This window comes from Lipophrys pholis (assembly GCF_963383615.2).
Source record: "Lipophrys pholis genome assembly, chromosome: 3".
NCBI lineage: Eukaryota > Metazoa > Chordata > Actinopteri > Blenniiformes > Blenniidae > Lipophrys > Lipophrys pholis.
Window position 1 is genome coordinate 16,227,853 of NC_137627.1, and position 72,089 is coordinate 16,299,941.

Below are 72,089 nucleotides of genomic sequence, written 5' to 3' on the forward strand. Positions count from 1 at the left end.
AAGTTTAAAATTCTCTAGTTTAGAATTGGTTACGTGCATGCGTTTGTGCGTGCATGCGTGTGTGTGTGTCTCAGAAAAAGTGTGTGTACATGGACCGCATACAAGACTGAGGAATTTGTTTACATTTCAAGTTTCGGGAAAGTAGCAGTGTAGCAATTAGAGGAAGGAAGTGCATTGTTTGTAATCTCCTGACTGCGCATGAGGATAAGAAATCTCGTCATGTTGTGAGTATTACTTCTGCAGGGCAGTCTGATAAATCAAGTGGCTTTACACTGTCAGCATACGAAACCCTACCCAGACACATCATGTTGATATGGATGTTGCTTGATTATTTCCTAGAAACATCAGGCGAAAGCAATCTGAAATCTCAGAAATGCTTTGCATTTCAATTGAGAGAACTAATTTTCTTCCCTTAGCCTATTCATACAATGACATGCAGCAAAATGCTTCCTTCACATAACAGAAATGAAATGACTACCATAGGTGCACATTGAAGGAAGTTCAACATAAGTGGCGACGACCATTAAATTCAGATTTCTTGCTCAGATCCCATTTCTTTGTGCGATCGTTCTCACTACATTTTAAATGCGACCTCTATCAGACGGCAGTGTGAATGGTGTCCGGCCCCAAAGTGAGCATGCTGTTAATGGAAGTAAATATGGAAGCTGCACTGCTCAACGGGTCATTCACTTACAGAGTTCATCCACAACTTTTAATACATCTGTCGGCGTCTCTCCTCACGACACTCGAGACAGGACACTAATCTTGGTTTCCCGGCAATGACGCAGAGTGTTGACTGTTTATTAAAAGACATCAGATAAATATCGGCTTTGGTACTACATGTGATTGAGGGCTGGTTCTGGTGTGCAAAAATCTGGATTGCAACGTTCACAGTGTCACAGAACTGATTGGATATGGGTCACCTGTGAGCAGAAAATTGGAATAGGGTCGCATCTGCCTGGAGTGTGAACGTCGCCTAAGACTACATGTATTACCTGAAAAAAATGGTCAAAAGAACATATGAGACATGAGTAGAAATTGTTCCAGTTCAAGAAGCCTCATCATCTCCAACAGGAGTCAACTGATCTGCAGCTAGTGAGATAGAAAACATAACTTGGGACGAAAATATATAAAGACACAAGTTTAGTCTGTGTGTCCTTCTTTGGGGTATCAAATATCCAGAAAAAAACCCAACTGGAGCTTGTGGTGTCGTGGTTCTACCAGTATCACAAACCTCTGACCCAGTTTCACAAAACAGTTTCACACCCATCTGAAAATCCTGCACTTTAACAACAACTGATTAACACAAACAGACCAAATAAAATGCGCGCATACCACTATTTGGCTTCCAAATGACTGAAGCAACTGGAGCTCAACGTAGCGATACACTCTGTCAGGACATTCTGAATAAGAAAAACAACCACAAGTAACGCACGAGTTAACTCTCCAGGTAACTCCTTATTTTATGTAGGTGATGAAGCAACTGCACTAAATGCTATGACAGTAAATTGTAAACTGCTTCTAAGTTGTTTTTATTTCTTTACAATTACATATAACACAACTAAGAAAAGAAAGCTGCACTTAGGAGCACACGCAGGCACGCAATGTGTCAGTACATCAAATCAAAAGACAGCAGTTGCAACTTTATGGATGCAAACTGCTGTTAAACTCAAAAGAAGAACAGTCGAGTTGATTCATCAATCACATTAACGCCAGTCAGACTACACTTCTGGTTAACCAAATTCAAACCATTTTTTTTCCAAAAGAAAAAAAGTTCTGAAAATCAAGAAATCAACTTTTTAAAAAAATAGATTTGTTTTATTGGGTTACTTTGCGTCACGTTTCCTGATTTTTTTAATCAAGAATCCATATTTAAATGCATCAATAACACATTTCAATAACATATTTCCACATTAAAATAGATATAAAAATCTTTGTTTTTAAAATAACAACAACACTGATAATATTTCCTTTGCTAAAAAAACATTTGGACTCAGATCACACACATTTATTACGAAATGCTAATCCATTTATTCTCTCAACATTTCTGCTTCCTTTCTATGAATTCTCCCATTGTCACAACCTCATTTCTGCTTTCACTGAAGTCTGTTGAATCAGGTTCTTGGTTTTCGTGATGACAAAGGTTCTTCTTGCTCTCTGGTTTCCTCTTTCTGCTTATCTGCACTTTTGCGCTTCTTCTTTTCCGTGATCTGATAATTCTGCCTTTGGGGGAAAATAAAGTTGCCCCGAATCGCCTTTCAAATAAAAAACCCTGGATCATTATGGAACCAAAGCCTCACGGCAGAATAGTTCTCTTCACGAGTTGATGCTTCACAGCACTTAAGGTCTCTTTTGTGTTTCCGAAGGAATCTCCACTCAGTCTTTGAGGGAACCTGCCAATGTCGCTCCCTCTCTGGACACGGGTCTGCAGGTCAGCTCAGGACCAACACAGAACTCACCAAGGCACACCGCCTCGTCCGGCATCCACTCACAGGGTGAGCCGATGCACAAATTACACTGATGGGAAGGGCCCTCTCGCCCTTGCGGTCCTATTTCTATCAATCCCACAACAATTGTGTAAATAATTTCATTTCTTAAGACATTTGAGAAAAGAAATCTCCACGACCTATGTACTGACAAAACTAAAACATACTTGAAAAACATGAAGACATCGGTATATTGAGGAAACATGCATAACGCTGCTGTTATGTTAATGTTCAAACACCTGCAACATATCAAATGATGAGCTCGTTTATTGCCTATTTGTTTGTTATCCGACTGTTGGGCTCGATAATTATCTGATTCAGGGAAAAAGGAAATCATAAACCGGTAGTAAAAATGTGGCACTGGATTTCTTTTCATGGTGAACTTCAGAGGTTCTGTGAACCCGTTTCAGTCACTGGCTTATGACTCATGACCCATTTCCCTGACATTAGACTCAGGGTTTTACTGGCCTTTCCCTCCCACTTAGTAGCTAAATATAAAATGGAAGTCATTTACTCAGTTCACGTTGGGTAAAAAGACAAATTCTAACATTTGCTTCTACTTGTTTCTTTTCCTCCAAAAAATTCCCAATAGAGAGTCAACACATGAAAGAATCTGTTCCACCTACACATATTCCTGTCCCCACAAGTTCAGGTAACATCACAGTGACAGATCGATAGTGAAAACACCCGATGTGATATGTCACACCAGCTTTATTCAGACATGTTTCCTTTTTCCCCAGAGGAGCAGTGGCACAGGCTGCTGGAGCTCTCCCCCGTTTTCCAGCTGTTGAAGGCAACGGAGCTACAGCTGAAAGGTTTGGCCTGTAAGGCAGGGCTTCGTGAAGGAGAGCTCACTGGTCACACGGCAACATGTAAGATGTTTATTTTTGTGGGGTCCTCAACTCTGGGTTAGGGTTCGACAATACCCTTGTTGATACTAGACATACTACTTACAGTTATCACACCAATCCAAACACTCTCCAACCATTGTTGGATTAAAAATTATTTGGACAGTTGAACAAATTATGGCAGAAAACAAGCACCAGCAGCAGCACATCTCATTGGATGAGGAATGGGAAAGTGTGTGTGTGTGTGTGTGTGTGTGTGTGTGTGTGTGTGTGTGTGTGTGTGTGTGTGTGTGTGTGTGTGTGTGTGTGTGTGTGTGGTTATCTCACTGGGTGTGGCCAGAACTGTTGTGGGGAGGGCCTCAGCGACACCCCGGGACCTGAGGCCATCAGACCTCCAGCCGCCCATCCACGCCCCCCCCCCCCCCCGACCTCTGCAGAGCGTTGGATGAATGTAGGGTTGTGTCTCTGTGGTTTGAAGAGCTGGATGCAATGTGTGTGTCTAAAGTGCGACTTAAAATTAAGGGATAGCAAAGGTCCGGGCGTTCTACCGCTGGCAAGCAGCAGAACCCCAAACACCTATCTTTCTCAAGGCGCCAGCGCATGTATTTAGAGGTCACGCTTACCCCCCTATGATTGTTGCACACAGAAAGACCTCGTTAGATAACACTAGCACACACTAGAACACACTGCATTGGAAAGTTTCCATGCAAAGTAAGGGTCTGCACTTTAAGACCTCGTCCCAGGTCTCCTGACTTTGCTGTAGTTTAACTGTCTGCTGCATAATGCCCTTACCCGTGCAACCTGATGCTGACTCTAAAAATGTAAGCCACAATACCTTTGGCGGAATACCCCTCTGTGGAGATTGGATTGACCATGTTAGTATAATCCTGATGAAGGGGATCAAACTAATTTCAGAACAAGTGCCACATAAAAACCAGTTTACCCTTGAGTGGGCTACACCACAAAATTATACATAATAACATGGCAATAATAGACTTTAATTGTTGAGTAAACTGTTTCAATTTCATTTTAAAACAGACAATAATTAGATTAAAAAACCCAAATGAAACAAACTTATTTTCCCTATTGAAGAAATAGACCAGAATGAATCAGGACAGTTTTGGTTCATGGCTCATATAATCAACGCCCTTAGCCCAGACATTCATGCAATTACTGTGAAAAGTTTCCTCCCAGTTCAACAGTACGTTCCTATCTGCATCCACCAGGAAGCACCCAAATGTCATCACTGTATTTCTGCCACCACATCCGTTAAACACTAAGTGATGGCACCCCACTAGACTCCACTCCTCATGGAAGTTAAGGACTGTATTTGATCAGGCCATTAGCCAGTGCACATTTTACAGACAGCTGGTCTTCAGTGGCTGCCTGTTCCAAGTGGACGCACTTTAGTTTTAGTTTCTGTAATGCCAGCACGCTGCACACGGACACCCTGCCACTGCTGAAGCCACGCTGGTGAAAAATGAACTGTTGGCTGCCCTGTCAGCAGAACTTTTTTTTTTTTTTTTTTTACTCATATAGGCTTTGGTTGTAATTGTTGTTGTGGTAAGCAAAGGTTAGTCTGTGTAAACCGGTTTTTAAATCTATGTCACACTTCCTGTTGTTGGGATTTATGGTTGGTTATTAGCATATGATTACTGTAAGTAATAGATTACTAAAAGTAATAAATCACTGGAAGTAATTTATGAAAAATTGAAATTATTAATGGAAGTGAACGGTCATTTACTCATTAACAACTCCTAAAGTAATTAAATAATTACTTTAAAAACAAAAAAAATGAAAAATTATAAAAAATAATTTCTAATAAATTTTTTTATTAATTTGCATAAATTTCTTATTTATGTATTAATAATAAAACGGGGCACCACCAGATAAACTGGAAATAGCTAATACCAAAATATCAGTCTCGTTTGTAAAAAGTTTATTTAATTTAGTTAATATTTCTGCATAAAATATAACAATCTTAAACAGAATGGAAGGTGTGAGATCCGAGCACAGACTGTTACAAACCAGTGAATTGTCAACAATAAATACACAATAATCACCAAGAAGCGTACAATTCAGCTAACAGGCGTTTATTAATAAAAATGTATTAATTCATAAATAATTCGGAAATCATCTCATAAATCAACACATTCAAATAGCAAACGACATCTAACATGGAGATCTAATCTATTAAACAGCAAACACTATGTACAAAGAGTGTGTGTGTGTGTGTGTGTGTGTGTGTGTGTGTGTGTGTGTGTGTGTGTGTGTGTGTGTGTGTGTGTGTGTGTGTGTGTGTGTGGGTGCGTGTGCATGGTCTGGAGTGACCAGGGGGTGTGATGACCTCGAACATCCACCAGGTGGAGGCAGACATTGGTGGGTCAATGCGGCGACTGTGACGACCACTAGGGGCGTGCGGCGGCGTGCAGAGGGAGAGCGCAATGACTTGATGTGTCCACCAGATAAACAAGACGTCTGTCGAGCGTGCGTGCGCGAGGGCGGTCTCGGAGCGAGTTAGTCTACCGAGGGCGTAACGAACGGGCGGTTCCGTTGGCCCGGTTCTGAGCACCTGAATCCTAAGTGGAGGTCGGGTCCTGCAGTTAGAACTCTTGTGATCAAAACAGATCTGCTCTTGCAGCAGCTAACAGATAGTTGTTACATGCAGTGACCTTATCTCGATCTGATGAGGGGGGTCGTAGCTGCGGGTTAGTGAAAGAGGGGGAGAGATGAGAGAGGATGAAGACAAGAGAAAGACAGAGAATTCTGACGACGCTCGGTTCTGAACCCTGGTTCCTCCACACAGAGCTCCCAGTGGGCCTGGAGCTCACTTGGACCTCTGGTTCTGAGGTGGAAAACCAGAGTCCTAGACTTGGTTGGTGCGCATGAATGCGCATACACAAACAACATGAGATGCTGCTGCCTTCTGAGCGGCACATGGAAACACATTGCATTTTCAACAGAACATCATTCTAACTATTCTCTGCCCAGACAAAAGCTCTCACCCTTACAGTTCTTTGGTGCTGGACAGCACCGTCCGTGGTGCTGTTGGTTCTGGGAGGCTGTGGTAACTGGTTGTTACCGGGTCTTAATTCAGTGTCCTGAATTCAGAGGCCTGGCTCCAGCTGCAGCAGTGGACAGCTGAGAGGATGGTTTTGGAGAAGAGGCGACACTGGCTCTGGTCTCCAGAGTCCCCCAAAAACAGGAAAAATAGAGGAAAACAGAAGATGTAGTCCAAACTGGGTCCTGCTCGTCCAGCTGGCTGGCGTTGGTGTTTCTTCTGTTCTTTTGCTCTCTTTACCATCCTGAGGAGGGAAAGAGATGTCTCTCCCTCGATGGTCAGTTGAGAAGGCAAGAGTTTTGGTAGGAAGTGAGTCTCACCAACTTGGGTTTGGACCCCTGTTGTGTGTTCAGGTCGGATTCAAGCATCCTCATTGGCCACTTCCGGGGTCTGGCTCGCTCCCCTGCTGTTTTATGGCCTGTTTATTGTTGCTGGTGTTTTCCTTCGGGGGAGCAAGCCTCTAGAGGTGTTCATGGAATCTTTGGCCCCAACACTGTGCAAATGAGTTCAGAATCACCATCTGAATCAGACGCAGGTGAGCAGCTAAAAGCGAAAACAAGGATTGTGTACACAAGAGCAGTGGGAAGGTACTGGGTCAAAGCAGTTACGTTTATATGCATGAAATTGTTTACAATCAATATACAATATTGTTTTTCTTTTGTAGATTATTCAAGCTCAAAGATGGCGTTGTGGCAGCTCCAGTGAAAATGTCAACATTTAATAGATTTAGCCCAGAAAAAAAGCCTGATATTTTTCAAAGGAAGAGTATGCAAGCCATGTAAATGTCGTGACACTGATTGTTAAGCGTTTTTCCAGTACAAATCGAGATCTTACGTGATTGAGTGTACAAACAGGATCTTGCTTCAGGAATTTTCGGGCGTTTCTGTGATGCTAAGATGTGAACAAACTATCTTTCACAAAACATAAAACGCTGGGTGGTGCTACTCCTCCGGCAGGTAGAAGTTTGGTGAAATGGTAACTTGTAAGACAACAACTTCAGCTGAGGCGAAGAGTCTGCTCATTAGCATATGCAAATTTGAACCTCGATAGAAACAAACTCATGCAAACGTAATCGAATGTGACTACTTTTGATGATTGCAACTTGATGACCGCGTTCTATTGTCAATTGTCAATATTGTATTGACAAAACAAAACAAAACAAAACATATAAACAGATCAAATTGATTTCATAAAAAAAAAAAAAACATTAACCATTACAAATTGACAACAGTTCATGTATTGGGTATGGTCCAGACCCCATCAAGTACATTTTTTTGCACCTCCCAAAGTTTTTAAGCTCAAACCAGTTTGAAAGAGGATGTGGGCGATCGGACAGGATGCTCCTCGCCCTCTTCCTTATCAAAATGTGTTGACTTAATCCAGGGCCTGAGAAGATAATGCCGCTGTGTGCCTTAGAGATAAACTCAACTGGGAGTCAAGAAACATGCCACGCTATTTTGTGTTATCCAAGATGTCCACCATCAAGTGAAATAATTACTTTAGAACCTGTTGATATCAACACTGCTCAGACTCCAGAAAGGCGTATTGTGGGTTAACCAAGCTTTGTAAAATAAGATCTGCAAACACATACAAGTTAGTCGGGGAATTCATGAAAGATTTATCTTCCTTCTCTGTTTAGTGGCTGTAATAACTGGTAGAGTGGCTCATCTTAAATGTTGGTAAACACCAGCTAATGAAAGAAAGAAAACTCATGCAAAGGGGATAAGATGTTGAAGGCTCTGGAGGGATATTTAGTATTTCTATGTCTGATTAGAGTGAAACATTTTGACTTTATGTGATTAGTAAAAAGCAGGTTGTCCTCAGTCTTGTTCATATTTTCTTGAGTAATTAAATTTAGCAATTTAAAATGCTCTTTAGATTGTAGTATCTCATGTAGTGGAGCAAGGCAGTCACTATACGCACGAAATGGCTGATCCATTGATGCCTACTTTGTTAACACAGACCAAGACATATGCATCAATTTCTTTCAGAATTGCCTAAAAGTCTGAAAAATACGTTTGATTTCAGAATTCAATACATCGTAGAAAACCGTGTGTCATGAAGACATTTTCTAACCTTTAGAAATGACGTACTTTTCATAGTCTGGCTCCTCGAGCAACTTCACTCACCCAGATTTCTGTTTATGTTGATTTCGTAGCACATTTGGAAAGAAATTCAATTTTTCTGGGAAACACAGGAAAAGGCCAGAATCAAGACAAAGAGAACCAGAGAAGCAAAGACGATAAATATAAACAACAGGAGCTGGACAGGACAAGCAACTAGAACAGGCACATTGACAACTTTCATACTCACACAAAGCCAGAAGAAACAGAGAATGTAAACGAACAAAATGTAATAATTTTGTCTCTAATTTGAATCAACGTTCATGCATTAATGAATCTATCTAGAATTTGAATGTTCTCCCTTGTGCATATCGACTTTATTGTCACAGGCCAAAAACAAGCATTTGATGCTGAATGCTGACCCTGAAATGCCTCTCGTCGTGTAATTGTGTGTGACTGTCTCTTCCTCTTCGTTTTCATCTGATCGACTGACAACCTGTCCAAGGAGTAACATGCTTTGCCCCGTCGTAAGCTTGAGGCCACTCCAACACCTCCTTGTATAAACTGTTTAGACCGGGGGTGCCCAAGTTCGGTCCTGGAGGGCCGGTGTCCTGCATGTTTGAGCTCTCGCCCTGTTTCAGCTTGCCTGAATCTAATGATGATGTCATCACCAAGGTTGTGAAAAAGCTGAATAACGAGCCCTTCATTGCAATCAGGTCTGCTGCAACTGACGTCCGTTCTGTTCCAGCTGCTTTTATTAGGATTTACAGCTATAACGTACAAATATACTAAACTGATGATTTATGTTCAGATATTTAAAGGCTGTAGACATACTGTCATTGTGGGGAAATAATACTTATATTCCACTGGTTTATATACAGTTTGCATGTCTTTCCGAGCATTCCTTGTAGCTTTTGGCAGCTGCTGCAGGTTTACTTTTAGCCACAATGATGTGCTTGGAATGCTAATATTTAGTTAATATAATCATCTGCCCATCCATGGAAAAGGGGGATTTTTGCACGCCTGTGATTGATGTCACTTTGGAAACGACTCGGTTAAGCTCTCGAGTTGATAACTACTTGTTATAGCTCCATTTATCTGGACTGCAGATAACTGGTACTGGTGAAGCCCGATAATAAAGCGACACACAGACCTCAGTACTGGAGCAAATTCTGTTTCCCATTCAAGTTTTTTGTTTTGTCAGTGTGACTTTCCCATGTGAAGGTTGTTGATAAATAACATAATGCTGTTGTCTGTTTGTATTTGCTGAAGACAGAGGCAAAGGTTTTGTGGATGTGCTTGACGCTCAGTGGGAATGTGAAGGGGAGCTGATTCCTTTGGACCTGTCGGTCCTCAAGCCCAGAGAGTTTCTGGTCTACCAGCATGGACTGTTCCTGATCCACACGTTGCACAATCTCAAACTGGTTGGTGCCCAGAATTCCCTCTTATTTCCAACTTTATTGCTTCCTGTGCTTTTTTTTTCTTATTTTTTTTTAAACTGTTTAATTTTTAGTTCCAACTGTCTGTAAGACTCATAAAGATAAGTGGTTATAACCAATAGATAGATGACTGTTTAACTTTAAAGCCTGGAACCAGATGGCTTTCACACTAACAATGTGTAGGAGCCTCTGAGTCACCTCAAACACTCTGATATGAAGCATCAGTCACATAAGTTTTAAACTTTTGGCAAAATTGTCCCATAGTTGCCTAAAACCCCTCTCAAACCCTTCTCAGTCTAGTTTCTCAGGAGAAACATAAGAAAAGGTGAGGAATACCTAAATCATGAGCTCCAAGAAACCATTCAAATATGTTGTTGTCTGTTCAGTAGGATTCCCAGGTCAAATGGGACCATACTTGCATATTTTCCCACATTTCCGGTCTCCAGTCAGTCCCCAGTCATTCCAACCCAAAAATAAAGACCTGAAGGTGTTTTTAGACAGAAATGACACAGCTGATATAGTTGGATGTGTACATATTTTTTACATGCAATTTTTACACGTGTGTGTGCGTGTGTATGTGTGTGTAGAAATGCATATTTGTGTTATTATGGACTGAGTTTCATTAAGATCATCACTAAAAACTTGTTCCTTCTTTTCAACAGACTCCAGTGATTTCCCTGCAGATAGCAGCTCGTCTTCCGTACAACAACTATTTCAACAACGCTTTCAGAAACTCCTTCTTTTATCAGGTAATCTTGAAGCACAGAGGACATGGAAACGTCAACACAGACTTTTTTCACACTTTAGCATAAAGGTGCAGTCGTCTAAATACATTTGGACAAGGGTGACTAATTAAAGACACAAGCAAAATATTTGTGAACTTCCTAATAGGGTTTTGTGGCTCACATAACAAGAAATGCAATAAAGCAATGACAATAAAGTTTCTCTCTCTCTTAAATGATTCAAATAAAAGTGCAAAGTGCTTTATCTATACTGCACACAAACAAACACACAGACAGACACACACACACACGGGGTGCCATTACACTTCAAAATCTTCCTGGCTGTAATCTGATTCCACTTCCCTCGTTTGGCTGTTTGTAATCAAGGAGTTGAGTGCTTATGTTTTTGCACGGCTGTGATTTGTTACCGTGACTCACTCTCAGATGTGTGCTGACAGGAAGCAGAGGAGACTCTTTTTGTCCGTCGCCAGCGGCTTCAATCAGCCGGAGGGTTTTCGCTCCTGCTCCTTCACTGTCTGTCCCATGTCAAAGTTAAAGAAATGAGTTCAGACTCCACTCCTGCCTTTCAGAGGCTCTTCTTCATGGTATGGGCACGCACTGGAGAGTGACAAGAAACTCGTTTGTTTGATTATGTACATGACTTCAAAATACAAGTGAGCTTAATGAATATAAAGGCGTGATTGAGTGACTTTCCGGTGTAAATTTCTGATATAAACTGATTTTATTTTGCTTTCCAGGTACTACAGGAATGCCTGGGAGAGCTGTTTCAGACCCGGTTGGGCAACCCCCCCTCTGGACAGGAAGCCAATTTGTGTGTTTGGCTCCGAGACCGAGAGGACCCCACAGGGGGTTTAAACGAGACTTTGTCAGACTTTCAGGCTACCTCTCTGCTTCACAGGCTCCATAAACCAAGAAGAGGATTGCTGTCTGAAGATGTAAGACTCCTTATTCTAACACATGTATCAAGCTGTTATTTTGACATCATTCCGTCTGTCTAATTGATTGAAATATGACCATGAATTGTGCTTATCTTTCTGACAAAATCACAATTTATTATCTTAATCTCTCTCTCTCTCTCTCGCTCTCCCCCCCCCCTCCCTCCCTCCCTCCCCCCCTCTCTGTTTATGACTGGCTCACGCGAACAGGATGTTGAAAAGCTTCAGAGGAAACATAGAGAAACATCTTTGGTTTCCTGCCTTGAAGATCTTTTGAGAGAGAAGAGCTCAGAAACCACACAGAAAGACCAAGAACAGGTCGGATGAGCTCATCTTTAAATGTATGAAAACAAGGAATTAAATAACAAAGAAAAGAAAAAAAACAAACCTATTATATACTACTATATAAAAATGCCTGCAATAATTGTGAAATTTGCACCCTGTGAAATAATATTACACTATAACACAGTTTGTTGTTTGTTTGTTCTTTATTATGGGTTTTCATTGCGTTACTAGTCATTCATGTTTTTTTTTCCATGAACTGTTGACTATATCAGCTTCCTAGCTGAGATTTTAGGTTTTGTAATCATTTACCACACATGAGAACAAGTTAAGAGTATTTATTTGTTGCAACACAAAACAAAATAAGCAACTTTCTTTTTAGACAATGTGCACGTATAGTTGGTTCTTAAACACCACAAGCCCCTGGGCATTCCTGGGCTCTTTTTCTAGACAGCTAATTAAAAAAGCAACACAAACACTTGTGAACACGCACGTACAAACATCTGTTCTCACTTAGTGATCCCATGTGTACTGTGGGTAGGGGCGTGAACGAAGTAACAAAAGCTCTGATGAGATTCCAATGCTGCTTTGGACAGAAACAGGAGGCCTTAGTATTTGTGGGTGGCTTTGAGAGCGATGAAAATAATGAGGACAATTATTCCACAGACCAGTCCGATGACGTTTAGTATCTTGGCCGTCCTCGATGCATCTGCAGCTAGTGTCGATTCTCCAACAGCATTTGCATTTTGCGCCTTTGAAAAGAGCATGCAGCAAATCCACTTTAGTTTACAATGCATATTTCAAGTTGATCTGTAGTTGCTGAACATTTATTTTTCACTCCACAGAAACACTTAGATTAGATCCACTATGTCAACCACTGTGGGCATCACACTTGCTGAACAGAGCACAGCTTTGTGATTTTTCTTGCCATGTTAAAAGTTATAATCCATCTCAAATGATAAAACTAATCAAATGTAAGTTGTAGTGAACGACATACATTTTTTTATTTTATTTTTTTTAAACAAGAGAAAAAAACTTTCATGCTGAGAAATTGTTACCTACCCTGCAGGAGCAAACAATAGCGGCTACTCCTAAAGGCAGACAGCAGCACAGGGTGGTAAAGATGGACCATCCGAGGTGGGATGGGGCAGCAGCACGGCTCTGGCCTCCTTCCATTGTGATGCTCTGGATGACTTGAGGTGGATGGCAGTTCAGTACTTGTTGGACGGAGTCTGGATCCAATGGCTGGTGGGGGTTGTGGACCAGACTCTTTTATTTCTTGTGGGTGTGGTCTTAAGGGTTGTGCAAGTCCTGATAACAGTACACTGTAAGGAACTGCTGTATATTTACGGTGGATTTACAACAGTATCCTACTATATTTTATAATAATTGTAAAATACTGTTAAATATTCATCCCTCACATGTAAATTAACAGTTTAATCAATCCTTTAACAATAACAGGATATAACTAATTTAACAGCATAAAACAGTATTTTCTGTCAGGCAGTAGAGACATGTACTAACATCCCTTCTCAAGTCCAGCCATTATCCATCAGAATCTGACAGATGATTGCAGGCGAATGTTTCTATTTTGATGACAGCTGTTCCTTACAATCAAACTCCTCAAACCACTCATTGTTTTCGTGACAATATGCAACCTAACTGGCTTCCTGAGCTTGACTTTGAAAAGCACAGCTCCTTCATATCAATCCAGCCAGAGAAGTCCAGGTGGACTTCAACAGAGCAGGTAAAGGAAAGTTACCGGTATACTTATCTCCTGAAATTGGTAGTGTCTCATGTTGTTTTGGCTGCATGATTATTGAACTGTTGACATTTCGGATGTCTCATTAGGTCTGTTTTTTTCTATTATATTTTTCTATTTTTCCAGACGTCGTGTTGCTAATATCATTATTATTATTTTTTTTTACAAGCACTCACTGCTGTCAACTACTCACTGTTCACTCTTTCTTTCTCCCTCTCCTTTCCTTGTCCACATCAACTGTTATTGTTCACATGCACAATATTTGTTCTCGAGCTAGACTGTTCTGTTACACTGTTCTAGGTGGTGTTTTAATTCAGCGTCTGAGGTAATGTTCTGAGTCCAGTAAAGCCTGTCACTAATGATTGTATTGGAGAAAGTCTCTTCCGAATGTGGTAATGCAAAACCTTTTTGTCATACAAATGTTCTCCATGTTACCAATCTTACAAATCCTGCTGTACAAATGAGCACTTTGTAATAAACTACAGCAATGTATATATTGTCTTGTGTTCTATACCAAAGGGCTCTTGAACATATTACCACTAGGTTTACACTATGTTCCCGGCAGCCACGGCAGCCCCGTTTTCCTGAAACGTAGTGTGCCATGAGATTTTGGCCAATTTTTTCTTTGTATTTTAGTCTCGACAAGTTTCCTCACGGTCTGTTACGGCATCCATGATGGACCATGGGGGGAAAGTAGCTGCTGAGTCCCCTTTGTTTTTAAATTTGTGAGGACTTAAACGACTGCAAATATAGCAGAACCCACAGTTATCTTACCGTCATGTACTGTAATCCAAAAAAACGGTATTATACTGTTAAATAAATTACGGTTGATGCACTGTAAAATAAGCGCAACTGCCACCATTATTTTATGGCCATATACCGTAATCCAAAATACCGTGATATACTGTTAAAATAAATAACAGAAGTTGTGTTGTAAAATAACATTAAAATACTGGCTTCCCGGCTGCCAGTATTATAATGTTATTTTACGATGAAATTTGTTACAGTGTAGGAGTTTCCAACATTTATCCCAAGATGGAATTTTGGAGCTTGTAGATTAGTCTTGGAGGTATGGAGCCTAAATATCTTTCTTAAGATCGCATTTTAAGCACTAAAACAATTGCAGTATAAAAACCTTACAATTGAAATGAGGTCTGTGTGGCAATAATAGGGTGAAAGGTACAATAACAATGTTCCTGAAGATTCAAATGGGAGTTAATCCACACGTGGGCATTACGCGACACAAATGTAAACAACAACAAAAACTTCCCTGCAACTAATTACATTGAACTTTAACTGTTTGTGTGCCTGTAAAGCGTTGCAAACATTTCCTTATAGGTCATTGGAGTCCAAGACAAGATTTAAAAACAGTTGTGTATAAACAAGAGGTAAAAATCAAACAGAATCCTCAAACAATTTGACCAAGTTTTTTTTCCTCTGAAAAACTGGTGCTCTCAATGAAAACTTACAGGCATATGTTGATAGTACTTGTGTACTTTTATACAGAAATACAGGCTGCATACAAAAAAATTCCAAATGCTTATTTTTCCTTTCTGTTTCTGTTTCCACTTACGATGCATATTGTTTGCCCTTTTTGACCTAGACATGCCTGTGCCCTGTAACACTCTCCAGCTCCTTTTGCTGCCGAACTGCTCCCAGACTGACTCGTAAATAGAATCTCCACAGCAGCTCCTTGGCGTAACCCCGGGTGCCCTCCAAGTTGGCCATCCCCCTCCAACATGAAGGACCCAGAGGGGCATCCCACTCAGATCCGATCAGATCAGCTTGAACCACCCCGCCTGCGGCCTCATTTATCATCCCTGCGTACGCACAGATCTGTACGCCTCGAGTGCATACAAACATTCCCTCACAAAGTATGGAATTTATCAACTAGTACTTATGTGCATAATACTAATGTGCATCGATATGAGCACAACTCCACGCTCATGCACATAATCTAGTGGAGGAATACCGTAACTCCAAATAGAATGTGTTAAGAGTGTCACGGCAGGTGCTCAATAATCTCAAACGATAATCGTAATCTGTTTCCTTATATTTGTGTGTGTGTGTGCAAATAATACATCATTTCAATATCATATACAACAGCTTGTAGCCAATCATTTATGTAATGTACACATTTTAGACACTACTTGATGAACTACAATTCATTTTGGTCAGTATTTTAACATGTTATCATGACAACAGTGTCTCACAGTAACTTAAAAGTATTGAAATATCCTTTAATAGCACTATGGATTCAGTTTTCCAATGAATGTACTATAAAGGATTTAGAGTTGGAAGTAGTTTTTTTTTTAAAACTGCAAAATAATTTTTTACATTTTTGCTTCTGCCTCTTTAATAAAAAAAAATAGAAAGCTCACTTCCTTCTGATTGTCCTACTTCCAGGAAGCCTTTCTCCCACCAGCCCAGCAGCAGACATGAAGCATTAAGTGGTTGTAATTTTATAGCTTTTCAATTTTATAGTTGTTTGTCAGTCACTAATGCTCCTGGAGTAGATGACCATATGAATAAATTCGTAATGACCTGATGTCAGTTTGTGAAAACCTTGTCCAAATGGAGCTCACGTTTTAGCTTTACACACTATAGATCAATAAACATGGAAAGCACAGAACAATTTGCCATCTATATCATTTATTGAATTCAGTTGAAATTTTAATGGAGAACAAATTATGTTGGGTAAAGGTCAGCTTTTGCTTCGTAACGCCTTTCTTAAATGTTGAGCTCTGTTTTCCACCTCCCACCTTGGAAAGAAACATTGAAATGATGGGTTGCCCATGAGCACACTTTCTTCAGTACACAATTGATCAATTTATATTTTTTTACACATTTATCTGGCTGGTGCAGAGAGATAACGCCATCAACCTGCAACACACCTCTATTTACCGATATTATTCAGCACCTAACATGTACCTGCAGCTCCATGGACTGATACAAATTACACTTTTTGGGAGGTAGTGCAACTTTACAGATGCCAACTGCCGTTGAACCCAAGTGAAGAAGAAGAAGAAGAAGAAGAAGAAGAAGAAGAAGAAGAAGAAGAAGAAGAAGAAGAAGAAGAAGAAGAAGAAGAAGAAGAAGAAGAAGAAGAAGAAGAAGAAGAAGAAGAAGAAGAAGAAGAAGAAGAAGAAGAAGAAGAAGAAGAAGAAGAAGAAGAAGAAGAAAGGAAACAGTCATCAGGGACGACTAGAGCGGTGGGAAACAATGTAGATAGATAAAACCAAAGGAAGAAGAAGAAATTACACTTTTTCTTTTGTAAACAGGTTTGTAAGCGGTGACTGCCTGGTCGAGCTGACACAGAAGTCAAGAGTTTGTATTATTCATTGTTGTATTTTCATAGTGTTTTTACAAGCACCAAAGGTCAAGTATTCTTCAATACTTAAAAAAAACAAGTCATATTTTGGCATCTTATTAAAGAAAATACTGACAGTGGTTTCTTCTTTACGATGTAATCAAAGGTTCTGCACATGGATCAGTTAATGTCGTGTAAATCCCCCACTGTGTGACTTGCTGACTCTACATTTAGTTCTTTTATGGCAGCAAAATATCTGACTGACTTTATTAAGTATGAATTAAGCATTTTGCCTTGAAGTAAAAACAGCAATCATCAGTAACAATATCGAGCAACTCCGACTCTTGTCGGCTTTTACTGGGTACCTGGAGAAAAGGCAGCAGGTGGAGTTGGTGAGGTCAGGCTGGGTGGCCGGGGACAAGCAACAAGAAGTGACCGCCAGGTTTATCCGACTGTTGTTTGTCTTCAGGTTGATGGAAACTCTCAGGTTCCCTGGGGCGGGCACGGCATCACCGGGCTCCACATCTCGCCCCATGTTCAGACTCATTTCTGCTTTGTAGTTCCCACTGTCACATAGGTCATCTGAAAACTTCTGTTACACTGGCAAAATATTTACACACTTCAACTTTGTAATAGAGTAATTCAAATATAACATTTTTATATGTTCTTACTGTTATATATAAAGACAATTTTTTACTTTAAGTGCAAATCCACAAACGTAACAATTGCAGATTAAATAAAGACCCAACATAGGTCCTCTGTTTCCTTTAATTAAAAATGCTCACTTAGTAATTTCATCTCGTTAGAAACAGATGTGGTGTGAAAGGTTATAAAAGACAGATATGACCAGTATTTGAAATTTACTCAAGTTCAAGTGTCATGGCTCTTCTTGTTCAGTTCGAAGATTTGACGAAACAGAGTGGCTACTTCGTAATCACAGACGGCAAGCTATTTTTTCATGTGGATTCCGCCTCACTCATTTCAGTTACAAAAACCTTGTAAGAATAATCTCAATATCATAAAGATCAAAATCAAGAAAATCAAAATAGATTAAAAACAAACCACAATAAAACGTAACAAAAATCTTAGGTGGATAAAAACAGCATGCAACATAAACGACCAGAATAGGAACATACGATAAAAGAGTCACAATAATAAATAAAGAAATAAAATGAATAAATAAAACAAGATCAGATAAAGTGCAATGTCATTGCCATGCCAGACAAGAAAAGTGCTGGTTACCATCCCTCCCTTTTAATATGTTTCCCGATCCCTGACGAGGAACATTCCACAACCCAGTGGCATGGGGTTATCTAAGGTGCTGTGTGGTGCATTGAAATTGGCTGTGTGGATGGGCAAAGCGTTGTTTCTCATTCAGCTCAGTGACAGCAACAGGAACAAAACTGTTTTTATAATGCTTTGTCCTGCACCTCGGGGACTAAAAAAAAACCTTCCTAAGGGAAGAGGCTGGAATTTGTCTCATAGAGGATGGGAGTCACTATTATTAAAAATAGTTGAAGCTATCCTCTGTACCTGTTTAGTGTACAGGGAGGGCTGGACAAGACTGTGACTCAACGCATGAGACCACTGGACCATTTTAGTATTAGATTCAGTGAGTTTTACTCTGTACCAGATTTCTGAACGAACCAGGCCACCAAGCGAAATGATAAAACCGACTCAATAAAAGAATGATGAAACAGAGTCAAGATTGTTCGGTCAAGGTGGAAAAAAGCAAGATCGGCGGTGCCTATGTCAGTAGGTATCACTTCCCCTCAAGAAATATTAATGGATTTATGTCGTGATTTATGACCAATATAGGCCTTGTGGACAGGTCATTCTGCCTTGTTGATGACCGATCCCGTCAGATCTCATAAGCTTAGTGAGATAGGGCCGGGTCAGTACGTGGATGGGGAACCGTGAGGGAAGACCAGGAAACCTGACTGAATGCAGTGTGAGAGTGAGTGAGTGGTTGGTGGTGGTTGAATGGGCCGATGGCAGAGATTGGCAGCCCTGATTCTGTCAGTCTGCCCCAGGGGTAGCTGTGGCTACATACATAGCTTACCACCATCGAGTGTAGAGTGAATGAATAATGCAATGTAAAGTGTTTTTGTGTGTCCAGAAAAGCGCTATATAAACCCTATGCATTGTTATTATTGTTAGCGGATAGGCAAAAATATGCCTTGGCTTCTGCCTCGACCCATTTCAGCAACAGATATTGTGAGAGTCAAAACAAAAACGTGCGCATGAACTTAAAAGCCCCTATGAAGTGAATGCAGAAAATTCAACTTTTGCACTGAAACTGTAACCGAAATAAACCATTAATTATTATTAATATTGGAGAAAGAAACAAGAACCGAAGCCATCCCCGTGCGCACCCAGCAGTTAAACCTTTATTTTTTTTTTTTAATTCCTGCTGGGGATCTCTCCTCTGTCCCTACACAACTCACTGCAGTGGTTACCTTACCCCATGCAGCATTTCTCTTGATTTTTTTTTCCTCCCAAGATTCAACATACCAAATAATATGTTCTGGTTTGCTTCATCCTCACTTGATTTCCGTTTGAGAAAAGTTCCTCTTTTTCATCCTCTTTGCATTGATGAACAAAGGTAAGGGGAAAAAGGAATATATATAAAGAGGCATGTTGTTGCCATATATGGATACCTGGAGGTGTTTCTGAAAGAAAATAACCTGAGAAATGCACGAGCATGGCGACTAAGAACAAGGGGGATTCATCAACTCTGATGACTTCCTAATGTGTGCATGACCCACATATACATGTGTGATGAATACGCATTGTTTTTATACTTACAACTACTGAGAAGTAAACTGCTCAGTGAACAGAGAGAGCCAGGTGCGGAGGAAATTCTTTTTACGAGAAATCATAGTAATAAACAAAGACATTAATTTCAAAAACAACGTTTATTGTGTTAGAAGGCACATTGTATTTGCTTTTTTTTTTTTTTTTACAATTTGTCCTGATAAGCTTTGATCTTTAGAACAAAAACATTTTGGGGGGAAAATCATTTGAGCACTTTTTAGCACACACAATCTCCATGTTAACAATTTATTGTTTGCAACACAAAATAAAAAGCAATAAGCTTGAATGTGAGCGTTTCACAGTCTTGCATATGACAGTGCATACATGTATTTGGCATTTACCAGCACATTACCCAGCTGTTTCTGGGTTCTCGCAAGGGACACCTGATGAAAGCAATTCTACAAAGACTTACAAAAAGAAGCATACAGACTTTTCCTCTCATTTCATGGTGCCACGTTTGATAGATAGGAATTACGTTCTAACAGAAGCTTTGATGGGAATCAATTACTTGTTCAGAAAAAAATGTTGTTTCCGGTGACTTGGAGGGCAATAATAATAATGAGCAAAATGATTCCGCAGACGACTCCGATGATGTTCATCATCTTGGCATTGCTGGATGCCTCAGCAGCTTTTTCAAATTGTCCAGAAGAATTGGCCTCTTTCACCTAAATAAGAAAAAAATTCAAGAAAAAAAATAAAACTTGCAGTTGTATACTTCTCTTTTTTTTTTGCAATATGTATTTGAATACACCTGCAGAAAGTTTGATAATAAAAGAAAACAACAACCAATAAACCTCATTTTTACAAGACTTGAGGGAACAGTACATACCTTATTTGACTAGAACAGAGCAACCAGTCCAAAAGGCATACAGCAACAGCAAGTGGTGAAGATAGACCATCCATGGTGGGTTGGGGAAGCAGCATAGTTCTGGCCTCTTTCCATAGTTGAAGTGGATTTGAGTTTGGTATTGTTTACCAGTGTGTAGATTCAACAGCCAGTGGAGGCAGTGAGTGTCACAAACCTTTATATTTGCTGTGGGTGTGGTTTCAGGTGTGTGTGTGTGTAAAAACTATTTTATATAGACATTGTGTGCAAACGGTGTGGTTATTTAAATGGCCTGAAGTTGATTGTGTTCGTATACATGTTTATTTGTAATTTGTTAAGCATATAAATTGGGTGTGACATGTTATCTTAAAAAAATCATTGACAATGGTATAAACAATGCTGCACTATTTCTTTTGTGAGTGTATATAAATTGCTGCTGGACGGGGGGGTGCTCAGATCTGGCCAACGGGCTGACTCCATATCCAATTTATGTTATGTAGAAACATGCACACAGAAGGCTGCAGGACTGTTACAGACAATTTAAAATGATTTTCACTGTTCTTTGTAACTTCATATTTCCGGTAGTTCAAGATAGGTGGAAGTGTGGAGGATGATAGGGTTGTGGTTTTGAGCAACCAAAATAAGGTCACAAAGAGATCTGAAGGCAGACAGCGTCAACAAAGTGAATACCAACGCACTTTACTTTTTAGTATATTTCTTGTTTGTTGTGATCTACTGCTGACACTCAAACTCCAAATATTTTATATTTGATAAACATGAAGACGTAAAAAGCACTAATGCAGGACCTCAAGATAATATTTTTTTTCTGTAAGATCAGATGTTTTTCTTTTAAACCAGATGACATAATTATATAATTAGAATTTTGAAAATTCTTGAAAGTTTTTCAGTGTTGTCTGATTCGGCTTCACAAATAGCTGGCGAAACAAACAAGGAAAAACACACACGCACGCCCCTACACACGTTTTTGCTGTCTGATGTGCTGTAAATAATCAGCTTATTTTTACAGGTCCGACAGTTTAGTTGTTTGGGATTCACCTCCCTTTGGGGGAAATTTCCATTGCACAAAGGAAAAGTGAAATACTAAGAATCAAAGTTTGTCACTTGACTACCTGTATCACAAACAAAGATCACAGTTCAAACCACAGACATCTTGTTTGTACTTTTCCTTTTTAAGCGTCTGTGTCTTTTGACTGTCACCAAGCTTGAGGTTTCATATCTTCCATCTTCATTACACAGACCAGAGGTGAGGGGGAAGTTGAGTTGCTTATGAGCAGCCATCACGTGTTTTATTTTTTCAAGTTTTTCTCTCACTATATTTCTCTTTTGTACTTAAGTGCATGTGAAATGTGTATTTACCGCACGTCTTCTGTAATAATAGACTGTGTTTCACCAAAATAAAACAGCAGTTTACTTTATGATTAATGTGTCTGATAAAAACACCTCATTTTGGTCCATAAAAAATATATATTTCCAACTGTGTTATAAATAGATATATAAACAAAAGCAATCAGAGATTTCTAACATCAGCCAAACCTGGACTCAGAAAAAAAAAAGAAAAAAAGTTTCCTCACTTTTGACACGAATAAAGAAATGGCAGGCATGTATAATTTGAAATGTTATCTAAAATTCACACCTGGAAGAGAAAAGTTATTTTCCGGATCACCTCTAACTTTTAAAGGGGTTTTCTCTGGTCTAATATCTATCAGTGGTGAAATAATTCAAACTGACACTAAATCCCTACAACATGAAGTTAATCTATCTTGTAATGCAAAAAGCTAATCTGAGTTTCAGCCAGTGTAATCCAAAAGTTCCCTCACAACCTTAATGTGTAGCTACCTGAAGTTAATGCAATGTCTGGTGTCGTCATTGAATTTGGAGTTTTCACTAGATGTTCACCTTTATTTTAAATGTAAAACCAGTTCTTGTTTTTCAGAATGAAATGCTAAATATTATCCTCTGAAGTGAAATTGAATATAAACTAGTGCCGCCCTCATAGACCCGAGGAATAGAAAGTGAAAATGATGCTGTTATAGGAAGTAAAACATTTACTAACACTAACTTCACTTGAGTACAAGAAAAGCCATAGAAGACTGGCTACATCAATAATCTGTTATTTGTAATACCTCTCTAATATGATTAATTGATTATACTCAGAACTGTGCTTTGGACATTGACACAATGTAATTCTAAAACTACTTAAAGTAGCTTAAACTGACCTTTTTTGTAATAGCGTGTACTATCTAAATGAGTATGAGTTCAATGACAGTACCTTTGGTCTTAAGAGTAGCAATAGGTGATTACACACATTTTCACTACACTTTCTACTCCGATGTCACTTCAGCTATACTGTATTTATAGACCAGTATATTCTGTTTGCTATACTTGTATGAAAAGTGTCTGACATGAGAGTCCAACTTAGCAAAAGACCACGTTTTAGCTCGCAATGTAGTTTCGAAGTGGGGTTCATCATCTGAGATAACCTCGGTGGGAAGACTGGAGCCCTTAGCAGATTTATCGTGCAAAGGCAGACAAAGTAGAGCACGTTTATCAATGGCAGCACTGTGCTGTCAGTATCTGTTGTTCCCAGAGACATGACACTGTGGCATCCGCAGCAGCTGGAGTATGACCATACAAAAGCCCTTGTCTGTTAACTGCCTCAGAAATAGCCCTGCACCATCATAGACTCTGTCCCAGTCTGACGCACACACACTGTGGCGTTCCAACATTTATTATTCCTTCACAGCTGACGTGCAGAAAATGAAGTTTCCAAACTTGGTGAATTGCTCTGACTTGCAGAGCGTAAACTCAACTCCACCTACGAGGCTTGTTAAAAGAGCAAATGTGATCTTTCGATCTGCATGTTGCACATTTCACTCCATCAGAAGACTGACTGGTCGTCACAAACTCGCTGCGCCTTTGAATAGCTGTGACCCCCCCCGTCCTGAGTAGTAAGGCCACCGTTTTTTGAGAACTCTCAAGCTTATCATTTTAAGCCTTTAAAAGCCTGTCACTATGGAATGTGTGACATGTGCAATATTGTTTACACCAATCTGTCAGCGGGCGTTCACATGATGATGGCATTAATATCTGCAGTATAAATGCAATCACATCAAACTGAAGGGTGGCCGCTCAGTACAACGTTGTCTTTGTGCAAACGGAGAATAAGGAATTTCGCTGTCTGTGCTTGTTGATTACCAGTTTCCAGTTATGAAGTCAATGACCATGGCCCTTTTGAAGGCACTTCATAAAGTCAGTTAGGGAGGGGATGGGGTCAACGCTCGCATTCCTTTGCAGGACAGTAGTTCAAGTTGTACTGGTCTGTTGGAAAGAAAAATAAATGGTGCTTTGGATTCGTATTTTGATGAAAAAATCATTTTTTTTTTAATTTAACACCCGTAAATCCACCATCCTAATAAACCCGTATCCACATAAGAATACTTACATTTATTATTTGGAGTATAACTGAGAGAGAGAGAGGGGACAGAATCAGTGAAGGAAAGTATTTGGCATTCCTACATCTTCCCATAGAAACCTTTTGAATGGGTGACATTTGGCCAGAAAACCAACACATTGTCAGTTTAGTACAGTGGTGAGAATGGGAGAGAAGTCCAGTCTGCAGCTCAACAGTAAAGACTTGAAGAAGATTAGGAATGACAGATTGAAAAGATTCAGTGTAAGGAAGCAATCTGCTTCTTAATCTGGATCTCTCCTGACAAAATATATAAAAGGTGGTGTGCTTACTGGCATTTTCAATGTATGGCCCAGCGAGGTTACATATTAAAGATATATCATATTCAACGGCTGTTTGAAACTTTGTTAATATTATAAATGGAAAAAAAAAAAAATGGTGGCAGTTCCCACTATAAATGTATAAAACTCACTCTTTTAAACCTTTCATGGTACTTGGCACTATGTTGGTAATGCGTTTTCTTCTCATTTGGCTTAATTGCAGACAAAATACAAATAAATACTGCAATTATAAGAATAAAAAGTGATTAATCTATATGTGCATTTCATGACTGTAATATCCACTTCATTTGATGAGACCTAGTAGTGTGTGTGTGTGTGTGTGTGTGTGTGTGTGTGTGTGTGTGTGTGTGTGTGTGTGTGTGTGTGTGTGTGTGTGTGTTTTAAAATAGCTATAGGTTCTTACTTTGTCCTCGGTTTTTGATTTTATTTTTTTAGAAACATTACAATTTAATGAACTGATTCCCACTGTGTACAGACAGACACACTTAAAGAATATGTCATTGGATTCAGTCCAGAGAAATAGAACATTTCAAAGTTTCTCTTGCTTGTTTAGGGGGTGGTAGTGGTTTGTTGTTTGATTCTAGTTTCTAAAAATATAAAATAGTGTCTCAACCTATGAGAAAGGTTCATACGATGAGACTGATTGTTCTTTCTTTTCTGTAAAAAAACCTGAAGAAACAATTCATTTTTAGGTGATACACTATTACCTTTTTGAGGTGCACGTGCATTGGATATGTGTTTTTAACCACTGGGAGGCAGTGTAGGTTTAAAGTTTGAGACAATAGGAGGCATGCACTGTCTCTCGTGCCAAGCTGGCCACTCTGAAACAGGTTCACTCAAGTGTGGAGGAGATATCCATTATATATGGCCACTCAGTTTATAGCCAGCTGTGGATGCAAATGGTAACCAAGCAGGGAAAAGGAGATAATTCAGCATTTAATGAACAAAATATGAAATCACAGTCTTATTTCCAGAAGTATTTTTAATAATTTAAACATGCACGTTGCGTTTTTACTTGGGCTGTGAAAAAATATGTTTTTCGGTGATACCTTCAAGTGCTTTTGCGAAGGTGAGGAGAAAGCGTATCTCAGAACATTTCGGTGATGGGTCAATATTAATTCACAACCATGACATATATCATTACTGTGGTAATGTCTGCAACCAACAATACTCATGGAAGTACTCCTTCGATTCATGCATTGTCGCCACAAATGTATATTCTGATCATTTAATTTAGTTTTTTTGCCTGTCTCTTTAAGATGCAAGGCGCACAGATTATTATCCTAGGCTGCCATTTAATTTTTTTTCCTGCCATATTTTTTTTTTTTAAGCATAACTAGTCCTGCACAGTTGGAGCACTGGCACAAAAAGCACATCAAAACGTGCGGAACATTCGGGAAATAAGTTTGCTATGACTTTTGTTTAACAATTCGACGAATGGCTTCCGAATAAATCGCAAAAAACTGCAAACAATTTCCCATGCAAAGTGGATAGGAGAGGCACCTCATGGAAGAAGATGAAAGTAGATAAATGGAGATTTGCGTTGGAGAGGCAGGCGCACAGCGTGTCCTCTGGAATTTTCTAGTGTCACAGTTTTACGAGCGTCCCCGAAGGCAACGTATCCATGGTAACGACACGCTGAAACTTAAGAGCGGACCTTCAGGCAGAAGCCACAAAGCTTCAGCGATCATAAAAGTTGGCTTTTCAAAAGCACAAAAAAAAAACGGAATGGAGAAACTTGAAGACATCGACAGTTTTTTGAAGAATGTTGACAAAATAAGTGAGTAAATGTGTTTTCCCTCTCTGTGCAACCAGATAACACTTAGCATGAGTGTGGAGTGAGGATTACTACACCAACACGTCACCAGTCCGGTAAAACTACATGTGCATGGGCAAATCAAACAGTCGACCTGTATAACTTTATATTGTGTAAATTATTTAAAAAAATAAAATAAAAATGATTTTATGTAATCCTAGATCATTGAAGTCAAGTGAAGAATTGCAAATACTCACATTACTGTAATCTCATGCTGAACATAGAATTACCTTTTTTTTTTTTTTTATCTCAGGATCAAACTCAGTATAAAACACAGTTTTGTATCTTTCACAAGATCATGCGTGAAAAAGCATGACAAAAATCTCACATATTCAAGAATTCACAGCTTAAGAAATCTCTAATTTTGAAAAAACAATCTTGCTGGATTTCCCTAGATCACCGTCCACATGCTGCCCAGCACATTATATTGAACAAAAGTACCTGCAATGTGACTCAAAAACATTTTGGCATCTGTCCAAACAGTTGCACTACTTTGAAGAGAACATGTCTTTGCCATGTACCTTTTCATGGACAACACATATTATTAAATATTGCATATTATTAAATGCATCAATGAAGCAGCAGCTCTTATCTATAAACGCAGCCTGTCTGATCATTGTTGTTGTCACGAGTGAGGTCAGACATGCCTGGAATAATGTGTTTGTCCAATAATTTAAGGCAGGAAATAAAGGAGCTGTATTGAGTTCAGGAAGTAGTGGAGCTTTACATAAAGCTCATAAAGCACCACAGCCCCACTTTTCACTAGCCGCTGCTGATTCTTGCTCATTTTTAAAAGAATGGGTCAATTGAACGATATTATAAAGTATAAGCAGTGTTGTAAATAAGACATTGCAAAAACAATGCGTAACCCACTACTTTTGGTCGAAAAGCCTTGCAGTTAATCACTATGATTGGTTTTGTAAAGCAGTTTCAATTGCTGAGGTATAAATGGGCTCTTGCTCATTTCTGTTGCTGCAGTTGTAGGGCGATCTCTCCGTCTCTGGGCTGCTCACAGAACTATTAGCTTTAGTCATAGCCAAAGCTGAGGAAAAGGCCCTGATCATATTTTACCAAGATCATGGGAAGTGGAGCACCCTCATTAATCCTGAACTAATTCACAGTCACTGACAGTAGCGTGAAAGATTGGCTGACTGCAAGTGACAAATAAGATCAAGCTATATTTACCTGTGATGCATTAGAAGCCTCAAATAAACACGGGCTTACCTTTATGAGATTCACCTGCATGTTTATGGGCCATCCAAGCTGTAATTAGTTAGATCATGAATCGGTTTCCTTCATTCCGACAACAGATTATAGTGCATAACTTCAGCTGATCTTAATGAAGGTGTCCCTCATTGACAGAAGCTATATGCTATAAGTTTCAGTACCAAGGGAAAGGAAAGCTGGCATTGCTAATACGCTAATGATACTTTGTGCCACAGCTTCAGGTGTGAGAAAACAAAACAACCCCCCCTCCCCCCAAAAAGGTTGCTTTATAACAATATTTATGAAAAAATAATGCAATCACTGTCTTCTTTGAAGATTTCACGCTACAGGCATGATTTACTATGATGCTGTATAATATATATATATATATATATATATATATATATATATATATATATATTATATATGATAATATATATATTATATTTAATAGTATGTGATCAACCAGCATTAGCACCATAAGTGGGCATAAAAACAAAGGTTTTGGATTGGACCTCATTTAAATGAGAAAGATCTCCTGGAAATGGTGATAATTTGCTCGTTTTCCCCAATGGAGCTATTGGAAAAAGTGCTGAGCCAACAAAAGCACAAAATGAAATGTTATTGTTGGGGTTAGACCAGTTAGTTATCAAACATCTTGGAGCGTTACGACAAATACATGTAAGTCTGAATGCGGCAACATTTGGGAGTTGATCGGTCACAATGACAAAGGTTGAAGGACAACACAGAAAATGACACTTGGGATGATAAAAGCCTTTCACTTATCACTCATGTTCAACATTGATCAGTTAATGAGATTTTATTCATATAGTTTCTTAATTTACGATCGCTAACTGGACGGAGGAGTGGCTGATTTGAGCCACAGGTTTAACGCAGTGCTCTTTTCCCCCCCAAGAGATTTTTCTGGTGAAAAATAAATAACATCCATTAAGTGATGTGAGAATTTTTTCCGATCAAGAGTAAATAGATTGCACAAAACTAAATCACAATTTTTTATTTATTTTTTCCTCAGGTCAACTCGTGACAGATCTCCGATCTTGTGATCCTGACGTCCATGAAGAAGCATTGGCGGACGCTGACGGCGACATCGCTGCCTTGAATGAACCCGGCAGAACAAAAGTCAACAAAACCACAATCAACACAAACCCACCACGTCAATGCCCCTCGGTAAAGACATGTACACAGAGACAACATCACACAGCCACACTTCTGCTCTTTGTCTCCTCACCCTTGCTCACTCAGTCTGTTTTTCCTGTGAGCTGTCCTTGCCCCTCAAGCACATACGCACCACCAACCACATCTTGTTTCTCCTTTTCCTCTTAGTACAGCCGGGTAACGGATGAGGTGTAGGCTTATGGGAAGGAACGACCTCGTAAACACTATAAAATATATATCTATTTTTTCTTCTGTTTTACAGAACCTGCAGAATGAAAGTCCAGGTGAGCAACGATATAATCAATCTTTTGGTGATTATTCATTCCATAAGCCAACTTACATTGGCCATTAACGGGATAGATACTTTAATAAACAATATTTATTTTATTACCTTTTCCAAAGACATTTTTGGAGCCATGAGCTGCTGTGAATTAAAGGATATGAACGATTTCACCGGAGCAATATTTTCTGTTGGCTCATTTGCCTCAAGGCCTCTTAAGTGGGGGGGATTCGTAGTCTTGACGATTTACTCCACCAACGCACGACATTTCAAAAACACATGTGCTTAAACATGACTAATAAATGGAAGTCAGCTTTTCGTCAATTATAGGCGAGAGGGATTATACAAATATGGCTTCTCATTCAGCACAACTTTATTACTCAACAGATGAAGGCAGACATTGCAGAGCTTAGAGCACAAAGCACCCTGCTGTAAAACAAAACAAGAAACAACCTTATATCAATCCTGGTGTTTGCTTTCAGACTATTGATCCGACAATTTCTTTAGCGCAGGTATTAGAACCTGAAATGACGCAGGCGGTCCCTCATCAGCCTGTCCTAATTTTTTCTGTGAAATCCTTTTTCTCTCTTCTATCCTCTCTTGCCCCCGTCTGGTTTCTGCAAAGGTTTCTTCCTGTTAGGAGTTTTTCCTTTCCGCAGTCGCAAATAAATCTGCTTGCTCCTGTGGATTCGTTGGGTTTTTCTCCAGTTAAAAGCACCTAGAAATGACTGTGTTGTAGTTGGTGCTTTAGAATAAAGTTGAATTGAATTGAATCAACTCAAACAGGTAGATGTCCAAATGATTCAAATCAAAGCTGTACAGTGAATTAGGCACTACAGGACCACTTCATTGGAGTAACCCCCTGCCTTGTGAACAACGATGTGCGCAGTAGTGTGGTGATCCAAGGAGAAGTGGGTATATTCTTGATTTTTGCCTTCTTTAAACGCAACCCAGAAATGTATTTATATTTTTACTTTAGAAACGGTGGCATCGAAGTCGACTCTGTTCAGTGAAAATCCATCCATAGCATTTGCTAACTGTCACATAATTCCGGTATTATTTGTTGACGAGCAATATTTGTCTCATAATGACCCGGCCCACTCGGCCTCTGATTAGCCCGTCAGCCCCACTGCTGCCCGCTAAACATAGACACGAACCAATGAAATCAGTGAATGCAGGGAATACTAGACAATTAGAGGCAGAGTCGGATGCGTCATGGCTTCATTATCCTGGAGAAAGCGTCTTTTGGAAAAATTAGGTGGCATATGCCGTATACCCACGTACATCCTGGACTACCCTTAATGTGCTTCACAGCACTTATAATCACATTCCATAGCAATCTGGCAGTTTTGGAAATTTTTTTTACTCAGATTGAAATGCAGCCTACCGTTTTTGAAGCACGACTAACATAAATAACATTGAAGGTAGATGGCATGCTCTCTTTACCTATAGGTTATCTCTGGATTCCCAGGCATCCATTTACAATCCAGCTTAAATAATAAATTCTCCACACGTTGATGATAGTGTCAGTGTATCAACTGCAGGTTAACAGTCACTTTTATAGTGTCAGTTTGATTTATTCAGTAATGAAGTTGTGATGACTATGGTGTTATTATGTTTTGTTCCATCTTGTACTTTGATAAGAATCTGATATTCCTTGTCTTGCAAGTGATGTTATATATGACACTACTTTTGATGGACTTTAAGCCTCCCAGATAAAACCAACCAATAACAGCCTTGACAAGGACAGGGAAAACACTTTCACATTTACATCTGGGGGCAAATTAGAGAGAATTCACCTCAAATGCACATGTTCATGCAGAGAATGTGCAAATACACAGAAATACCCGACCATCCTAACCTTGGATTCACACTTAAACCACTACCCCACTGTTCAACCCACAGTAATATTTGTCCTGTGCAAACATTGCAGCCAGCACTTCAATATTCTCCTATTCTGTTTGGATCTCTGCAGTCTCCAGTAGTGGCATTCAAAATATTCAACAACTTCACAAACTGTCTTGTGCGAGTGTTTGTAAGTGCACATCACAGTTGGCGATAAGATTGACTGTATTTGAAGTGTGCGCGTTTCTAGGTTCAGTCTTTTTCAACTCCCTTCGCACGGTACACAACCCACACTGCCACGTGAATCACTTCCTAATATTAAATATCTTTACACCTCCCTCCTACCCTTTTCATAGTCAGAAAATGAAATGCTTTTCTGTGTCCAATCAGAGAATTTCATGAAGATTATGGAGCAAGATGCCGAGAACAGGAAGGTTAGCAGAACCGCTAAAACCAAAAAAGCAACAGGTATGTGATGTCCTTGGAGGTTATCATTGTTGCTGTCTTTTATTGCTGTACTCTGTGGCGCTTACAGTCTGTTCTTTTCCTTTAAACGCTGGGATGGTTACAGCACTAAAAGAGAAGGGAAATGAAGCATACGCTCGAGAAGACTATGAAACTGCTGTGAAGTATTACAGTGACGGCCTTGCTGAACTAAAGGATATGCAGCCTTTGTACACCAACAGAGCACAAGTAAATATCTTCTTTATGTTTCAGAACTTTCATGTTTTTTATTTTTTATTTTATCTTTTTTTTTTTTATAATGAACGACGAGAACAGCACACTCTCCTCCATTCTAAGATATAATAAGAAATATTTAATTGTTCAAGACATCCAGACATTGCGGCTATTTTGGTCTTATCAATAAAACATAAGAGACTCAGACCTCTGTTAAATCAACCTCTATGGATTTTTTTGTATAATTATGGCCATTTGCTGTTAACTTAATTTCAAAGTCCTTACGAACAGCTGCTCCATGGTAAATTACGTATCAAACAATGCCTGAGTACTAATCAAATTTCTTATTTTTTTACCAAACCAGATGTCGTTTTTTTTTTTCAAGTATTCAATACTCAGTTACAACCTATTTGAATCTAAATAGGCCTACATCAAACTTGGAAAGTACAAGGAGGCCATCAGTGACTGTGAATGGGCCCTGAAGGTAAGCTTGAGCTGGGAAATGAAACCAGTCAGTTGTCACTGGAAGATTAGCAATTTAGGAATGTTCAAATAGGAATATGCTTGGTAAAATGAATGTAATCATTCCATTTTGTGAATGTATTTGATCTATATGTTTTCGTACTTTAGATGTTGGAAATGTTCTGCAAATCCTATTACTTGAAATGCTCTTGTAACACATTTTGATCTTTTCTATATGAAGTGCATCTGGTCTGGCAAATTGGACTTTTTCGTTGTGTGTGTTAGTGTTATCAATGCAAGGACATCAAGTCAACATTATGTAGATGTGTTACTGATGAAGCGCTTCAAGTAATAGTCTCACAAGATCATTTTCTCTCCATCAGTGTAATGAGAGGTGCGTAAAGGCTTATCTACACATGGGCAAAGCATATCTGGGACTGAAGAAATATAATGAGGTGAGGATAATTACAGCTCATTACATCTAATCACACCAGTTTTTTTTTTCTACATGTTGCTCTGCAGACACCTACACTTGACATTTCATACAACCATAGCACAGATATAGGTACATCATGATGGATTAGAAAGTAGGAAAGGAAAAGAAACTTGGTGAAAATCTGAAAATATGGCGTTTCACATCAATTGTTGTACCATGCTCGTTTGGAAATTCTCACTAAAATGTGTTCAGATGTTTCACACTATTCAAGGACATTGTAGCATTTCAAACACTATAAAGAGATCTTAAAAAGCACAAATTTTTATTCGGGATTTGAAGGCGCTGAGATTATTATTGTCACAATGAGATTTGTGAAGTGAGTCCCATTATGTTGGGGCAAGAATTGAGAAAAGGCCTCGATGAGTGTTTCAGCTGCTGAGAAGGAGAGGATTAAGCAGGGATGGGAAATGTCTTGAGGTGAAAGAAAGTTGCACTAGTGACTTTGTTGATATATAAAAGTGAGATTGACAGAGATTACTCCTAAGATGTTAATGGGGGGAGACAGGTTCACGATAGTGACGGTGATATGGAGCAATACTTCTGAGAGACTTGAGGCAAATAATGACTAAGTCTGATCTATCAGTTTAGTCTGGGGGATTTAGTTGACGCTTATTGTTCGATTTGCACTTCACACTTGCTGAGTGTGATGTGGGTCGAGGTGAACATGGTATTGATGGAGAGTTGACTTTAAAAAAAACATAGCTGTGGAAATTTGGTTGTGCAACAAATGATGTCATCAAAAGGATGGATGGGGGGGGGGGGGGTGTCTCTGAATCTCGAGGGCTGTCATGGGACAGCGAGGCAGCGGAGGAGGCCCAGCTCTTGGGCTTGGTGAATTGTTATATGTTGGTGAGGTCGTTTCTGAACTAGACGAAGGCAGCGTCATTGATGTTGATGGAGGATTGTGACTGGAGAGACAGAGGGAATGGTTGGTGGTGTCAAAATTTGAGAGTTGGGGGGGGGGGGGGGGGTCAAGGAGGATGAGGATGTATAGCAGCCCATAAATAAAGCAGATGCAAAGTTTGTTTGCCTAATTTTTTTTAAGCACACTTACAAGATCTGCAAAGGACTGTAGTATTCTGCAGTGGCTAAAGTCATATCAACGATTTACAAGAGACACTTCATAAAAACAGTTAGAAACCTAATCATTTTATTTTTTCAGGCAAGAACCTGCCTGGAAAAGATAAAGGACATTGAGCCAAAGAAGGAGAAGATGGTAAAAGGTATAAGCTTTTTACTGGATCCAAGCCATTTTCTAATTTTTTTGAGATCAAAAATATCAGCATTTCATGTTTCGGTGCACACATTTGCATTTCTCAGCAACAGAAGACAGATTATTAAACATTTCATTGCATTATAAATCCCATATTTGTGATACAGGCACTTTCATGCATAATGAGCTATAAATTGAAGTTTAAATGAAGCTTGTTGGAAGTTCAAAAGGGGCTTGTCGTTCATTTAATTCCAATAATGTGGTCTCGCCGACTCTCACCCAGTTAATTACAAGACTTCCCTAAAGCCTGCTATTTGCAGTCATGAAGTGAAGTCGACTATTGCTCAGCCAAAAAACAACTTTGCTGGCTTTCATGCGTATCTACTATACCTCTGTCAGTAATGCAAGTTTTTGTTTACAAACATATTTGAAATAGACTTAATTAGCGTAGCACCCTCAAAAGTGGAATGCGGAAGCAATGTTTATTGGAGCTCAACCTTCCTTTACTGTGCGATATTTATATAGAATATTTACATGTATGGGCTGTGTGTGATAACCTTTAATTTCTTATACAGGCTAGCTTTCTATATGTGCAAGGGAGATGGCTGAAAAGAGAGTTATTGCCCTGGGAAAACTTGCTCACCCCGCATCTATTATCTTTTTTGTTTTTCTTCACAGAATACGTGACCCAGGTAGATTTAGAAGAGGAGAGAGAGGGTCAGGAAAGAAATGCGAAACGGGAGTTTGACGAGGGAAGCAGGAAAGCCACAACAGTGCCCCGGCTCCTGGAGAAGCTGTCGAAACCCAGCCAGTTGACCCTCTACTACTGTAGAGGACTGGAGATTCTATCTGAAATGCTTTCTGACTGTAAGTGTCTTTTCAGCTGGAGCTTTACACAACCACGCTTCCTCTTTAAATCTGTATTGCTTAGTGTTTCTTCAATAACCTGCTTCACTGGTGCACCATTTTGCCAATTCTATAGCTAAAATGGAAAAATATCAGCCTGAAGGCCCGGCTGGTTAAAAAGAGTCGAAGGATAAAGAATTACAACAGTACTTAAGTACTCACAGTAAATATCATAGGGCATGGCAGGTGAAGCAGGGCTGCAAAAACGAATTGCTTCATGTCATCTTCTGTGGCTTGGAAAGAGAGCGGAGACCTAACATCGTCCATCACTGATTTCTCTTCATGCTCCATTTGCCTGTCACAGTGAGCAAATGTCCGATATAGGCCACAAAGCCACTGCAGAGCAGCAGAATGTATACCATAACATCGTAAAATGCACAAAAAGACTTTTGGGGGGAGGTTTTCTATAATCACATCTACTCTATCTTCAGATTGTTTGTGTTACCGGTTAGTGCGAGTTGATTAGTTTTCTGATTCTGATAACATTAGTTAGATGAGTTAAACATTCCCTCGCTGTATAAATGCTGATGTTATGTGGTTGGTGAACTGCTGAGTCGGGTATTCTAAGCCAGCAATGTCAGCTGTTTCAACAGTCAAGTGATGTTATATTAGGGGATGAGGATTGAGACCTTTTATGCGAGGACCGGGTTGTGCGTGCAATATCGGCGTTATTCACATTAATAGATCGCAGTCATTTGGTTTGACGGGAAACACTCTCTGAGCTTGTGAAGCTGCCTTCTGTTTAATCAAACATTAATAGTAGTAGGTATGAATCCAGTAATCTCAGTGACGTCCCTCTACTCAACCCTCTCTGAGTTATGCAGTGTTTTACACTTGTGGTGTGGTACCTTGATGTGGACTGAATAGAGGAAAGATAAGAGAAAAAATATAACTAATTTGGTTTCCTTTGTGTGCAACTGGAATTTTTGACATAGGACAAAAAGATGTAAAGCGTACACGTACAGGATGACTGCTGTGATGGCTGTAACCGACGGTTATTTGAGTTTTTTGTTGCAATGCTCTGCGATTGGCTTAATACAACATCATGAATACTGGATTACTGTGGAGTTTTATTTCTCCAACACTTATTAAACGTCTGAAGGCATCAAAACAGTTAATTATGATATCTTTATGAATCCCGTCACGTCATGCTTTCTGTCTGTTGAGAGTTCTTTGTGTCCATGTGTAACCAAGTTTTCAAACAGAATTGGCCTGTTTGGTGCGCACCAGGGTGTTGATGAAAGTCTTCACACTTTCACAGATGGCTGCATCAGGCTTCCAGTGTAAACACCTTTAGAAGCAGTATCTTTTGTATTCTGGTACATGGCTCTTTGTGGACAATAGCTTGTATCATGTCAGGTCTATCAGTACTTGTTTTTCAGAGCAAGAGTGAGACTTGTTCTTTAGGGACGCTGAGGACGTTATTTTATACTCGGGACAGCACATTGTATTATCATTTGCTAATTTGTTTATCTCCTCTGGCTTTAGTATGCAAGCCTGTGTGATATGGGTCCTAAAGGTCCCCGTATTATGCAAAATTCACTTTATAATGATTTTCTAACAGTCATATGTGTCCCCATAGCCTATGTATGATGCCCTAGAAGTGAAGAAAGTGTGTCACATCCTGCACTTGCTTGCTCTACTTTTTAGCAAATGTGTGCTCACAGGCAAATCAGAGACTTTCCCTTCATGAAATCAACCGGGGAAGTAACCGTTCTCTCTGGTAGTGGATACTCCCTTTGACCCTCCCACAGACAGATGAGATCTGCCCTCTAAATTCACACGCGGGTGCCATTTTTTCTCCTTGCAAATGCTACCAGAAAACAGACATGGAGTAGGTGTGGCTCATTAGATTTAAAGGGACAGAAACAGAAACAGCCTGTTCTCAGTAAAAGTCACTAGAGGGACTTTTAGATCAGCTGGTCGTGCGAATAGATGGGAAACTGCAATGTGAAGACTTTTCCAAGGTCTGTAATCAATGGGGCTGTTATTGTAAGGGCTCATAGTACAATGCATCCACACATGAATGGCTCTAACTGTTGTCGACAATATCATAAGCTAAAGTTTTGTTGGTATCGGTATTCCTTTAGGCTTAATCACTATTTGTTCTTTTATTATTATCATCTTCAAAATATCCATCAACAGATTTAATGTTTGATTAAATGTTTTTAGTTTAATAAATACATACAATTGGAGGGGACATTTTCTGACAATCGATATAACCAGAACATATGTAGCTTTGCTTATAAGAGCAAGTAGCACATTTGGAATCGGGTATCAGAGTTGCAGAGTTGCAGTCTGTTTTCCTTAGGCTAAAATGAACAACTGAGACTATTTAGTTTCCTCTTCAACTGAATGATGTATTGTATCGCACAAGCTATTTCACACAATGCACTCACAGTGTATATTGTTAACATTACATTGAAAAGTAATTGAAATTTGATTGCTAAGACCTCCTGCTGTCTTAAAAGGGGTCACAGTAAACAGGCAGCGTTTGATCTCCACAAAGCTTATCAACATTCTCAACTAGCAAATGATATTTCCTGAATGTGTTTGACCCAGCAAATGACTTTGAAACCCACAACTCTCTTTAGTCACCACCATAGGGCAGATAATGCTTCTTTTAGTACAACAGCACTACAATAGAAGTATAACTAATTGGGTCAGTGGTCCCTCAGCAAAGTTCAGCAGACAGAACTTGTCAGTTGTAATGTCATTGCAATGTGACTTCAGGCTGATTAAAGTGATACAGCTTGAATTCACAACTAAGCAAACTAAGCTCGAGAAAGTTACATCATAGTGTAAAGTCAATTCAACTTGTACCTCTCTTTGTACTACACTGTATTCTTTTGCCCTGTCCTTTGCACAACAGCAAACATTTCCTAACCGTTTTCTCCTTTCTCATCATTTAGATGAATAAAAAGTGTCATGTCAAATGATATAATGCCTGTCTCACGGTGCCATTCAACAGAAAAGGGCAAAACTTACATAACTCATAACTGAAAGGATCTCACCACGGTTGACATTACAGGCTTTCTCCCCTAAAAGTACTAAGAGCCCAATCCGCATTGTGCTTGACTCACTCTGTATATTTGATCAGTTCTTGTCTGTAGTGTCCTTGATGATAAACAAGTGACAAGTCAGGCTAAACTAAAAGAGAAGAGTGTTGTTTTCCTGTAAAACCTCGAGGCGAGCAGGTGGTGATATATAGTTCTCTGTCTTTTTACACTGTTCTACTGTTCTCGTCTACAGGTACAGGGCAAACCCTTTTCAGACTGCACAATGGTTTCAGTGTCATCAGCGGCAATGGGACAGTGAGGAGGTAAGGAGACCAGAGGGAGAGGTCGCAGTCAGCCCTCCGTGGAGTTCTGACAGATGGATCCAGAGACGAGGGCACAGAGAGGCAATGATGGCCCAAACTAGAGAGATCACTCAATGCCCCCCCCCCCCCCCCCCCCGTCTCTCCCTCTCTTTGGTTGTTTGTGTGATAGCCCAAAGGAGTAAAAATGAACATACCATGAGGTTGAGAACAGCTCTGAAATAACCATAGGCCCTGTGTTTTGTCCTAAATAGTGGCCATTTGACTCCCTAATTCTGGGTCGGTTGAGGTTATTAACTATTCACACATTTTCCACGATGTCCTTTGTTTACCCTGTCATTACTCAAGTTGGAGGACAGTATCTACTGCAGTTTGAGTCTAATGAAATTAGTAAGTACTAACATTGAAGTGATAAAACAACTTCAAACCGTTGTGAACAGTGTAGCAGAGAAGGCCGGCACTATCGCTCACCGTTCTGATCACAATCTAAAGGGACACTTGTACTCTGAATGCTGATTTCAAATAAGATACTTTTTCCAGGAGTTCAATGGAAAAGTGAAGGAAGAGCTGCATTTTTTTTTTTTTTTTTTTTTTCAAAAGTCGAATTCCATCTCATTTGTTTTTCATTGCATACTATAGAGCTGTCCTAAAATGCTGTATATTAATAAATAGAGGCTTTTGGTACCAATACATCTCACTGGAGGCAGATTCTATAAATCTCATTTTCTGGTGAATTTCTTTTGTCTTTAGTTTTCTGTTTTTCAACAAACATGTCCCTTTTTGATTTTATTTCCTGTATTTGTTTTTGTATCTTGGTATACAAACAATTACTGACATGAATAAATGTGAATTGGCACAAAGTGTGGTATGTTTTTTCCCTCCACAGGTGCCTGCTGCAGGAAACAAATGACCCACAGAGCCAGGAGTTGTGTGCATCGACTCTAAAAGTCTGGAGGACTGCTTGCTATGCAAATGGTATGTAGATAATTGAGGGGACTTTCTTTTCCGTGCATCAACTTGGTCTCACTGAGTAAATAAATAACTAATGTTAACAGAATCCCCTGTTTTGTCATTATATCAAAATTGCACAGTAAGTCTTGCTTTTGTCAAGCCTGTATCTCTCTCTCTCTATTCCATACATCATTTTGGCATCAGCTAAACGGCTGTTTATGCCATCTTTGATGATTCGCCTCCATTGTTTTCCATATTGTTTGCACCTTTTAATCAGTATTAAAATCTTTGCCAGTTTAAGTACACATTGTAATTTACAAGGTAATGTTTCCCTCGGGAATATGACCCTTCACTTTCCTTTTTTTTTTTTACCATCTGCACTTTTATTTTTTTGTTGCTTCCAGATGGAAACCAGAAAATGCTGATGACCTGTCCAGTTGCCCGAGAATTCATAGTTCGGATGGTGACATCAGAGCATGACACAGTAGCGAATGAATGCCTGGCATTACTATGTCTGTTTGCACAGACACCACGAAGCAGATGCCTTATCATTGACAGCTTGAATTTGCACATGTAAGACATGCCTTTATGTTGTCTACAGATGCAGCTAATGCCAGCATTACCGCCAACAACATAGCAGGAGTTAGATCTTTCTTTCGTCACCAAACGTGAACATAATGCAGAGGCAGGCAATTATACAGACAGAAATGGTAGAGCTTTCACTTTACCGCCTACCATTATGAAACCCAGTTCAGCTCAAGGCCATATGTTTTTCTGTATCAATTCGGTTTTTACCTCTGGTTATATTTCAAGCAAATGTGCATATCATTTCACATCTAATTACACAAAAAGGCACAAATGTCTTTTTGTATCTCTATATCTGCAGTTGATGAACTCCTCTGAAAACAAGTCAGATTGAGGGATACTGTATATTGCAGGTGAAAATTTCAAATTACCATCCCACTTATTGGTACGAAGGTGCATGCTCTCATTATCTGTGGATAATAGTTATTTCTCTCAGCAAAATATCCCAACAACATTCATTAGGAACCATATTATCAAATGACTGGCTCACCTATTCTCCCTGTGCTTTCTATCTTTGTTGATTGTTCATGCGAATGTGAAGGTTGGTGAAGAATCTTATGAAGTGCATCTCAAGGTCTGAGCAGAATAAGCAGAGCACTGCAGTCAGCATTCTGGAAAACGTTGCAATGGAAAACAGGTAATAATGATAAATAGCCAAACAAAAAGGACGAGAGTGTGTACCTCTCATGGGAATAACATTACTTCTGACGTACATATTTTTAGATACTTTGCCGTACTCAGAGAATGACCAACCTGACTGTCTCTTATTATATCCTTCTATATGCCAAATACATATATATTAAAAGCACTTCAAATTCCGTTCGCATCAAGAGAGGTCCCAGGAGGAGGGGAAGGGTGGCATCTTTAATAAATCAACATGTGCAACCCAAGTGTTAATGTCACTTGAAGGCAAAGGCCCTTCTCAACCTGTTTTCCTTTGTGGTGCCTCATGAGAGTAGACATGAAAGGACAACCCAGGCTCTGAAACACAGCAGGAAATAAGTCGAGGTGTCAAGCAGTGAAACAGGGAGATCAATTTTCCTTGTCTGGAGCTCAAAGACACTTACTCAAAAAATGTGTTATATCCTACAGAGGTTTTCTCTTCATCTAAGAAGCTTGGCTGAGCCACTTATGTGCTGTTATTGATGTTTTCGATTTAAAAATTAATACACAAATGGCGAAGATCGGTTTTAAATGCCTGCCAGTAATCACTCAAGAGAATGCGCAGATATTTTCACACGTGCCTTCACATTTCATAACACTATGTTTAAATACTGAAAGACCGTGTTTTGTCATCCATCAAAGACAAATGTATTGTGCAATATTTGATACAGGAAAAACACAGCAAATCCATCAGCCTTTTACTGCTTTTGATATGGATGAGTGAGACCCTCCAGAGACACAGCAATCAATGCCATTTCACCACAAAATTGAATTGTCCTGTATGACTCGGACATTTTGTGTTCTGGGGGAATAAAAGACCACATGCGTCTGCCGTGGTGTTTCATGCACTTGACACTTCTTCGCCTTTGAAAAAGGTATCCTCTAGAAGAGTACCTTGGAGTTATTACTGCAATGAAGTTGTGTTTGGTTTCTTTGTGTCATGCTAGGTTGTTAGAAAAAACAGCGAAGTGGAATTCTGAAGCTCTTTTAACCATTTTCCAGTGGATAAAAACAAAAAGTACCTTGTTTGTTAGTTTGTTAGTTTCATATTTACAGTCATGGTGCAATATGTTGGAAGGGATGGGGATAATACCCTGCTCTGCTCTACATATCTTCTCTTCAGCCAAATTGCTTTACTGCAGGTGGGGATAGAATTTATCACACCTTGTAGTGATTAAAATCTTTCACCAGCAGACAGGACAAAGAAAAAAAACATTACATAGACATCTTTTTAAATCAATGCAAGGCAGGACTGCCAACTCTCATACATGGATCGTAAAACTTAGAACTTAGAAAGATAAAATGAAGAGCTGTTGGGATTAGTAGAAGATACTGCTGACAGAAGGAAGTCTGGTAGAGGCTTTTTATGTAAATCCCCACAACTATTGGTCTTGTTACACTTAAGGTTTGATACACAAGATTGCTTTCTGATGGCAATTTGGTTTTTATTACATTTACATCACATTTATTGCCAAAATGTGTTAAATACCTGTTTATGGCATTTATTCTCGTCTTATTGTGATTTGTTCTCAATAAGCACATCAAGTACATTATTGCCTTGTAGATTCCGTATCCAGATGAGAAATAATGTGACAGAATCCATCTGTGAGCCATTTGCAAAGCTCCTGGTAAGTGAAGTCGAAGCAGTGGTGTACTTTCTTCATATTGCATGTAGGAAAATATTTACATTTGTTGGTTTTGTTTTTTCAGATCAACACGGCCAATGAACTTGTCCTCCCATCTCTGATATCCTCTCTTGGCTCACTGGCTGGAGACGATGTCATTCGTCACCGACTTGCTCATGATCGACAGTGTTGGGACGCCTTTCCAGTTGCCATTGTGAGCATGGTCACAGACCGTTGCTTTAGAAAAGTGCAAATCTGTGATCACTGGCTGAGTTAAGATTACACAAAGAAAATGAGTGGATGTTGATGTCACAATTACACATAATAGAGGTCTGTTTTCTGTTCATGTGGAATTTGTTATCTTTCTCTGCAGAGGCAGTGCCGTGCATCTGAACAAAGAGAGACCCTTTACCCTTTACTTGGCTTGATCATCAACCTTTCAGCCGTCACCTCTCCAGTTATCCAGGCAAGACAGCTGATCCCTGCTTGAATGTGCTATAAGCGTTTGTGTGACAACGCGGACTTCTGCCGGCTGATGGATAGTGTTCATGTATCTCAGACAAGGTCAAGCTGAACTGTCATTTTGTCCGCTGGTCACCTTGAGAGGATTAAAATTTCACCGTGAGACTTACCTCACAAAAGAGAACCTTAATAGATTAATAGATTAGAATATAATTAACAGCCATGGATAAAAGCAACGAGCGCAGGGAAACAGCAAGCAATTATTTCAAGCATGACGTGTGATGTCACCTATTTAGAGGTGAAATGTATGTGTAAATTAACCAATCCCCCCCCCTTCCCATTTCTGCCGGTTGGAAGGAGCATGCTGTCTCACTCTGTGGCTGCTGTCTGAGCCTGCTGAAGCACAGTGATGGAGGAATCATAACTGTGAGTAATCCCTACCTAAGCCCTTTTCATATACGTATCCCATTGCCCCTTTGTATTTGGCTTAATCATCATCAATTTGTTAGTCCAAGGAAGGTTTCCAAAATGAAAAACGTCCTCAGAAAGTACACCTGCACGAGTAAATATAAAGACATTTGTCTCGATGATAGGCGTCTTTTCCTAGGAGACAGACATATTCCATGACAAACAAACTCAATCCTTTGCTCTCCAGTCGATTTCTCTGCTGTTCCCCACAGCCTTTCTTCTCTGTTATCTTCCTTCATAATGCCACCGTTCTTCTTTGTCCTCCAGAGGGCTACAGGTGTGTTGAGTGCTGTCCTCCCTCAATCCGCTGAAGCCATTCAGCATGTTATTGAGGGTGAAGTGATCCAGATCCTTCGGCGGCTGTTGAAGGTACATAACTGCGTGTGCCCGCTTGCATGCAGACGTTTATTGGTTCTCATGAAACGCGTTCGTCAGATTTACACTTATTCCACTTTCAGGTCAATTGTTTTGTGAAACTTACTGGTGGCTACAAATACACCGGGCTGCTTGTTTACTAGGCACTGTTATTTTTATGTTTGCCTACCCAGGCAGCAGGGCAGGCTGCCACTAAGTATGCCATTAAAGCTCTGACAGTGTGCAGTGCTGCCAGTCACTTGGCACGGGAGAAGCTGGTGAAGTCTGATCAAAGTAAGAAATGATTGACATGTTAGCATTAACAAGCTCCTTCATTAGTCCATGAATAAAATTTTAAGGTTGACCCAATATTTAAATAAAGTGTGTGTCGGGGGAATTGTGTGTAGATGTATAGGTGGGTGTATATATATATATATATATATATATATATATATATATATTTGCTATTCACTCATTGTTCTTCACAGAGCTGTCGAGTTTACGTCATTTGCTAAGTTCCAGCTGTGATGAGATGGTGTCAGGAAATGCAGCCCTGTGCTTGGCCCACTGTCTTGATTTGGAAGGAGTCGCTACCCACCTGCTGGGAACTGATATAGTGCTGCTGCTGCTGCGGCACGCTGCAGGGGACGCTGGGAGGACAGCTGTGCAGCAAAACGCAGCGATTGCTCTCGGGAAGCTGTGCCGATCCGAGCCCAGGTGCCCTCCCACCCTTGACTCTATCAACCACAAGTTGGTGATTACATTCTGCAGAGTAGCCCGTAGCGCTGATAAACTTAGCAACATGCCACCCTCACTTTTGAATGTGATGTTATAGCTCTGGTTACCAACCTTATAGCAGTCTTCTGATATTTGGCTTGGGCTGCCCAGGGCTAATTAAATAGGATCTCATTATATTCTCTATTGTTGTTATTTGTTTTATACACCTATATACATTAAGGTAATCTCTTTCAGGACTGCATTGCAATTCAGTGCATCTGATAATTGGCTAACTACAGTAATGCGTGGTAATCACCACAACACGACCACTGTGTCTTAGTATTTGCAGTTGGTTTACTTAATATTTTGGTAATGATCCTTAACGACTGAACAGACTGAGTCCGGTCTTGATTGCACTGAAAACATTTCTTAATGTGTCTCTTGCACATGGCGTAGAAATAAACACATGATAAAAATCTAGTTAATGAATAAACCGTTCAAAACATGTCAACTCCAGACAAACCGCAGACAGACCCACAGGTCCAGAAATGATCTAGAATATTCTCTGTGGTAAGAGTGTTGACTGCGATAGCGTCACGTGGTCCTGGAGTCAATTAAAAGACAGGCTTTTTAAGAGTAAGTCCAAACAATGGCAGTTACCTGTCTGGCGCTCTGTAGCATGTTGGCCAGACTGTCAGCCCTAGAGTGTTTGCCAAAGTCGGTCTTAGCACAGGCTTTGTTTTTCATATTTGCTGAATTAATTATTAGCTGGAGAAGCCTGTGAGGCTCTTTGTGGAATGGTCATTGTAGCACAATCCCCCTTTGGCTCAGCAAAGTATGTGGTGCCCTTTAGTCGTTGACCATATAAAAAGGAAACAAACCACTTTGACATTCACCAAGGAAGCGTTATTAAATACATAGACGGTAATTAGCTTGCACTAATTTGGCAGTGTTAACCATTGACAACAATCATTTTTAGGTGATTAATTCCCTTCAACCTGAGCTCTGTGCACATGAAGAGCCTTATTGTTATCTCCAAAGTAAATTAGAACATGACAAGACTCTTCAAGTGAACATTCTCCAAACAACATAAACTTCATTTAGGTGCGACGATCCTTTTATTTCCAGACTTCAGGATGATTTAAATAAAATTTGATCTGCTCTGTGATTGAGTTGTGTTGTGCTGCTGCAGGCCATAATCCATACGCTGCAGCACCTCTCTGATAATGTGTGTATAACTGATAGAGTAGCTTTATAATGGGAGCTGGCAGCAACAGCTCCCATTATGAAGTCACCTTTTTACCTGCAGGCTGAAGTGCTTAGCTCCAGCTTTGTTTAGGATGTGTTGCTCTTCAAGTCCCAAAATAAGTGTATTTTCTGCGGCGTGCAAATCCAATGAATTTTCTCTAACAGAAAAAACTTTTTCCTTCCTTTTCAGGCATTTGTGCAAACTTCGGGAACTACATGGTCTTGAGATCTTGCACTCCTGTGTGAAATTAATTTCATAACCACGTTTCAGTTACTCCATTTGTAAGCTCTTTGCTGGATATTAATCTCACTTTTGCTGTAATCTGTAGTATATTTAAGGAATTAAGTACCTGTTAGCTTTAAACAAAAGGCGTACAAAGTATAGACGTTTTTTTTTTTTTTACTATTTTGAATACTGTCTGACATTTTTAAACAGTTGCAGTGATTGTTGTTGTTGTTTTTTCCGTTTAAAAGTTATCTTTTAATGAATTACCTTATACAAATAAACCAGGTCATGAACATCAGTATGGAGATTTCTTACCCTTCTGATTTATTCCCATGGTGTTTCATATGGACAATTACTGAGAATACATGTAGATGAAGGTGCAAATCCATTCCATTTTATCATCTTTACATGTTTATTAGACTTATTTCCTTTACTTCAATGTTCTATAAATCTAAATATTTGTCCAATCTTTCACCAAAGCAAATTGAGGGGGAAATACATAATAATGTATATTGTTCAAAAAAAGAGATCAATAGAACGGGTTCATTTGAAGGGTGTTATACATATACAGTTTGATTTAAAGCACGCAACACAAGCCCACTCATGGCTTCTGAAGTAGGGAATTATGTAGAAAAAAAATCAGTTATCAACATGTGCTTGTCTATCTTGAAGGTCATTTTCTGATTTACTATGAGGCGTATCAAAAACAGGTCGAACAGTGTTTACAGGCAATGTTATTGCAGTCATTTATCATTGACTAATATTTGTAGAAATTATGTGAAATAGCACCACAGTGTGTTAACATAAAAAAAAAAAAAAAAAATATATACATATAACCGTGACGCCAATGATATTAAAACTAAGGTGCAGGTCTCTAATGCATTTTATTCAAATTTTTTAAAAACCCATTTGGTTTACTTAACATATTAATGGACCACACAAATATAACAGAGAGTATGAAGGAAAGGGTTACTGAGAAATCTAATCCATGTATAAATGAACATCAGAGGACAAAAACTCCCTGCAAGAGATGACACCATCTGTGTGTGTGTCTGCAAACAGCAGATACCTTCTGCTCACTTGGATTAAATAGTAATAAGAACACTCACTCACTTGGGTTTGAGTTATTGTAAGAAATACTGAACAGAAATGTCAAGGCTTTGCTGTTTCACACTCGTCCTTCTCCTGCTTACAGGTATGTTCTTATTTTTATATTCACTTTTAGGTACAGTACATTTCTACCTTTGTTTGTGCGTGTATGTTTTTTGGTCACAACTACTGACCAGTAATGTTTACCACATTGTTGTATATTTCTTTATTTGTTAACTGACTGAATACATATGTGGTTTCTCAGTTGGAATGCTTTCACAATTCCCTCTTATGGGATAGACAGGTGATAAATGTTGTTAAATGTTTTGCAATTTGCTTACGAACTTCACTTGCTGGATCTTTTTAATGGAATAATGTGCTTATTTTCAATTAGTCATTTCATGTTTTACTACAGGTCAATTATCTAAATGTCATACACACTTTCCATTCTCCTTCTTTATCTTCCACATTGTTGACTGACCTAATGATACATGAAAATACCTTTGTAAACATTGTAAACAAAAAAAAAAAAAAGAAGAAGAAAAAAAAAAAAAAGAAAACGACCTCACACCAGTGCAACAATTAACTGTAAGCACATGTCTGTCAAATAATTTGTGTTTGCCATCGGTTATATACTTTGTTTTGTTTTTTAAATTTATTGTTACCAAAGTGGGATTTGAGTTTTTAAAGGTGTCCCGTAGTGGTTTGACTTAAACAGAGGAATTTACTTGAATTCGGTGACCTGTTGAATAGCTGTTCAATATGTTTTCGAGACTTTTACAAATGGTACACTTATCAATGCGGCATATTTATTTCACTAAGTGTCTGCATGGGAAGTGCCTCATGTTTTACCACATATTGAAGCAAACTAATAATTATCCCTGCTTGAAAGCATTTTTTACAAAGCTTGAAATGTTCACTTTTGTGGTGTTAAACAAACAATGCTCTTGTATGGATCTTCACAGCTTTTTCAACATCTACTTTATATGTTGTGGTGATGGATTGATGAAACTATAGATCAAATGTTTAATCATGCAGACCAAGAACAAAATGAATGTTGGCACTTTAAATTTGCCCTTAAATCTAATAAATCACTCAACCCACTCTCAGATATATTTGTGCAATAGTCCAGAATAGTATTTTCAACATGAAAAATTGAGAAACCAGCTCTCAATCACTGGTGGAGAAGAAATGGGTAGAGTCAAGCAGGTGCACTCACTTTAATCATCAATGCGTCTTTAAATTGAGTATGATCTCTATAAAACTGGTAACATAGCACTTACGTTTACAAGTCAATCTCTTGATATAGTGTTATATGTACTTTTCTCTATTGCTTGATTTTTTTTTTTATCTTGACAGTACTGTTTTATATAAGCATCAACATAGTAATAAGTATGAATAAAGTTACAAACCTTGTGGTGCTGTACACGATAGCAAGTTGTCCTTACACGGACAAATATGAAGAACATGCTACTTTTAATCATTTGTTTATGAAATGATTTAATATGTTTGATCATTTGAATTTAAAGTAATGGTCTTCAGGAAGAAAGTAGTTAAGTGACATGCTTTGCTTTCTCTTTGCAGTCAGGGCAGAGAAAGAAGATATCCAAGGTTATCTCACAGAACAAACAAAAGGCACAACTGTCACAAAAAATCTGCTTTTGAAACAGGAAAACATTAGTGGCCGTGGCACAGAAACACTACCTAGAGAGAATACACATCAACACAGAGCAGTGGCAGTGACTGCCAAGTTTCCCGGGGCAGTCTTGTTTGACACCAGACCAACAGAACCTTACAAGACAACACAAATCACAGAAACATTGGCTATAATTGCCTTGCCGCGCACAGAGCATTTTGTCTCCGAACATGGACAGAATTCGCTCACATCATCGAGTCATAATCCATCAGCTATGAGGTTTGATGCAGAATCTGAAATTCCATTGATCTCTAATTATGAGAAGATCATTTTCCCTTCTACGCAAGCTGCGCTGGAATCAATGATGAATGGCACGTCTGAGCCAAAGGTCCATTTGTCAGCAGATGCAGTGAAAGTCCCACCTTGGCTTCGCACTCTGCTTGATAACAGAAATCAGAGAAACACCGACTCTGTTACTCTCACATCTGCTGATGGAGGGCTGAGAGTTCCATTCCTATCTGCATCTCATCGTCATGTAATTGATAACCTGACTGTGCCACGTAATGACAATGATGACAAACGATATCAAGGCCAGGGGATTTCAAACCCGGGAGGGAATGCATATCTGTCAGGCACAATGCAATCAATCGTCCAAAGTGATACAGCTAAAGACTCAGCGAGAGGAAATGCTATGACAAACTTGTGTTTGACCTGCCCGACAGATCGAAGAGAAGTGTCCACTGAGAAATCTGTGGCTCTGCCTGGACAATCACCTCATGGCTCTTCAGACAATCTCGGTCCAGAGGGGCTGTCTTCACAGTTGAGTCAGCTCACCGCCTCATTACCCAGTTTACATCAAGAGTCAGCTGGAAGACATGAAGAAACACTGAACAAGGACATCAGTCACCAAAACATCACTGAGAGGTTTATTGATGGAAGGAGGCAAGTTTACAATCAGACACTTGCTTCTTCATCTTTCGTGATACCTCTGAATGATAGCCAAGACGCTTTGAATAATTCCAAATCCTTTTCTTCAGATACAGAAACATTTACATCTGACACATGGTCGGTTGCTGAGATTTCACACAAAGACAGTAATAAACAGGCGAGGCACGCATATAGCAGTGAAGGTTTTGTCAGAAAGAGACCAGTCTCAACCACAATACTTTATCACCAATCAAAGTCACTAAATACTTTAACAAAGCCAGTAAAAAATGGAGAACAAGAGCTGTTAAGAGAAAAAGCAAGCATCTGGGATTCTGTGTCAAAACTTATGTATTTCAGTAGGACTAACACAAATACTTCCAAGAGTCACGCTGTGAACTTAAAATATGCAGTCATTCAAAATCAAACGTTGGACCGCAACAGTGTTCCAATAAGCAATATGTCTGTTACAGCTGAATCTCCACGCAGTAGCCAAGAAAGTGCTCTTCTTGAAGGTAGCGATCGCAGCGCTCCATCACATCCAGCTGCAGGAATGAGCTTGAGTGAACCTCAAAGTGCAATAACACCCTTCAGTCGCAGTAAGCCAACCACTTCTGCAGTCGACCGAAATGCTGAAGAAAATACTCAATTTGAATCTGTGACAGAAAAAGCTACGTCTTTGATCTCCGCAGTGAGAAGTGAGACATCTGCTAAACCAAGCTCCCGAGCCCAAAAGAACATATTGACTTTGCAAGCGAGGAAATTGACAATCAACTTTGCATCTGGAATGACAAAGAGACACAATACAGACAAGCAAGAGTCGCAGAAATTTACCTCTGCGCCAAGCATTATTAATCAGTCTTTTGTTGACGCCCCAGGGCTAATGAGTAAAGCGGTCATGAGACAACCACAAAGGCCTATATTTACAGCAACAAAAGAAATGCCTCCTCAGTCATTTCTCTCAGCATCCCGGCAGGATTTCAGTGATGATGTCTCCATTTTGAGATCGATAACTCTATCAAGCAAGTCATTTTTTGAAGGACAAACAATAAGTACACTCTTTGGGACTCCATCAAAAATCACTCAGGGTAGGACTTTTAAAGTTGTCAGTGATAACCATAAGCCGCCGAAACGCTGGCCTTTTTCTAAAGAGGATGCTGATGTAATCGCAAATTCACAAACAGTCTACAATCTAAGGACGGAAGGGAAAAATGAATTGACTCGAGCTGCAGAAAAAAAGGATGAAAAGATTACCAATATGGAGGACAAACAGGACAAAGAACTTGTGGAGACAAGAGAGTTACTTAAAAGAGATGAGAGCTTGGAAAACAAAATATTCGAAACCAAAGGAGAAGAAGATTTCTGTTTAGATAAAGCAGAAAGTGGAAAACAAGAAAGAGTAATTAACACTGAAGCAGGAATAAATCAAAACACAGGCAGTGAGGCTGAAGAAACAGAAGAACATGAGGTCAGCACAAGTAGGTCACCTGGAGGAAGAACCACTCAAGAGCTAAATTTGACATTGAGTGAAGACGGTACAAAACAAGGAAACGGTACTGAGAGAGGAGGTGTGACTAAAATGAACAGGAACAGTTCCACCAAAAATGTGTCCGAGAAGCAAAGAGAGTGTCAGATGAAGGTGAAAGCAGGGCCTGGAGACAAGGAAACTTCAAGCAAGGATGAGATCAAACGTGAGAGACAATTCGTAAGAGAAGAAATGACAAATGTTCGTTATGGACCCACTGCTAACTGGAGACAACTTAACAGAGACAAAGAGCATTCTGTCACAACCCCGTCTTCTTGCCACAGTTCGATTCAACAGCTGGGAGTCACTGAGCACGAAGGCATTCATCTGTCTGAAAATACCACACAAATTGTGGCAATAACCACTACGTCATTCTCCTATAAAATGACCAGCAATCACAGACTTCTGCATTCTATTCTGAGATCTCACAGTCCCAGACTATCAAAAACATGTTTTTCTCAAGAGCCAGACACGCAGATTAAACCTCATCTGTCTTCCCAAAGGAAAAGGTCAGAAAGTCTTCAGGACAAAGCTGTCAAATCTATATTTTCCAGGACTGCTGCACCAAAACACTCTCATCCTGCCGTGAGTGTTAACACTTCAACATTTAAACCAACCATTTTTCCCTTTGGCAGTGCCACAAAGTCAGCTCACCCTGTAATAAAGCGTATGGGTGGAGTGTCACTCAACACCCCTCGGCTCACAATCACAGCTGGTTTCCTGAGAGCTCAGCCCCGTTTTACAGTAAATAGTTCTACTCTCAATGTATCAATTATTCACAGCATCCTAGATCACAAGCATAAATTGAATACTTCACTTCTGAAGGCCGATTCAGTTTTACATACCACAAATGTGAGAGAGGAAGCTGAATATATTACACCATCAATAAGTCCCGCTCAGCAACAGCAGATGTATAATGACTCATCTACCAAGACACCCATAGTCCCGTCATCTGAGGCACCGGTCTCCAAAGGCCAGTTGCAGCCTCACCAAGGGCAGTCTGCCCCTCAAGTAAGTCCTTCCTCCTCTCTTGACATGACTTCAGGCCATCCGTGCTCATTTCGACTGTCAAAGCAAGCAGCCCATCCAAATGCTTTGCATGTCCCTGTTGATGATAACAAACAGAGATCTGTACAGACTCTAATGGCTTCAATGAGCCCTGAAGCAAAAAACGATCAATTTCGTCTCAGCAGCGTGTCACCACAGTTAAATCTCAGACTGTTGGGAGGTGACAGTTTACCTGGCACCCATAGTCCCACAGCACAAACCAAATCAGTCACAGACCAAAAAATATCAAGGGTCACCTTTGACGCTGAATATGCAAATCGTGCAAGTGTCCATGCTGAGTCCTTGTTAGGGACTGCTGATGAGATGTATCCAGCAAAGACTGATGGCGCACCGACAATGCTGACCTCAAAAGTAAAGCAGACAGAAGAAAATAACAACTCCCCTTTAATACCACGAATACCTGGTGGGAGTAAACACCATTTTAATGCGACTGTGTCTGTTAAACTGTTTGAGCAACTTGCAGGTGAAGACAGTATTGAGAATAAACAGAATGCCCTGATAGCTGTAGATGGCAATAATGAAGCAGACAATGCAGAAACAGTGATCCTCAGTAGGCAGAATAATCATCTGCCTACACCTGTCATGTCTGCAGTTCATACCTTGCAGAAGGCTATAAACATTGATTCTGTGCATGTTACAAATGCTACTGCAATACCTGTGGTTGACACAAATGATCTCATTGGCACCACTGCATATGTTGAGTCAGATACTCTGCCTGAACTGTCTAAAACAGAGGCTAATGGTGTGACTAACAATGCTATTTTTGATATGACGTATCATGCGAAGCAAAACAATGTAACTCGGCGAATAACAGAGAGTGACAGCTCACACATTCAAAAGTTTCATAGTAAACGGCTGGTTTTAACTCAATTTCCACAGCAGATTGCTGACCAGATAATGAATGTTACTTCTAAATATCTGGCAACCAGAACGGAAACCAATGACTTTGTGTCTGTGGCACCAGCTCTGGCCATAGGTGGTCCTACTGTGTCCAGAGCCAGTCATGAATCACTGCTGACCGTGAGCGAGAGTGTTGCAACTGAAAAGTCATCTCAGGCTGCCCATGCTGACCATATGGCGCTTTCTGATAGTCCCATTGAATCTTTTTCAGGAAGAGAGTTTCCTGTAACTCCCACAGCTCTCAAACTCAACCCTGCTGTGAAAAGAAAAAGCACAAGAGAAACACAAAGTGTAACGCAGCCTGAGCATGAAATTTCTGTACATGCAAATGAACAAAGTAAAAAAGCTCCACCAGCAATGCTGCAGAATATTAATGACCCAGAGCAGAAAGTCCAAGAGGGTTTGTTCAGGTCCGTCCACAGAGATGAAGGGGAATATGCCCCAACATCTATCATAATTAAAAAGGTGAAATATTATTCATTACAAGACATAAAAACAACTCTCACGACAGAGAGCGCTTTTGAAATTAACACTACTCAGGTCAAACTAAAACAACAAATTGAAAATGTATTACCTGAAACAGCAAAGGGACAATTGATCATTGGACCTATGACATATTCGTCCCCTCCTACAAGAACCCTCCGCACAGAGATTATAAAGAAAACTGTTTGGAAGAGAAATGGCTGTGCGAAGTCCGACATGACCCCTAAAGCAACCACTGGAGTGGCTGAGGCTGACCGTACTGAGAAAACATATACAACACTAACTGGAAGAAAAGGAAGAGATAATTTAAGCACAGGGAACTCTCCTGCCACAGAATCAGAAAAGGACAAGAGCAACTCAGACTGTCCTGCACCTGAAAAGGCTACACCTCAGGCCAACGACCTCAAGTACGCAGCTTTTTCAGCAGTCACCACGGAATCTGATCTTGACCATGCCAGCATTGACGAGACTATGTCAAATAAGGCCGGGAGACACTGGACACCTGAGCAGACTCAGTTAGTAAGCAGAACAACACAAAGACGCTTTCACAAAGAGGCCTCTGACGCTCAGGAGGCTATGACAACAGAGGTCACCTTATCTGAACCTGAAGCAAGTCCTGGGCCGCTCACAATAAAGACTCTTGAGCAGACACTGCTCGCTGAAAAAAACTACCAAACACAATTAAACAGAGGGGCAAGCCAGGCTGAGATATTTGAAGAACAAAATGCCACCAGGTCAGTGCATGCCATGGCAAAAGGAGAAATGGCAATCCCGGAGTCTGGGCGCAGGCTCTCACTTCCAGAGTCTGAATCAGAGCTGCCATTGCTGAAGCACAGGAGAGGGACTTCGCCTCATCTGTATCTTCCCGGGTAATACTATTATTTTGCTCTATCATACTTGCATATCGAGCAATTAAACATTAACATAGAGCAACACTACACATTTTGCTTGAGTTGTTAAGAAGACTCTCCATCACAGCCATCTGCTTCATTTTATAGCTTAATTATAATGTTTTACTTGGTATTCCAGTTCAGCCAGATATTTTCAAAATGTTCCTGAAAGACACATTGAGGCAACTTCTAAATTCAATGTCTGGGTGCTTGAAATCGCAGCCTTATGCTGTGTTGTATGAGAATCAGGTCTGAGACAAAACAGTCAAACGCCACGAGAAACCATGCAAATTAGGTTGTTACTCTTAAAAATACTGCTCAGTTTGAAATGTTCATGCAGTGCAATCGTTTGGCCGATTTTTATTATATATTTTCTTAGTCCCATACTTTAGTTTCTGTCCAACTACTTGCAGAACCTACGACATACCCCCAAGCTTTTTATTGTTCGCTGTGTCTCGCGTGCCAATTAAAAAATGTTTGGAGTACACTGACATTAGCATGTAGCTCAAACAACAACTGACAATTACCGATGCTTCAGACTGGCAGAGCTGCTCTTGGCTGTAGACTGTGAAGTCTTGTTTTCAATTAATAAGATTTTGTTTGGCAGCTGGTCTGAATTGTTTGCAGGTATTTACTGGGGGGAAAGTGAGCTTTTCAAAAATAATTCCGGTTTAGCCCTGACAAACGATACAAGCTGATGAATGAAGTTGATGAATTACATGTCGAATGCAAGTTTCGGCTCAGCAAAGTTGATCCTCATAGTACAGCAGAATTGTTCCAAACAAGTTACTGGAAGGGAAACAATTAATTCCAAAACTTTTGAAACTTGTTTAACTAAGTTTGACCATCCTCAACAGTAATGTAACAGGCGATATTATATTATGTATAATAATGTTCAACAGAGCTTTACCAGCATTGCGACCCACAGTCTGCACTTTCTCTCACAACAAGGAGTTATTTTCATTTGAACGTCGAACTTCCTAATGTACTTCACTCTATAAATTGTTACATTTAATGGCTGAAGTAATAGTATAACCCTTCTTCTGCTAGTTTGATGCTTTCAATTTGAAAAAGTTAGGGAGTCTTCATTTAACCTGCAAATGTTACATTTGTGGTTCTGCACTGAGCCTTCATAGTTTAAATTTGTCTTTATAACAGTAAGATCACTCTTGAAGTTAATATTTGAATTACTCTATACAAAGTTGAAGTGTTTAAATGTTTTGCCAGTGTAACAGAAGTTTCAGATGACCTATGTGACAGTGGGAACTACACAGCAGAAATGAGTCTGAACATGGGGCGAGATGTGGAGCCCGGTGATGCCGTGCCCGCCCCAGGGAACCTGAGAGTTTCCATCAACCTGAAGACAAACAACAGTCGGATAAACCTGGCGGTCACTTCTTGTTGCTTGTCCCCGGCCACCCAGCCTGACCTCACCAACTCCACCTGCTGCCTTTTCTCCAGGTACCCAGTAAAAGCCGACAAGAGTCGGAGTTGCTCGATATTGTTACTGATGATTGCTGTTTTTACTTCAAGGCAAAATGCTTAATTCATACTTAATAAAGTCAGTCAGATATTTTGCTGCCATAAAAGAACTAAATGTAGAGTCAGCAAGTCACACAGTGGGGGATTTACACGACATTAACGGATCCATGTGCAGAACCTTTGATTACATCGTAAAGAAGAAACCACTGTCAGTATTTTCTTTAATAAGATGCCAAAATATGACTTGTTTTTTTTAAGTATTGAAGAATACTTGACTTTTGGTGCTTGTAAAAACACTATGAAAATACAACAATGAATAATACAAACTCTTGACTTCTGTGTCAGCTCGACCAGGCAGTCACCGCTTACAAACCTGTTTACAAAAGAAAAAGTGTAATTTGTTTCCGTCCATGGAGCTGCAGGTACATTTTAGGCGCTGAATAATATTGGTAAACAGAGGTGTGTTGCAGGTTGATGGCGTTATCTCTCTGCACCAGCGCCAGCCAGATAAATGAAAATTCTGTGCTTAGAGAAGCAGCAGAACAAATGCACAACCTCTAAAATGTGTCAAAATGTGAACTCGACTTTTATTGTGTGTGCTCTCGGGCATTTTTTTCAAGGTGGGAGGTGGAAAAAAGAGCTCAACATTTAAGATCCCTGAAAAATGTGTAAAATGTCACCTTAGAAAAGAAAATACTCGCTCACAATGCTGGGTTAAAATATATTATACAGTATTAAATACTGAGTTTAACATCAAACAACGTGGCAGCATTAAAGTTCAGGGTGGCATGACGAAAAAAGCTGACCTTTACCTAACATCATTTGTTTTCCATTAAAATTTCAACTGAATTCAATAAATGATATAGATTGCAAGCTGTTCCGTGCTTTCCATGTTTATTGATCTACAGTGTCTGTTGTTTTTCTCTTCTATGAGACTTTACATGCAAGAAATTCTGGGTTTGAAGGGGACCTCTTGTACTTGTTTTTTTTCTCCCCATTCACTGTATCCTATGAACCGTCACAATGATGGCTGTTCAAACAAGGCCAACGTTTTAAACAATGACGTTAACTGGAAGTTTAAGCAACTCCTCTGAGGAAGAAGCTAAAACTTCAGAGTGCGGTGAGCTCCATTTGGACCAGGTTTCCACAAGCTGACATCAGCTCATTACAAATTTATTTATATGGTCATCTACTCCAGGAGCATTAGTGACTGGAAAAACTATTACAAAATGCTATAAAATTACAACCACTTAATGCATCATGTCTGCTGCTGGGCTTTGTGAGAGAAAGGCTTCCTGGAAGTAGGCCAATCAGAAGGAAGTGAGCTTTCTATTGTTTTCTTAAAGAGACAGAAGCTAAAATGTGGTTGACACGCAATATGCTAGATAGATTTCAGTTTAAAAAACCCAACTGTGAATTATATAATATAGGATTTTTTTCCCCCGTTAGATTGTAAAAAGCGAATTCTTTCAACTCTTAATACTTTATAGAATATTAATTAAAGTACTGCAATCCATAGCGCACCACCATCCTTATATGATATAAAGAATATAGTAAAGTATATAGGGTTAACATTAATCATGATTCATCGATATATATACACATATATTCACATTTCCATGAATCAATGATTAAATGTATACATTTTTAATCTATATTAATTGCGTTACAGTTTGCATGAGCAAACAGGCTCAAGAAAGAAGGGAATACATCTGCACTTCACATCTTTATTAAACACCTTTAACAGTTCATGTTAGCTAAAAACTCTTGTTTCAACAAACATTTATCCACATTAATGTGGCTCTGTTACTCCTTTTTCAGCTAGCTACTAAAACAAACACACTTGTTGACATTGATCGAGAGGAGAGCTGACAAATTCTTATTTACAATGCTGCCTGCAACTGAGAACAGTTAGCAGAATCCCCAACTAACTTATGCTTCTTGCTAATGCGCTATTTTAAGCTGGAAGCGCTTTGGTGAAAAGAAAACTATTTCATGCAGAGTGTGCATACTACTTTGTTGGTCGACTGTTCCGTCATGGTTCTTTGTTGTACTTCGTAATTTCCCATCAAGTGTCTTCCCTATCAGTTAGTTCCATTACTACCAGAACAAAAGTCAATTTGCAAAAGCATGACAGCAAGTCTACTTGGACAAACTCTCCGAAATGCATTGCCAGAGACGTTTAAGCAATTTTGAGTTATTCTGCCCTGCAGATCAGTTAATTGTGTTAAAACATTTTTTATCAGATTAATCATGATGACATGATTAATCTACATTAACAAATTAATTTTGACAGCCCTAGTTTAAATGTACTTACATTGACACTTATGCGAAAAAGTATAAAAGCTTGTACTAGTTTCATGTGGAAAAATATAAAAGGATTATATGACTGTCATCAATGTGCACGTATTAGTTTGAAAGAAACATGAAGAAATGCAAATTCAGAAGTTACCTAATATGGTCACTTGCCCAATAAAGAACCAAATATTAAATACTCATCTTTCAGGGTTTATGATTTCGGTGGAGAGTATTGGTTGGCTGGATGGGGTGGACAGAGAATTAATGCCGATTTAAACACTGTTCCATGTTGTTCATGATTGTGTTTGCTCGATTTGTGTTTTGGACCCTTTTCAAAACAAAATGATTTTTCTCAATGGGTTATCTGTCAATAACCATTTTTACATGTGCTCTCTGATAGAGTCCTACAACAGAAAAAAAGAAAAAGAAAAAAGGAAGGTGAACATAAGAACAAGTTCACTAAGGTCTTGCTATGTGTTTGTGTTGGTGCCTCAGGTTACCAGGACAGCCAGCGGGGATCACACTGCTGCCCAGTACCTTGTCAACCAGCGCCAGCTTCACCATCAGTCTCTTCCAGATGATTAATTACTCAGTAGTGTACCTACACTGTGATCTCAGCGTCTGCCCGAGGAACCACTCTGACTGTGAAAGGGTAAGACTGCAGTGAGTTCCTTGTGCATGGTGTCATGAAAGGGAGGGGATGAAATGATGAGCATTTGAGAGTGATTTAAATTTAGTGACACTGGGTGTGACACTGTGAAAACATGGAGACAGACGAGGGGCGAGCAGCCTCCTATAAATGAACTCAGGAAAGAGAATAGTGCAGCATCAAGGATATTAACGCGTGGCTGTACACAATGGAAAACTTAGAGGTTTTATTCACATTCACAGGGATAATTAATTTTCCTCAATTAGATGTGAAAAATGCATGCATGGGTGGAATAAACTATCCCTCAGTGCAGCTTCCAATAGGAGCTGTTTGCTAAATGTGACAAGAGAGACGTGTGGCTGAGCCACAGCTTCAGACATCTGTCATGTCATTATGCACTCAGCAGGTCAAACAACGTGTTTGGAAAGTTACCGAACAACACTTAGGCGTATCACAGGGCACCGATACAAACTGCTACATCCTGCTGTTTTGGGAATGAGGCCTCTGATTTAATGGTATGAAGTGAATTGTCTGACAACCGGGCCTTGCCGGGCAGAGGTGAAACGGAGCATAAACTCTGGAGACTCGTTTTGATGTCTACCCCTGAAGAGCACTCCTGCAGCTCTCTGGGTAGTCTTTGTGTCGAGCCCTCCTATCGTTGTTGACCAGCACATTCTTTCCTTCTTTTTTACTAGTGTTTGTACATGTCAGTTGAGAATCCATTATGTGGTGTTTGAAAAAAAAGATCAATGAATGTGCACAAAGAGAGCTTGGGATTATGTAGAAAATCGCGCAGGTTCACACTGTAACGCAGTCTTGTTTGAAAAAATGGACTTGCAAGTACCGGGTAATGTTTTTTCCTCTTTTTTTTTTTCAATAGAACTTTATATTAGCATGAGAACTATTCATTTTGTCTCATCTAACCTTGTTTGAACTGCTCTAAATCAGGGACTGCTTATAGGAACAGTTTGAAAAAGATGTTTCTTCTCCTGCCTTTCAATCCACACAGACACAAGAAGTACAACGAAGAACAGGGACGGGAGGTTTTTTCTGTTTTTATGATACGTGTATTGCTTCACTTAGTATTTCTGTGCATTATTCTTGCGATCCTGATTGTAAACGACAAGCAGTAAAACCGTCCTTATTTCAAAAAGCTAATTAACTGCTAGCCTCTATGTCATTTTTCAAATTCACATGCGACATATCACCCCTGCCTTTTTTCAGCAGTGCCTTCAGAAGAGGCGTGCGTTTTCCTCCAAGGATATTGTTGACAATATCAGAAATCGCATATCCTTTGGTCCCATGTTGAAACAAGTGAGGAATTCCACCTTCCCAGAGGAGATAGGTAATTATTAGCAGTGCCTTAAACAAAAACAATCAATCTGAGATAACGACACAAGAATGGGGGATGCTGCAGGACAGGAAATGAGAAATGACTGTGCCATTCATCAATAGCAAGCGAACAAAAGAGCTATATTGCTAAAAGTCTTTGGGTGTTCCATTGTAAAAAAAAAATATATATATATATACATATGTGTGTGCACCCTTCATGAAAAGCTTTTTAAACCATGTGTTTTTCTTCTAGGTGACGGTCCACAAACAAATCAGCACTTTATGACTTTTTGCTTCTGATTTTCAGATCCATCAGAGCTGGATCTGGTTCTGGTCCTTGTCAGCCTGTTGGTCGGTTCTTCCCTTGTCACAGTGACACTGCTGCTGGTGTGGCTGGCATACCGTCGCCGGGCGATCTGGCCGCGCCACACAACAGCCCCGCCGCGAGCCTGCTGTGGCTGTGCACACCCAGGAGGCGACCTGATCCTACCGTGACTAAGGAGGAACCACCGACAATTACTTTGATCAAGTCTTCACAAAAATGACTGCAGGCCATTACATTAGTCAACAGACAGTGAAGCAGTCGATCATATTATCCACAGAGCGAAGGCGAGCGTTCGCATCAGCCGGTATAGGCTAGACTAGACATTGAGGAGCAATCCAATTCAAAGGCTGTGCTCGTAGATGACACAGCTGCTGCAGTCAAATTTGAACCATTATCATTCATTGAAAACAATCACCTCCCTCAGATAGAAATGCTGCTCTAATCTCTTTATTTTCCCTCCATGGCAAGAAATCAATACACTTTGTACCCAAGTTTGAGATTGATATGTCATTAATACAGGTTTAATATAATGCTTGCATTTGCAGCTTGACACCAATATCAAACTGCTCTCACAGGCTATTAATGGAAGATGTCATGTTGAGCTCTTATTTACTACAAAAGATACAATAACCATTCAATGTTGGCTTATGAAGTTGTCCTTAATAATATGTTGTGACACATACTCATGGAGCACAGAAATGTCTCCACCTAAGCATTCTTGACCATTGTTAATTTTAAAGGGACTGTATCTACATTTTCATTTCTGGTTTTAATAAATGAAGTCAGTTCCAATGACATTGCTGGGCTGTCATTATTTGAAAGAGACTGAAATGAGCAATTTAACCAGCTATCCATAGGCTGTCTCGTGTTGTAAATTCAACTTCTCTTATGTCTTCAGTACAGATCGATCGTAAACACAACAGAAGTTAGGGTTCATAGTAACTACTAAGAGAAAAAACAAAATTGACATAAATTTGAAAAAGATCGAGTCTAAAAAACAAACTGGGTGCTAAACTGACTCATTACTGTCACTGGAAGCAGAAGAATGACGTTACTTAAATTGCACTCACTAAACCTTCAACACTTTGAATGCTCTGCTTGAATCCTCAACAAGAACAACAGAATAATGCATCAAGGAAAATACTCTTCATTTTTGCATCATTTCTCATTTTTCAGTCAAATCTTTAACTAAAAAAGAAAATTGTCTTGGTTTTTAGCAGTATCATACTGTATGTGTCATTTTTAGTAGCTGACAAACCTTCAATAAGCTGAACTCCTAAATTAAGGAAACAATAAAACAGTGAGAACAGACAAACTTTTTAGGCTTAATGATGGGATGATTTGGTTCAGTGACCCGGATTCAGTTCAAACCTGTTGAAGTAACAGCACAGAGAAAAGTGGGCTCACGACAGCACAAACTAAATGGTCAAATGACTCGGAAAACGCCGTCCTTTCATGTGTTTTCAATGTCTATGTTTGAGTGGAAGGATCTGAGTTTCTGTAATGGACATTCACTTTGACCTCATGCCAAGTCAGGCAGGCGAGCGGCGGACAGAAAGGAAGCCTCTCGGTTTCATTCATTGCACAACTAATCTGTCACATTGTGTGTTTAGAGCACAGTGCAACTCTATGAATGCCTTACAGGGGAGGCGCTGACTGCGGCATGTCCGTCTGCTTATCTCTCCATATTTGAGCGCGGCCAATCAGAACAACTATAGACAGTGCCGTCTGGGCGAGTAGTCACTTTGAAGCATAACTCAACACCTTCCTACTGTGTGTGTGCGTGTTGTTGTTTCACACACACATTATGGAGACTTGTCTTTCCTTTGGGAGCAGGGAGCAAGACATGAAGACGTCCTAAAATTAGACATGGTGCCAGTTTGGCTGGGTCTGGCTTCAGGCTTTATACAGAAAGTCCGCAAGACTTAAAATGCAATGCGTGGCATTTTATTGGCACCATGCAACATGAAAAAAAAAAAACAAGACCACAACAAAAGCTGCAAAGCAACAAGTCTTCATTCATACTTTTTATTAGGTGAGGCCTACATTAGAGGGGGGCAAACAATAAAGTTACCCAAAAACCCACACCACAAACCACTGGGAATAAATTATATATAATTGAATAATATATACAGCTATATAAATGATTTTATAAATCACAATTAAATGGAATTCTCCTTGCTCTGAATAGTTAGTTGTGTGCATTTCATTTTATTCCGCTTTAGACTTTGTTTATAGTTTTTAATGCATCATTGCAAAGAAAGCTTTCATCAAAAATGAAAAGACCAACTTGGATGGAGACACTGGGGCTGATATCATTCAGGCTGGCTGACATTTTACACAGCACCAGATAGGTCAGGGCGACTCCAGGCTTACTACAGGGTCACACTCTCACCTCACAAGAGAATATCTCTGGTTTTCTCCTGGCATGTAAGGGTTTTCTCCAGTTTCTTCCCACAGGCAGACAATGTGCATGCAAATGTGCAATTTATGTCTCAAAATTTCGGCGTGAATGTGTGTGAATGGCTGTCTTCCTATGTTTGCTCTGTGATGGGCTGGTGATCTGTCCTGGATGTACACCGCGTTCGCTTGTGACTCTGAGTTAGTCAGCATAGTATAGAAGATAGATGGAGTATGACCATAGTGTAAGTAAAGGCAAGTAAATGGTTGAGATTATAATACATTGTGTTTGAAGTATGACACATTATAAATGCATACAATAATCAGCTATAACGCTACAACCATCTGAATAATGGCTTCAAGGCCGGGGCTCTGCTCGACCTCTGAAGGTGTGTTGTGGGATCTGGCACCAAGCAGATCCTTTAAGACCAGGAGCCTCACTTATAAAGGTTGCTTACGTACAAAACTTCAGATCAGATTCTTCTTTTCCACCTCTGTAGTCACTGATTTCTCTGAGGCTCTCACACTATTTCCAGAGGTGATGACGCGCTGCCGATTGCTTGTTTTTTCTTTTATTAGTGAAGACACTACTGTGACACCAAATAATATTATTCTCCTGACCTCCACCTCTTCCATGACTATTTCGCTCTCTGTAAAATTCTTTTTCTTCGTCTTTTCTGCCAGGATTTAGCGTCAAATACCAGCGATCAACAGGCTGATTGAGATGCAAAGATCTTGACGAGGCACTTTGCATTGACCATTTATGGTAGAAAGTGGGCGTAGTGAGGGCGGGATATGAACTGTGCAATGAACTGGTTTTGTAAATGAGGCCCCAGGAAAGTACATCGTAGGGCCTGCTGATGGCTCATGGTAGAAAAAAAAAAGTTTCATAAAGACTTTTTAATTAGTTATTTGCTGATGTCAAAGTTTGGAGAAATAGAACCATTATTACCAGACAAAACACATCAAGAAAGAAACACAGCAGCTCCTCAATATTTCAATATCAAGCAACAAACGGCTTTCTATTAAGAGTAATTGAACAAATCTGGAGCCAATGTTTGGCTCGGCCCTCCACAGTATACTAGGTTTTCTAGTGAAAATTGCCCTTGAATGAGATAAGCAGAAAATTGTAAAAGGAACCATGTACATCACTTCACCTCGGCTCCTCAGGACCAAGCTGTTCGTGTCTTTTTCCTCCTTGATCGGCTTCTGACAGATACTAACCTCTGCAGACTGGGAACACCCCACATCACACTTGCTCAGATCTTCACTTAACCACTTTTCTGCTTTGATCACATCACTTTAGAGGGCAAACTATCCAGTTACTGCCTGATACATCCATCCCACTAATAGGGGGAATGATAAAGACAGTCATAGACAGTCAGACAGATAGTCATAACATGGAATGATCAAGTCACTTCAACTGCAAGTGGTCATAAACTTGTTGCTACTTAGTGTGTATGTCCTTGTTTTTTCTCTGTGGGCTCTGAACTGTATCAGCATGCAACACTTGTGAGGTCCAACCAATGTTTTGGAGAGAAAATCATGGACCCTACAAAATTTGCATACTTCTCAGGGAAAAGATATTACTTTAGAACTGAGAATACAATTATTGCTTTGTCAGGATGTGTGAGGATGGACCAAATGCAGACGCCCAACGTTCCATAAAACGTTTTAGAGTTTATTGAAGAAAATGTCCAGCAAACACAAGGAAAAGGTAGCGACAAGCCAACAGGGGGAGAGTGGTTTAAATACACATGGAAAGGGAGGACACAGGTGGAACTCATAATGACAGGTGCACACAGAGGGAGAAGACCATTGGATAATTGAAAACGTGAGGTCAGTCAGTTTGGGCCTCACATTTACGCATAAACTGAGCTACGACTCACCAAAAATGATGATTCCTGAAAGTGGAAATCTGGATAAAATCCGTGTCTCTGGTTGCATCTAAAGGAGGGTAGGCGGATATTTACGTCACAATTCGTGATGTGGTGTTTTTTTCCAGCATTCTGATTGGCTGTCATGGCTTCATGCTTCTTGCTACACTGCCCCCTACAGGTTTTACATGCTCATAGCAGCTCTGAACCAGGTGTATATGCGTTCCATGTAAATGAAGATTTTTTTTTTTAAAGGTTGAGGGGGGAAATGTCTTTTTTTTTTTTAAAAACCCAGATAAGTGTAAACGTGGCCACACAAAGCAACACTAACTCAAGGGTATATGTGCTTTATGGATCAAAGTTAAGCACCAAAGCACCAAAACAGAAGAATCAGTACACTAAAATGAGCGTAAAAAGACCACAAGAGCCAACATAAACAGACAATTACAGTAGACCAGCAGCTGGTGCTACAATAAATAATAATGAGGTTTCTTACCTACTTTCATTAGCAACACACATAGAGGTGCTTTCAGGATAGTTTCAAAATGTACCTCATCTCAATAAAATTAAATCCAATCTGTTAAATCAAAACACCAAAGAGCAGGCAGATTTGACCACAAAGCATTTTTATTGAGGGAAATGAAAATAGATTGTGTAATATACTAAATTAGGTTTTCATTTCAAAGGCTTCTAAATTCGATGGTGCGGATCTGAAACTGGCACGTGAAGTGGAATATATTAAAATTATATCAAGTTTTTCCCCCGACAAGTAAATCCTTGATGCTGCTCCCTCTGACTTTATTACACCACATCAATGCACTTTCTCATGAACCTGTTTGAAATTCTGCCCGAATTGCCAGTGGTGAAATATCGCATAAGATAAGGACTTGATTAAAAGCCTCTGCGTTCTCTTGAGAGATACACGGGGGCCAATTAAAGTTTAAGTCCGGGACATACTGCTTACGAGCATTTGCTACAGTATGGAGGCGATTAGAAGAGTCATTCATCCCAGTGCCCCCCACCATTACATTCTCTTTGGTTCCATTTGTATGCTCACATAATATGGATCAGTCACACTGCTAGTTATTAGAGGACATGAGAGGCAATCGCAAAACCTTTAGCTTGAACCCGCCAGTCACCTCAGTGTGGCGCCGCCTGCTAATGCGATTGGCTGAGCTGCGAGATGTGGGCTCTTTCAATGAAGACGGACTTCTCCCCTCAGGCAGCCTATCAGGAATCTGATCACGACTGCCTGGTTTTCATTGGAACATCAATCCAGGTGTCTGTCCTAAATAATAGTGTGGTTTAGTGAAGCATGAAACTATGGCTGTCAGTGAATGTTAAATTCATCTATTACCAGGCTCACGTGGAGTCGAAGAGTGAGGCTGTTTAGAAGAACACTGTGTTGACGCTTACATTTGAGAACTCAAGTGGCAACCAATAGAAAATAAAGACAACAAAACGACACTGAGAGGGTAACTCCAACAGTAAGTGGTGTATGTGGAACTGTGGGATCAAACAGATTTCAGATGGTATGAAGTTATGCTCTTTATGTCCTCTCAGCCGGTTGATGCTCTGACGATTTTTAAACTTTGCCCAGCCATTCACGCATGCGTCTATCTGCCCGTCTTCTGTACCAGGAGTCTGTCATCCTGAAGCTCAGGAGTTGTATATAACGCTTTTGAAATGTGTTGCATACTCATTTCCTTTGTGACACTGAAATAGAGCAATGGTTGATGTAAACTAAAATATACATCACATCAATAAACACCATGACGCCTGCCAGCTTTCATTGGTTGCTGGCGATAAATGTTGAGTTCAAACTGCCCTTCCAAATCTTTGACGCAAATGGAGAGTTTTCATCAGAGTGGAAAGATTCACATTGCTTTTACTGAAATCAATACAGTTTTACTTGTCTCTGACATGTGGGGAGAAGCCAGTCTTCTACAATCAATCAAATTGTCATGCTGAAAGTGCTGCATGGCTAAAACTGCTAAAATGGCTAAAAGCTCAAACATCTGTAATGACTAACACAGCAAAAATTGCTAAATAAGTTGGAATATCTAAAAGCTGAAACATCTTCAACAGCTAAAATCATCAAAATGGATTAAATGACTATAGCTAAAAAAAACATGAGCAATTTTTCTTAGTTCTCAAATTTCACAAGTGCCACATGAGCTACCGTCTTGGGTCCATGGAGTAAAGCTACAGTACATATAGTCGACTATTCTGTGAGCTGTCTTATCTTCATTTTGAAGGTTCAATTTGAATTCTTTAAAAATGTCCTGAACTGGCAGGAGGAACAGATGAGCGAGTTTCTGTTGATCCTCCGGGAGGATGACATTCGTCTGCAAGTTACGCTTACCATCAGAGACTGTTTTTGACAGCAGCATTTCCGTGACAATGGGTGACAAATGCTTCGACCGAATGCACAAGTTTGATCACAATGTCACCAAAACAGTACGGTTCTTAACGTCAGTCATCATTGTGAAGTCTCCCAAATGTATGGTGTAGTACAGACTGACTTGCTTACGACATGGTTCAGCTGCTCAGTTTCAGTGTGAAAGCAGGATTACCCACGTCACCACCCACAAACACACTGACATCTACAGCCAAGTTAGAGCATTTGGATTATTTGGACACAGAGAACATGAAACCTCCTCTAAGAAAAGCACGGACCAAGAAGCAAACCAAATTGTATTGTTCCTGTGTTGTAACAACGCTAAATTGTCAATCACAATGCCACCTCTCGTCTTCCTCATCTGCAGTAAAACGTCTTGACAACCAACCACAAGGAACTATAGTCTGCCTGTGCACTGTGAATTAATGAATGTGTAATCATATAAAGTCTCACTCTAATGTGTTTGTAGCTTATTCCATTTTTTATTTTTTGAAGCTGATGACAGCCCAAACGTATAGATCCACGGGTCACATATACCTGCTCATGGTCCCGTGGATGTGCATCCACTCCCATCACGGCCCTGCAGGGAGAGTAAACTGATTTAAAATGCACAGGTGAAAGAAAATCTGATTGAAGTGGCTTTATTAATATAATTTACTACCTCTACCCTAAATACAATTCCTTAAGTATGGCAGCTCGGCGCTTTAGAAAAAACAAACAGCTGCTGAGTCATGCATAAAGCTATTCTGTTTTGAGACAGTCCCCAGTGAAGGTGAAGGTTTCACACGGTTGTGACACTGCGCTGGAGATTTGCATCATGCACTCAGCAGGAGCTATACTGACTCTAAATGACCACTGTGCCAAAATGGAAGAAGCCCAAGGGAGATGACACATATTTCTATGATTCCCAAACTTAACAACAGGAATATTTCACATGTGTAAATAAACTCATATGTGGGTTCATGATGAACCTTAATAATATTATAATGACGCCCCACATGCCATGATGGATTCTATTGAGATGTGGGCTGAAAAGTGATGAAATTCAACTGATGAGCTCTGAAAACCATCCAAACAAAAAAAAAAGAAGTTGGAATAAAAAAAAAAAAAAAGTTGTTAAGACCAGCTTTGTTTTCTCATTTTTCTGAATGAGCTTCTCGTGACCGTAATCCTTTCAAATAAGCGAGGCTGTTCAAATCTTATCTCTCCAAGAACAGCCTGCTTTAATGATGCAGAAAGATGAAAGCCACGATTTCAGGATCTGAGGCAACAAATGTGACACACTGGGAACTGAAATAAGGGTTCACACGTTGAAATCCAAACGCCATCAGGCAGGACACTGGAAAGTCAGCTGGCAGCGTTGCTTAATTTACCGTTCATCTCTAATAATTATTGATCAAGTTTAGTGAGAGCTAAATTTATCGTGTGGGCAGCTGAGGAGAATGAGGCAATATCTAATTTCAACTGGAAACGTCCATATTGACTCCAGAGGCAGCACGATAACAACAAACAAAAAAAGCAGTAAACCGTCACACAAAAATCATTTCACTGGCTCTTCTCAGTCTGCTCTGCCTTTCTGTGTCTGATAGAGCAGGAAATAATCAGGTCCACTCACCTTTTTCATGTAAATGTTGGAGGTTTCTAAGCTTACATTTAAGTCCTTCTCCAGCAAAGTTCAATTTTAACTCTATGAATCAGAGCGTGTGACATGTAGCATATGGTCAGTCCAAGGATCCAGAATGGCAAGTAAGATAGAAACACTGTTGTAGTTCTTCAATGACACTAATTGTTACCCCTAATTTTAGTACAGGAGTACAGGAACATAAAACAACAGTAGCTGTATTCACATGGCCCCTTTGCTGTCAATCTCAGATTAGACTGTCTCATTTACATGAACTCTAACTAAAGTGATCAGATCCATGTGCAGGTTTAAATGCAAAGTACTGTCGGTCATCTTGTGGAAGAATTCCGGGATGCTTTGCCCTGTAATGTGGGCCATTTTTTACGTGCACACATGGTCAAATCCGTGCACGTCACAAATCCAGTTTTACTTGGAAGCCCACTAGTATTGATTAGGTGTTGTTTTTCTCCTTTTTTTTTAACTTAAACTTTTCCCAAGTCCTGCCACAGATACTCGAGATGTGACATTGTATGTTAACAGCAAAGAGTTTCTGATGTGTTTTCTCACTCTGGTTTTGAAAGCTTTGATGTCACCTCCAATCACAGAGAAAGCAGCTGGCCCACAGGTCAAAGCCCAAAACCTCAAGAGAACACATTTATTTTAGCGAAGAAGCCCATGAGGCAAATTAAAATCAATCTAAACCGAGCCGTTTCCCTAAATGTTACTGAAGTAGTTGCACAGTGTAAGAAAACATGCCCATCAGTGTTAACAGAAGAGTTTCATGAAAAAAGACAAATACAACTCATGCCTGAACATGACGTTTATTTTTAGTGTGAACTTCTTTTCACAATCAAATAGTAAATTGTTGGCTCTTTTGTCATGCTCACTTTAATGTCTTCTCTTCCATTGTGAGGATAAAGAGAAACAAACGTCTTTCAAAAGGGAACTGAAGCAGAGCACATGTAGGACCTGAACTCAAGGTTTATGTGGATTAATACCTGAAGCACTTTATCCCACACAGTTATTCATTTGTGATGATTTAAGAATAAAGTGTAACACAGAGGTGAGCAAATATTGACCACATTTGAAATGTTCAACTAGCCACATGTTTGCATTGTCATTATCAGACTCAATGGAAGACCAAATGCAATAGTTGATTATTCATGAGACCACAACAAGGATTTTACTTTATATCTCTAAAAAAGAAGAGCAGCATGACCTATATCACAAGGTCATGTCTGCTTTAACAGCAGGCCTGTATGGGATGATGGTCAGAGGTTACGTTTCAATTTGGAAATATGGTTTGGAATGTCATTTGAACCAAAAGCTGCACTGCTATTGCTCACAAAAGCCTAAACACACACACACACACACACACACACACACACACACACACACACACACACACACACACACACACACACACACACACACACACACACACACACAAACACGCGTGCGTGCGGTTGACCATATCCTCAACTTCCAATTGCAGACTACTGAGCCGTTCCAGTGGAGCAGTTGGGGGTTAAGTGCCTTGTTAAAGTGTAGTTTAATAAAAGTGGATGGTTCATTAGGCAGTTCACTTACTGTGTATATGGATCCAAATCACAATTGCCATATTTATCATACTGAGTATCATTACTGAGACTATGTAAGTGGTGCCTAATCTACATAATATGAACCATGCCAGCACTGGGAATAAAATATACACCTTCATTCAGGTATTTGACCCGAATGAGACCGAAACTTAGGCCAGCAGCCTCGGCAGGTACAAACTGGCTCTGCAACATTGAGTGCAAACAAGTTTTTCACCTCGGCTCCTCCCACAGAGTGAGACTTGGTGTGTGGCTCAGCATACTTTTCATTCAGCTGTCACTGAGTTTAATTCATGTTGATGTTCTACTACTTTCTTTTTCTCAGCGTGATTCAAGAGCTCATGTGGCTCTGCCGATCGGTGCTGATCTCGAAGATAAACCCTGTTTATATGTAGGATTAGAGAGGGAAGGTGTTTGGAAGACTTGTGTGTGTGTGTGTGTGTGTGTGTGAGAAAGAGACAAGCTTTGTACACATGAACTGCCTTGACGGATCCTCTGGGCAGTTCGGGGAATTCAGGAAGGACGACTTTGAGGCTGACTGGATTAAGGTGGCAGAATGTAGATTTAGTCAAGTGTACCAGGTCAAGCTCAAGCTCTGGCGGGAGAAATGTGTCCTGAAAAGCTTTGACAACAACTTTTACAGGTGGGATTTTAATTCTTATTACAAATTGCAGACAGATATAACGTGACTAAAGTGTGGGAGGGTGAGCCTGCACATGGTTTCATTCATTGGAATTTGTGGTTGAACGCTGGGCTTCCCAAGGTTTTCACATTATATAACAATATTTTCAGTTACTGTCAGTAACCATAGGCAATGAAAAGGATATATCTCCTCCTGTTAGTTCGTTCAAAATATTTATTCAAATGGTAACGTGTGTTTTGACAACATCATTCATAGTTTTACCCTCAGCCTATCTTATGAAACACGTCCCTGTACACATTTCAAACAACTGGCAGGCAGACACTATGTTTACAGGTTGGAAATCCTTGTGATGCCCCAAAGCTGAACTGTTGTTTCTCCTATCACAGTAGGATAAAAAATGAGGTGTTCAACATCGCCAAACTGAAATTCAAGTACATCATATCCATCTACGGACTGTGCAGTGAGGCAACCGCTGTGGTGATGGAGTACATGAGTAATGAATCCCTGAACACTCTCCTCGCCAGCCACACTTTGATGTGGCCAAAGAAGTTTCAGATGATTCATGAGATCTCTATGGGCATGAATTTCCTTCACAGCATGAAGCCTCCGATGCTCCATCTTAACCTCAAGACGTCCAATATCCTACTCGACGATCATCTCCATGTCAAGGTCGGTGAGACTCGACGCGCAGGCAACAGTCTCTTGACATTTTATGTTTTCTGCCGAGCACTGTGTGATAATTGTGTGTTGTTCCAACATTCTTGTTTTTCCACTCAGATCTCAGATTTTGGGTTAATCCACTGGGAGCAGGGTGGGAGCGAGACATTCACTGAGCATCTGACAGCAAGAGGGAACATAAGTTACATCCCGCCGGAGACCTTCACTCAGTGCTCCAGTCCTCCAGGAACTAGCTTTGATGTTTACAGGTGACTTGCCAAGGGCATTTTTGCAATTGCACTATCAGGATCCCTGCTTTTTTTCTGATTCACTGCACAAGCCACAAGCCACAGTTCACACGGTGTAACCTTGCTCTCCACTGTATGTATTTTTAATCTTTCACCAGTCACCGGGAAGGATTCTATGTATTTTACTCAGCTCTCACTCACTCCTTCTTGCCCTTACGGACAATCTGCCTTTTATTTCATGTTGCAAAGTATTGCGCTTTTCTGTGGACACCAACCTATTTTCTAATGCCTTTCATGTGAGTTTGAAACGGCCACAAACTTCACAGGAATGAGTATTATATGCAAAGTTGAGACTATTAGTGCTGAAGTGTCTTCTTCTGCTTTGATCTACAGCTTTGGAATTGTGATATGGGAGACTTTAGCGCAGCAGAAACCTTACGTAGGTAAGAATTAATTCATCTGAAATCCATCACATCTTCATATCAAATAGATTTATAGGTGCAACCTCAGCGAGGAGTCATGTAACATTCAACATGATGAATTAACCCTTTCCACTGTGGAGGTTGTGCTGGAGGCAGGCTGTAACTGTTAAGACAAATGACGGCTGCCAACAGGGGAACAACCAATAAAGAGGTCATTTTGTCTTACTAGACCTAAAAAATAAATGAAGTGTATATTTGTTTTTTCTTCCCGATGCATCATATTGTTGCATTTGAGAATGTTTACATGTCCAAAGTCTACTGGTTGACAGTGGCTGTTTATTTCTTCATAAAACAGCTTTAATAGGGGAAGAAAAATGTTTTTTGTTTTGGAACACACACCTACTTGGGTGATATGGGTTGTAATTCCTAAAATTAATTGAGGATTCACATTAAGAGAACCCGTTGCTTTCCTGTTGTCTGCACCACGGTGATTTTCAAGTTGAGAGAGAAGTGTGGAAGCACGATGTCTCTGCCCTGCAGCATGCTCATGTGTTCATGCGTTCTGTGCATGCAGGGTGCAGC

General features: G+C 39.8%; 2 protein-coding genes and 1 long non-coding RNA gene across 4 annotated transcripts in view; 2 read left to right on the plus strand and 1 right to left on the minus strand.

The window, feature by feature from the left end:
* Positions 1-19,867: 19,867 nt before the first annotated feature.
* Positions 19,868-20,787, minus strand: LOC308107868. Its single transcript, XR_013935254.1, has 2 exons — positions 20,576-20,787; positions 19,868-20,411 (listed from the first exon to the last, which is right to left on the minus strand). It is a non-coding gene; the product is annotated as an uncharacterized lncRNA (long non-coding RNA).
* Positions 20,788-26,071: 5,284 nt separating this feature from the next.
* Positions 26,072-44,764, plus strand: ttc12 (tetratricopeptide repeat domain 12; the record flags this gene model as incomplete). Its single annotated transcript, XM_080459739.1, has 20 exons — positions 26,072-26,123; positions 28,399-28,553; positions 28,664-28,718; positions 31,057-31,134; positions 31,238-31,359; positions 31,769-31,828; positions 32,190-32,261; positions 33,465-33,525; positions 34,194-34,382; positions 37,674-37,743; positions 38,627-38,715; positions 39,096-39,264; positions 41,504-41,567; positions 41,650-41,778; positions 41,938-42,030; positions 42,384-42,452; positions 42,762-42,863; positions 43,043-43,142; positions 43,337-43,565; positions 44,758-44,764. 20 exons carry the CDS (start codon positions 26,072-26,074, stop codon positions 44,762-44,764), a joined length of 1,965 nt encoding a protein of 654 aa, XP_080315865.1.
* Positions 44,765-69,769: 25,005 nt separating this feature from the next.
* Positions 69,770-72,089, plus strand: part of ankk1 (ankyrin repeat and kinase domain containing 1) — a 12,249-nt gene continuing 9,929 nt past the window's right edge. The window contains exons 1-6 of one of the 2 annotated variants that reach the window (XM_080459846.1): positions 69,810-70,180; positions 70,567-70,673; positions 70,777-70,849; positions 70,958-71,106; positions 71,479-71,528; positions 72,082-72,089. The exon at positions 72,082-72,089 is cut by the window's right edge and continues 148 nt beyond it. In XM_080459846.1, the coding sequence (XP_080315972.1) occupies positions 70,778-70,849; positions 70,958-71,106; positions 71,479-71,528; positions 72,082-72,089 (279 nt within the window). In that variant the 5' untranslated portion in view covers positions 69,810-70,180; positions 70,567-70,673; position 70,777. Of the gene's footprint in view, positions 70,181-70,566; positions 70,850-70,957; positions 71,107-71,478; positions 71,529-72,081 lie in introns of both variants that reach the window. The other variant, XM_080459845.1, reaches the window with a different exon arrangement.